Genomic DNA, 72,089 nt, shown 5'->3' with positions numbered 1-72,089 from the left:
GGCATTGATGAAAATTTAAATATTGGCATTCGCAATAGTTGGGATATCATTGTCTGGTTTAAATATAATATTTTTTTAAAGTTTCGTAACATAGGTCATAAGCATTCTTAAAGTCTTGAATTCCATATTATATTCTTTACAACGGTTTCCATCGTATATTAAGAAATATCGATCTTAATTTTTTTGTTAATTTTATTTATTCTTAAAATACCATACAGTCGTATAAGAAAAAAACATTAGGCGTATAAATAGACTAAATAAGCCATCATAAATTAATTCAATATCTACTTATGCAAATCAAGAATATGATTTTTAAAATACGATTTATGAGCTTAGAAAAAATATTTGTTTGATAAGATGTATAAATCCACAAAAATCTAAATGTAATGTACAACAAGAAATGTTTATTTCTTGTCAATGGGTATTATAATATGGTCAGCCACGTCTAATAAATTAATTTTATGCGTAATTATTTTTACACTTTCGTACGTGGAAAGGTTAAGTGAGTTTAATACAATAAATATGACAACTTTAATTTTTCAAAGAAATAAATTAAATTTTGAAATATTTTCTCCATTACATTACGTAAGTGATTGCACAGTTTATGTTTTTTTTTATTTTGTACATATGTATGTAAAGTATTTATGTATAAACAGAAAAAAATAAATACGTGTAATGTGTTTTAAAGTGCGGAGTTAACTGTTTTAAAATTTTGTCATTTTCTCTCTGAGTATTATGTTTTCTACGTGTATTTTCATCTTTATATATATAATTCCTCTGTTTGTGTGATGTCACCGTACTCCTAAACGAATTAACCGATTTACGTGCAATTTTCAAAGAAATATTGATCTTTGCGCCGTGCGTGTTCGTTGATATTCAAATCTTCAATCGAATAAGTAAAAAAAAAGATAGGAGCATAAATGTTTTACTCATCGATATACCAGGGTTGCATTCGAGGAGAGTGCATTTGCAAAAAAATTAAAAGATTTTGTTTTTTTGTGATTAAAAAAGTTTGTTTTTGAAAGTTTACAGAGTGAAATTATTTTTTGTGGATCTCAATCAGATTTTTTCCTTAAACTCCTTATAATTTCTACCCATTTATTTATATTAACTGGATTTTTGGTAACACTAAATATTTTTTTTTTTTAAATAATTTTAAATTCAATACATTAAAAAAAATCGTATTCCTACATAAGTACACCCCTTTGTTGGTGAGACGAACGGTGTTTGACGTTTGCAAAAAGAATGCCATATTTGAAAAAATATATATAGTATGTTTTGGAACTCAACCATAAACAAGTACCTACTTAAATTCAATATTTGTTTAACATCAACAATTTTTAGTTATGGAATTAAATCACAAACAAGTACGTAGTGCAAAGTATTTTTTCAAGATAATGGCAGACAACGTCTGTCGGGTCCGCTAGTATTTAATATAATTTTATATGATTTAAATAATCACTCCCCCTTAAATATAAAATTTTATTTTTATTTCTTCTCGTCACGAAATACCCCAATGAGTACACATAATTTTAATGGTTGATATTGTGTGTAAAGCCAAAATGAAATATTAAATTATACATGTAACGCATGTTGAAAATGTAAAAACAGTTCTTATTTTGTCTTCAATAAATTATAGAGAGGGAATGTTATATTCCAAGGTTGCACTTATATAGAATATATAACGAAGAAGCTCGTACTCATCATATAAATGCACTATAATTACCGGGACTTTGAATGACACGGAACAAGATTTATGATTCTTCTTGTGCTGAAGATTGCTTTGACAGGTATTTTGCCTTTCAAGGAAATTTATTAACTGTTATGCAAACATTAACTTTATATTAACGTTTACTCAATGTTTCTTGATCGCGACTCAAAAATCTTAATTTGTTTGAGAAGGTCATGTGAAAATAATCTAAAGATCTATTACTAATCTAAAAATAACTTTACGCACTAAGTTACTCTCACGTTTATTAACAAATTACAACAGGGATGGAGAATACCTTAAATAAGGGAATATGGAAGTCTAGGCATTTACAGGGCTTATGACCTGTCATTGGCTGGTTTAAGTGGCCACTTTACACACTGTGTAACATTCATCATTTTGCCATATTCCCTTATTTAAGTTATTCACCATCCCTGTTGTAATTTGTTAATCTTAATGACTCCCGAGGGGGTGAAATCCAGTCTTTCGTCTACAAACATTTTAACAAACTCAAATATTGTAGTCTCACGTTTATCTTTTAATGTTTATAATTCACGAATTTGTATTTGAGCATTATTTATTAAACATAATTTTCAAAATATGAAAGGTCATTTCGTCTGAAAGACAGTTTGATAATACTGCCCAGGCAAAACAGTTTTCGTAATTGGCTTTTTTCAACATATGCGTGATAACAAAAAAGGTTTTTTCATTTAAAATATATAGTTGTGATTTTAAAAGCACGGCCTGTGTTTAAATTCCTTTCTAGGAACAATAATTATATGTTATATTGGTTTTGAAACACTTAAAAAGTTAAATTGAAACTCATATAACTAAATGTTACTAAACATTGGTACATAACAATTTACCGACATTTCTATGTTTACCATAGTTGTTGCACAAAAATATAAAACCAACACGACATGCATTTCAATAAGCACATACACCGATTAGGATAAAGATTCGTACATGTGCTTTTTAAAATGCATGTCGTGTTGGTTTTATATTTTTGTAAGGTGTAGCGTGGGTTTCGCATGTTGGTTCAATTGGTGTCCTGACGAAGAGAGGGGTACGTTTTGAAACCGGTTAACATAGAAAAGTCGGTAAGTGGTTATACACAAATATGTCATAATATTTAGTAAAATGTTTGACCACAAAGTTAATGCTTTAAATATTAATGAAACTCATATTATTTACTCAGCTTAACCACACTAAATCTCTATTTTAAAGTCTTTTCGACAAATTTGAAAGACATAAAATGGAAGAATGTTATTAAATAACACCCAGACCAATTGAGAAAAAGTGTTTTTTGTTTTTCTTAATGCAACTGGCAGATATCGAACCCGCGACTCCAGCTTCACAATTGGCCGACTATCCAACTGACCCACGGCGCGGCTACTTTCCTTGCAATCGATGTTTTAAGAGTCATTTTTCAAACTGGCTTAAGTCAAAAAGATCTTTTGTAAAAAAACATTTATTTGTATTTTTTCGGTTATTTCAGATCAATTTTTTTATAACATATCAAATAACTTTAAACTCGAGTCATGCAATCAGATCACTTAAGTACACGTTGGTTATTTGCCATCACTATCATGTTTACTAAAATAATGTTTTTTAGGTCATTTTGAGAAAATAAGTGAAATTTTAAAGCCTTTTAATATTAAATTTCGTGACAGTTAATGCAAAAAAAAAATGTTTGTCATGGAGCTATTGATTGTAATTACAATAGCATTGATATTTGAAATTTATACATTTCGACCAAGGACCCTTTAAGAATTACTGTTATTTATTTTTTATTTATAAACCCTTACGGATTCATCATCATTGCCATTTCCTTTCCACACCCAATGATGCATAGGGCATTGCATAGTATACACCAATCGCACCGTATCTTATCATTTTTGTTACATTATGGTAAGATGATCAGTCTTGCGCTCTAGGTGCCAGTCCAGGGACTATGAAATATTCTGGTGAGAAAACACCCTTTTAAATAAATATTTCATATCTGCCATGTCGAGAATTGATCCCGAGACCTCTTGCTTGGTAAACCATTACATTACGAGGCTCTTACGGATGAAATACATTAAAAAATATATTTTTGCTTTTTTAAATTCATATTCTACTGCTGATGATAATATTTTCTAATGAGAACATCTTATGATAACATCTTTTGTAAAGGTTGTCCGAGCCTTCTATTTAGTTTTATCTGGTAAATTATTGTACAATTTCAGTCACCGGTTTATTGGTCTCGACTGACCTTGTCTCATTTTAAAAGGTTGTGTATGACATTGTTCTGATATTCTCGTATTATGTCCACGTTTACTACATTTTTAATTTTATTTTTAGTTCTTTGTCTATAATTACATCAGTGGCTAGTTTATAAATACATTTTAGGGATTTTTGTTGAAAAAGTTCAGTTACATTTAATTGTTTACTTTGTTTTAAGAGTTATTTAGTTACTGTTAGATAAGGAAGGTCATATACTAACTTTAAAGTTTTACTTTGCTGTCTTTGTAGTCTGTTTATGTCATTTTTATTTACTGTTCCCCATGGTAGTTGCACACATTGCCTCCGGTTTTTTAAGTATGATTTAAGTAGTTTACATTCTTGAAATTTCACTACAATATATTTTTACATAAAACAAATTTAATTTCCTCATGGTGGTTACAACATATTTTTCTGTATCAAATCTTCTAAAAATAAAAGTCCACACCGTCAAGAATGTGTGAACTTGTAAATTCATCGCATAACTTGGAGGTTTTCGAGATAGATCTTCTTGCTTTTCACGGATCCCTCGGAATGTGGAATGAGTAAGATAGGGAAGCTAAAAGCCACGTGCAAAATTTATTATCTGTTCGTGTAAACTATGTTTTTACGTTTGTTTTTGTTTTGTCATTTGCCCAATCTTTTTTTTCATTTTTATCAAATATTTTATTTATGTCTACATCAAGTCGTAAGTTGCATCGTAAATAGATACATATTTTACAATAAAGGTAGTATGAAGTCAGTCATTAATGCATGTGCGGCTACGTCAAATTATCGACTGCATTATTTGTTTGTTGAAGTTCCTTCAGTTGTGACTTATCATTGGCTCAATTATTGATGTATGCATGAATTATTTTGGTTTTTAGGGCCACTTTCAAAATCATCATCATCATTATGTCCCTATCTACGCTTGTTTTCTTATAGAGCACCGCCTTGGTACTCCAAGTGCAGAATATCTAAATCATTTCTGTTGCGTGAAAAGTACAAACAGTGATCTGTCATATTCTTCAGGAAAAATGAAATGTTTTGGCCCAACCAACCGCAACGTATCTTAATCATTTTTTTTACTTAAGGGTTACTTTATTTTGTCGAGGGGAAGTGACCACGGTATACGATTGCCCTGGGAATAAATGTATCGTATTGATGCTGTCTTCATTATATACCTTATATTTATTTATTCGTATTTTTTTCCATTATAAACTATGATTAATAAAAAAATTAAGTGACCTCGCTGGTAAATAAAGTATCTTTATATTTATTTATTCATATTTTAAAATAAATCTAGTATATTGTATATTTATTATTAATCTAGTATATTGTATATTTATTATTATGAATAACTTATACAGAGCCTTTTTTGTAATATAATACCTCGAAGGTGCTTTGCAAAGCGATTCTACAGATAAATAAATTTAATTAAAACTTTTAAATTTTTTATTTAAGCAAAACAATTTATTTTGTCATCACGCGCTACAGATTTATTAAAATAATTTAGGAAAGAAGTGGGTTTCCAGGATTTTTCCCGAACATCAGTTCACTCTCACCGCCTTGCACCTCTGCTAGGAGAACATTCCATGCCATAAAGCCTGCGACCGCACCGAATTTAGTGCGCTGTTTGCGTAGAGGTATAATAACATTTCCTCTCACCGTAGACGTAGATGATCTAAGCGTAAGAAGCCAGTTCATCTGGAATGCATAGTTCTCTTAGATACTCCGGAGCAGCGTTAGGGAGTTGTGAAGCCAACAGAGATTGTATTCCACCTTCTGGGGAAAACGTAGGCAGTGTAAATCCCGAAGTAGTGAAGTGATAAGACTGAACTTAGAGATTCCGAAAATAAGTCTCGCTGCGGCATTTAATACAGACTGTAAGAGAGTCATTTCATTAGTTATGTTTGTATCTCTTCTTTGAATATACTTAACAATAGGGATGCTTAATACTCGTAATTGTAAAATATATATCTCAACTATTGCTAATCGAAACGTTAAATTATTTATTAATATATTTTCTTAATTTTGTTGTTGTACCATGTCAAATTATTCCTTTAATCATTTTATTAACCTATTTTATTTTTACTATTAAAATTAATTAGTATATTGAATTATTAAAGAAATAATTTTTTTTTTTTTTAAACGTGATCTTGTATTTGCTACACTATAATAAATTAATAACTCATCTGTATTGTTTCCTTATACTAAAAGTGTTTATTGTGTGTATTAAATAAATCAAATATAAAACTGAAACCAGAGCTTTGGAAAATGATTCAGATTTGATGTTAGTGAATCATAGTTATTTAAAATTATGTTGGACATGATTATTATTAGTTTTAAACGTCACGTATTCATTGGGAGGCTGTCGGCGATCTATCTTGAAGGCTTTATTATACGTTTTGACAGCGCCCTCAGTTGGCCGTTCTTGCATTTTGGGCGATGTTCGGGCACAAGACTACCCTTCTAGCTGAGAAAGATATTTTAGTCGTGTTGTTACCACCTTTATGTAGGCACCTAGTTGGTGGCCTAATTTTGTGATGTACAAAGTTATGTGGGTGCACAGAATGAGAGCAAGTAAAACAGGGTACTTACGTTTTACACAAAGATTTATTCACGAAACTAAACTACTGAAGCTAACACATTGAAAGAAGGATTCTAATAACTATATTAGGCAAAATAAAATGAAGTTGGTAAATCTAAATTGGCGGTAATTTTGTGCCTCGAAGACGCGTGCGGTGAGGTCGGAATCCGGTAGTTTTCTCGAAGCCGGTTTGGCCCGTTCGTACGCTCTACGTCGGCGTTCGGCAATGTTCGGCTCGTGCCGTCGTTGTCGACCCGCCACACAGCCCCCTTCCAAGTTTTGAAATCTGTTTTTCAAAACTGACGCTGTATCACCCTCCTGCCGCTACGCGTTGTGTATGCCGGTTGTTCTGTTGGTGTTTCCGTTTCTGCTGGACTGGCTCGTTCTTCCGCTGTCTGGAACGCCGGCTTGCACCTGTCCAGCGAAACCTTTTTATGTTCGCCATCCACGTCCAGTGTTACCGTCTTTTCCGCCCTGGTGATGACCTTGTAGGGCCCCTTGTAGTTCGGCATCAGGGGTTTGTACACTCTGTCGTCCCTCAGAAACAAGTGTGTGGCTCTCTTTAGTTCCGGGTGGATGAAAACGTTACCTTTATTGTGGTGCTCGACTGGCCTTGGTTTGACGTTTTGCATGAAATTTACCAGTTGCCTAGTGTAGGAGTCCGGGTCAATGTAGTCGTTCGTCTGCTCCAGGATGTCTGCTGGTAACTTTAGTTTGCACCCATACAGCATCTCTGCTACTGAGTGCTCTGCATTCGTGCGCAGTGTGGCCCTCAGTCCGAGTAGTATGGTGCTGATCGATTTTGTCCACGGAACAGGGTGGTGAGCTTTAATGGCCGTCTTCAGCGTTCTATGAAATCGCTCGATCATGCCATTACTTTGTGGATGGTAAGGCGTCGTGTTGGAGTGTGCTATGCCTGATCTGGAACAAAACAAGTTAAAGTCCGTAGACATGAATTGCCTACCCTGATCAGTTATAATTTTCTCCGGTACGCCGTATCTCGCAATCCAGTTGTCCCAGATGGCTCTGATGATTGTGTGGGTCTGGATATCTGCGATAGGGATTACTTCCGCCCATCGAGTGTATCGGTCGATACATGTGAGGCAGTACCTCAGTCCCTCTGATGGTGGAAAAGGTCCGATGAGGTCGACATGGACCACGCAGAATTTCTGTCTCGGCATGTCGATCTTGATGATCGGTGTCCTCGTGTGTTTGTTGACTTTGCTCTTCTGACAGGGTATGCAGGCCTTCGTCCAAGCTGCGCAGTCTGCTTTCATATTTTTCCAGACGCCTCTTTGACTGATGGTCTTGGTCGTGGCGTCGGCTCCTGCATGGTTGAGGTTATGCACTTGGTTGAAGAAAGATCTCTGTAGCGTTTTTGGGATGTACGGTCGCATGTTGCCTTTGTTGAGATCGAAGACGATTTCTTGTCCCTGCATGTTGGTTTTGATCAGGTTCAGAGCAGTGTTCTTGTCGTCCAAGAGTGCGAGTAGTTCGTTGTCCTGCCTTTGTTCTTTATGGATCTTTTCGAACGATATGTTTGCCTCTTGTTCGATCATGTCGATTCTTGATAAGGTATCGGCGACGACGTTGTCTTCTCCTTTTATGTATTTGATGTCCGTGCTGAACTGTGAGATGTAGTCTAGATATCTGAGTTGTCTGGGGCTTTCTTTGTCGTGACTTTTCCTTCTAAACACGAATTGTAGTGGTTTATGGTCCGTGTATATACAGAATTCTCTGCCCTCCAGATAATGTTGAAAGTACCTTACAGTCTCAAAAATGGCTAGTAGTTCCCTGTCGTACGTACTATATGAACACTGAGCCTTGTTCAACTTTTTTGAGAAGAAACTTATCGGTTTGTAGTTGATGCCGTCTGTGGTTTGTTGTAGCACGCCTCCGATTGCGTAATCTGAGGCGTCTGTCCACACTGACATCTTGCTGCTTTCCTCTGGGTAGCTAAGCTTAGTGGCGTTGATCAGCGAGTTCTTGACCTCTTCGAAATCGTGTGTAGTGACTTCGTTCCACTCTACTTTTCTGTTGTCATTCTTTTTTGCTCCCTTGAGGTAATCGTGTAGTCGTATCAATTTGTGTGCTGCTCGTGGTATGAATCTTCGGTAGAAGTTTCCCATGGCCAAGAATCTTCTCAACTGCTTAATGGTTTCTGGCTTGTTGAGGTTCGTGATGGCTTCCACTTTTGTTGGCGAGGGTCCGATGCCTTCAGCCGAAATTTCATAACCAAGAAATAACAGTGTTTTCTTGGCAAACTCGCATTTAGATGGGTTTACCACCATTCCATGATCTTGAAGTCGCTGGAACAAAGCTTTTAAGTGTTCCACATGTGTTTCTTCGTCTGGTGAAGCGATCAATATATCGTCGATATATGCGTGTACTCCTTCTAGACCTCTTGTGACTTCGTTGATGTGACGTTGGAATGTTTGTGCAGCGCATGATAGTCCGAATGGCATTCTTACAAATTCAAATAACCCGAATGGTGTGGTTATAGCTGTCTTTTTAATGTCAGTTTCATTAATTGGAATTTGGTGATATGCTCGTTGTAAGTCAATTTTGGAAAAAATTTTACAGTTAAATAAGTCATTGCATATATCGTGGATATGTGGCAAGGAATAACGATCAGGTACCGTCTGTGCGTTTAAGCTACGGTAATCGCCACAAGGGCGATAAGTACCATCGCTCTTCTTCACCATATGCAATGGAGAGGCCCACTCACTCTTGGAGGGTCTACAAATACCTTGAGCCACCATGTGATCGAACTCTTGCTTCGCCTGCCTCAGTAGTTCTGGGGACAGCCGACGAGTCTTACACATAACGGGTTTGCCACGGGTATCTATATGGTGGATTGTGTTGTGTTTATCCAGCCCTGCGTATGGTTTATTGATATCTACTAGTTGTGGATACTTCAATATGAGTGAGTGGTAAATGTTGGTTTTGTCTGTTAATGATATGGAACATGTTATGTTGTTGTTTGTGGAGATGTCAAATGCTCTGACTATCTTGCCGTTTGTATTGTCTACTAACCGTTTGTTCCTAACATCTACTAACAGGTGGAAGTTGTGGAGAAAATCTGCTCCTATAATAGGGCGTGTCGTATCCGCTATTATAAACTTCCATGTAAACATTTGTTTACATCCCAGATTCAGTGTTACCGTGGTAACTCCGAAATTCTGGATCGTAGTCCCGTTCGCTGCATAGAGAATTAGCTTAGACTTTTCTCCATGGCGTTTGTGTAAAGATCTAGGAATTAATGATATTTCCGATCCGGAGTCAACGAGGTATGACACACCGGTATCACGATCTTTAACAAAGAGACGTGTTGTGTTGGTTGAATCAGCCGCCTCCGCTATGATTCGACCATCTAGTTTTTTGAAGCTAGATGCGGTTTAAATTCACATGGTGTGACGCATTTCTTAGCTTGATCGCCAAATTTTGTGTGGAAGTAACAAAGAATAGTTTTCTTGTTATTTCCGTTGGCCCTATAGCTTGTTTTGTTGAAATTGTTGTTGTATTTGTTGTTATTGAAATTGTTACTGCTGTTACTTGTTGTGTGTTTGAATCTATTGTTATTGTTGTTGTGACTATGCTGTTTGTTGATTGTGTGAAATAAACTCTCTACCTTATGGGTTAGAGCTTGTACGGACTGTTCTAAACTACAAATGTTATTTTTATTGTTGGTACCTACTACCGCTACATTATCCTGTGTGTACACCTGTATTAGGCGATCTGCTATCGTCGCTTGCCTATCCCAGTCATCTTCGCTTATGGCTAAATGCGCTTGGATCGTCTTGGGCAGTTGTTGTATCCACAAGTATTGCAACGTCGTTTCGTCTATTTGTAAACCTATTGCTAGCGTCCGCATCTCTCTAAGTAGGCTGGATGGGTTTCGATCCCCAAGCTGTAAGGAAGAAAACAGTTTTTCTCTCCTTCTGTCCTGTGGACAGCCCATGCGTTGGATTATAGCTTCCTTCAGCCTCGTATATTTTGCTCGGTTCGGTTCCATGAGTAAAATATCTGAAACTTGTTCTATGTGCGCTTGTTCAAGTTTTGACACTAAGTGACTATAACGTGCGTCTTCTGAAACTATGTTTGCCAACTCGAATTGTGCTTCTATCTGTTTAAACCAAAGTTCGATGTTGTTCACCCATAGCTGTGGTAGTTTAACGCTAATCCTATCCGTGTGGAACATGTTGTTTGCTGTGTTGATATTTGTCAAGTCAGTGTTGTCCTTGTTAGCCATTGTTTACAGTTTAAAAATATTCGTTTTTAAAAAAAAATTCAGAAAAATGTATGTAATAATGATTACAGTATAAGTTAAAATATTGAAATAAAAGTATTCAATAATGAGTGTAGTTGTATTAAAAAGTTAAGTTTAAATTATTAGATTTAAATTTAAATTTTTATTTAAATTTCAAACAAAAATATTTATTTTTTAAATGTCAGAGTCACTATTTGTTATGTATGTACTGTGCAAGTTATAGAAAAGAAAATTAAAAACAGAAAATTTAAATAATTATTTTACCATACGGCGGAACACATTTTCCAACTATTAGGTATTTGTATTCTCCAAGCCTGAGTGGTCCCCTCAATATTAATATTCCTTTTGATTGTCCGTTGTACAATATATCAAGTTTAAAAATGTTTATGGTAAAACTTCAAATCTGTAACACATAATAACATGCATAGCCTAGGTTAAAAATATAAACATATATAGTACAGTCACACGATATAATGTATATAGAAAAAAAGTATGGATACTAATGTCCACGTACTAAGTTAAACATTCGTCGGCTTAGCCGCCCGAATATCTGTTTGTTTGATAGTTTCAAGTTGTTTACAAAAATAAAATTTTACAAATTGCAAGTATTGTGCACGACTGCGCCAGCTGAAAAATATTTCCGATAGATTTCGCTGGTAAAAAAAAAACTTACTCCCGCAGTGCGTTCACAAGGAGAAAACTTTCGGATGCCTACGTCACGCTTGTCTCGCCATATAATATTTGTCAAAAATAATTATGTTCCGGTACCCTGTAAGTACCTCTACTCAATCTGGCACCCTATGTAAATGTTCGTGTGAATTGTTTGTGTGTTCGACTCAAGAAAAATAAAAAAAAATAAAATTTATATGTGTTGTAGGAATGTATTACTCGGCGTGCGATTTTTGGTGAGCGAGTCGCTCGAACGTATTATATTATGTTTGTTTATAATAATTTTAGTTAAATTATGAATCACCTGTTTGAATTAATCCCGGCCGAGTAATATTGTTAAGAAATTAATCACAGTTTAATCAATTCACTAGTTACATTAATTACATTTACATTAGTTACATTTACATTGAAGATTGTTACCGACAGAAAAATTCACTCGATTCGCTCGGTCTTTGAAAAATCTAATTCTATTATATATTATAATTATTATAATATGATTCTATTATACTAAATTAATTAACCTTACAATAAGTTAACCTTGAAATAGATTAACCTTGATTAATTACAAATAAATTAAAAGTGCAATCAAATTAAAAATGAAATTTTAAATTTTTCATGTACCGACCGAAAAAAAGTAATTGTTGTACAATTTTGTCAAGCGAAGATATTTCTGTCTGAAATTTTGCGCAATTTTTATGGAATTTGAATGGGGTCACCGTGATTGATTGTTTAATGTTGTGTTTTCGTGTTCAAACGTCGGGGTATACCACTTTTAGTCGTGTTGTTACCACCTTTATGTAGGCACCTAGTTGGTGGCCTAATTTTGTGATGTACAAAGTTATGTGGGTGCACAGAATGAGAGCAAGTAAAACAGGGTACTTACGTTTTACACAAAGATTTATTCACGAAACTAAACTACTGAAGCTAACACATTGAAAGAAGGATTCTAATAACTATATTAGGCAAAATAAAATGAAGTTGGTAAATCTAAATTGGCGGTAATTTTGTGCCTCGAAGACGCGTGCGGTGAGGTCGGAATCCGGTAGTTTTCTCGAAGCCGGTTTGGCCCGTTCGTACGCTCTACGTCGGCGTTCGGCAATGTTCGGCTCGTGCCGTCGTTGTCGACCCGCCACAATATAACTAGGGTGCCTGTGACGTATTTAGAGCGGCATTCGAACACCAAATCTTTGATCCATGAGTCCGATATGTTTACACGGGGCGACCCCCCGGTTAGAAAAATAATTAAATTAAATTAATTAAACATTTTGCTTATAGGAATAAAATTATTTTAATTCGATCCCACAAAGCTTAATACGCTGCTGATTTTGTGTTCAGTAGTGAGAACTAACGTAAAATGCAAGTGACACACCTCAAAGGCTGTTGGTTTAGCGAAAATTTCATAGTGGTATCAAATTTCTACCTAACCAACATCGGTGAAACATTTAACGTAACCCTTGTATCCCAAATTATTATAAGCGAGATATTATTTCGATGCTAAAATAATTTCGATATTACTTCATATCAAAATGAAACCAACATGTGCCTACTGAGAAATCTAAGCATTGATTAATTTTGCGAATAATTATTATTTATTTCTGAATTGAAGTTAATTACAAAATCGGATGTTGATCGTCATCTCACTTACTAAATCCAGGCCCAATTCCTAGGTGAAGCATATGGTGTTCACCAAATATCTCCAGGCCTCAGTCTGCCGTCTCCTCCGTGTCCCGTATTTCCGATATAAACTGCTGATGAGCTATCAGGCGTGGACGTCCAGGTTAACGTCTAAACTCATATTGAAAGTAGCTTAACTCAACTACTTTAACTTTGAGTTTGGCAAATTATACGGAGGACCTTGCAGTGTAGTATCACGTTTTTAATCAATATTTCATGTCGACCTTTTTATGAATCGAACCCGCGACCTCAAGCATGGTAGGCGAACGCGCCATCCGTTACACTATTAGGCGGACTCGTCTGACCTCGATTTCCTTTTTTAGGATTTTTACCGTCGATTCGAAAGAATCGTCTAAGATTCTCGTTCTATTTATTTATTTAAAACATAGATTATAATACAAAGAATAATTTATTTGGCAGATTTATTGCTAAAAACATTGTTTTCCAGCTAATCAAAAAACAGACTGGTCTGAAGAAGAATTGGTTAAAAAGGTGTACTAAATAATACAATTTAAATAAAAAGATACCAATATCAAAAATCCAAATAAATTTGAGATTACAACTGTTTAATGGGAAGACAATACTTACACAAATAAACTCAAATAAAAGTACATTGTGTTATTCATACTAAAGTAAAAGAAATATGGAATCAAGTGAGTTTGGAAGGAAAGAGAAAGAGGAACGAGGAAAAAAAAGAATTAAACATACATTTCAAATAAAATAAAAACAATAAAATGAAGGGAAGTTAGGGCTCTCAGGATATATAGTTATGTTTTTGTTATTATGTAGGATATATATATGTTTCAAAGAAGGTGCATTTTTTATATGAAAAGGTACCTCATTCTTAAGTCTAGCACCTTGAGCAGAATAGGATTTCATACTATGTAAGTTATTTACACACAGAACTGCACTCTTCATTCCTGCGCTTTTTAGTTTAAAAAAGATGAGGCTTTTTTTCATATACCCACGAACAGGTTGAGCATTAGGGAGATTTTTTTATTGACATAAACATTTATATTAAATTGGTGCCCGTTTCCTATTATTTTCAACAGTGTGTTTATGGTTCATTCAGTCGTTGAAGTATCAATATTGTTCATGTTTTAGTGTGGTAATTAAGCTTCGTGGGTGTTTTCACTATAAGATAAACTATAAATGGTGTGAAGTACCTCATAAGCTCACAATGTGTCCAATGCAATCATAATTAATGACTAATATTGGAAAATTTCCCATAGAAGCTTTAGAGTTTCTACAAGAAAAGCTCGTAATTTTTCATATTATATTATATGAAGCTGAAAATAAAATTGATCGCGCATAATAGACCAAGTTCATTTATTTTTGTGATTATTAAATCAGTTTATAACAAATGAGATGTTATTTCTTCGGAGTTTAATTTTTAAATAAAATCATATCCCTTTTTGCATCCAATTTTGCATAATGCACTGCATACAGGCATGATAAACAAGCTTTTTTGACATTGTAGCTCGAGTAGAATGTTTGCAGATGCTGAACTTCCTCACTGGGATGGACTGCTGCGGCTCCAGATAGCAGGCCTCAGAGAACGGCTGAAAAAAAGCCCTACAATCATAATTAAGCCAATTGGTGGAACAGTGTTAAGAATTAGTTGTGGCAGCATTTAAAAATAATAATGCATTTAAGTAGGTGCCCAGGTACTTGTTTATGGTTGAATTCCAAAACATGAAATGATTCATTTTCAAATATATAATTATTTTAGCAAATGTCAAACTCTGTTCATCTCATCAACGGGGGTGCACTTTATTTATGAATGCGATTTTCAAAAATGTATTTGATGTCTGTTTATATTATTTTAGTATTACCAAAAATCCAGTAAAAATACATAAATAGGAAGAAATTATAAGGAATTTAAGGAAAAAATCGGATTGGGATCCATAAAAAGCAAATTTTAATGTAATGTAATGTAAACATTAAAAAAAACTTTTTTAAACACAAAAAAACAAAATCTTACCATTTTTTTGGATATTCATCCTCCCTGATGAAACCCTGGTAAGTCTATGAAAAAAAGATTTATGCTTTTAACTTTTTTATTACATTTTTGATTGATTTTTTTATATATTCGAACACGTGCGGCGCAAATATCTACATTTCGCTGAAAACCGCACGTTAATCGGTTAAGCCGCTTAGGAAACGTTCAGTGACATCACACGTACAGAAGAATTATATATATTTAAAGATATTTGTTGAACTATCTTACGAATAATGCTATTATTTATCTTGTATTTGTGATTATTTATACTCTGAAGAGGTTATATGGCCGGTTAGATTTTGCACTACCCGTCAAATCAAGCTTGAATATAAAAATATTTTAATAATTTTTGTATTATTGATTATACAACTGCGGCGTACCTGAATCATTTTTGTTAAAGAGAAGGTTGCCAGATGCAACTCTAATAACAATTAATATTGCAGTTTAGAACCACCTTTAAAATCAAAAGTTAAATCAATGTTTTGAGTGTAACCAAAAGTTTGTAGACAGGCTGGATTTTCTCCCTAGGGAGTTATTTAGATCTTAATTTGTTACAACAGGGAGAGAAAACATTTTTGATGGCGGAATATGGAAATCTAGTCTTTTACTTTATAAAAGTCAACAGATGGACAAGTTGAGGAAATTTAGATGTTTATACATGGACAGAATGGTAAACGTTACACAGTGTGTAATGTGGCTACTTAAACCAGCCTATGACAGATCATAAGCGCTGTAAATGCCTAGACGTCCATATTCTCTCCCCAAAAATATTTTCCCTCTCTTTTGCAACGAATTTAGATCAATTTTTCACGCTCAGCCTGCCTAGAATCGAACCCAGGACCTCAAGCGTGTTAAACAAATGCGCCAACCATCACACAACGAGGTCCTTAATTGACTAGGTACTTTTTTGGATTTTTATCTGAGAGTAGCCATCCAGTCAAAAACGCATGTCCAAGATTTTGGTTCTATTTCACATGCATCATTGTATTTTGTTTCACCCGGATACAAACAAACTTGCTTACAAAGTAGCTTATAATTAAATAAAATTAGTAGCATACCTTGCACTTTTAGGACGAAAACGACTCAACTCAAAAAATAAACTTTTTGGGAAATTGCAAAAGAAGAATGTTAATTGTGACACCTTCGTATTCTTTCGTCGATTATTTCGTATCGTTCGAAGTAAGCACCAAATTTTGAGCTAAAAAATATACCGAAGGCTTTTAGCTATGAATCCATGAATCAAAAACGTAATATATTATTATTAGTAATACAGTTTGTATACTACTATGACGGTAAAGGCGAAAGCTTATTTTAGTATTTGCATGTTGGTGTAGTGAGTTGGTGTATCCGTCGATATTTAATCCAGTATTTGTGCACCAAAAAATCAGATCATTATTATACAGGGTGTTTTTTAAACCCTGTCACATCCGAAACCACGATGATCAGTATGAGCAAGAAGACATATTGGCACATTAAAATTTTTTTTTAGAACGAAAAAAATTTACAAAAATGAAATATTAAAAAAACTTCGTTCTAAATATTTTTTTAATATCCTAATATGTCTTCTTGCCCGTTCTGATCATAATGGTTTCGGATGTGACAAGGTTTAAAGAACACCCTGTAAAGATGTTCTTACGAAATAAATTTAATACTAATATTAAATAAATAGGACCGTCCATATATTATCTTCTTATTAATTTTCGATTGGGATGCTGATAGCGAATTATAGGAGCAATAAACACGCTTACCCTAATATAAATAAATACCTGTCATTAAAATATTTTATTTGTTTGATATAAAGAAGGGCAGTTATAGGAATGGAAATTGCGATAACTTTTTCGCCATAAAATCAGTTTAATGGGGTTATATTTTACAGCCGTCATGTTTCACGGGTATTTTTCTCCTTATATAATAAATGTAGTCAATCAATATTGCGATGATAAGCTATGGGTGTTTTATGGTTTCTACGTTAATCGGTTTTATTTCATCTTAATATACCTCTTACGTATTTCATACGTTTAATTGAATCGAAAAGATGGGGTAAGTTAGCTTATATATGTTGCATATATCAATGAGAAAGTTTAGTTGTTTTTTTTATGTTTGTTAAAAGACTATCAAACTTAGCCAAATAACGTTTTTACTTCAAAAAATAATAAGTGTTTTGGCGGACTTATTGCTAAAAGCAATATCTTCCAGCCAACCAACAAACAGACGGGTCAAAAGAAAGGCTGGTCAAATATTTGTACTAAAAAAACTATAAAATAATTTCAAAAGATACACAAATATAAAAACTTTACAAAAAACAGCTATTTTTCAATTGGGAGATAAGGCTTGAACATATTAGCTTTTTTAAAAAGTTAAAAATATGTAATAAAGTATAAAAATAGTAAATGTAAGAATCAAATAAATTACATGGTAGGTTTTAGAGGTTTAAATAAAATAACTTTGATTTATGAACCACTTTTTATTCACACAATCAACTAGTTTTGGTAACTACACGCTATACAATAACTAAGTTATTATATTATAATTGTTATTATATACATCTGAAGAGGATAATGTCTAGATGCAGAAACTAGTCGGTTGGGTTAATAAAAAGTGGTCCATATAACAAAGTTATTTTATTTATGCCTCTTAAATAAAACAATGAATCACCAATTTAGTGCTACAAATATCCAAAACACATTTTATATAGTTTAAATAAGGACGAAATCATAAATATTACACAGTTTATCAAAGGGAAAACCTATAAAATTTGTTTACAATTTTATTCATACAAGATAATAAAAAATCATAAAAAGCAGTTAAGTGACAATTTGTAAGTCACACTTGTATTTTCTTCGATGAGGTTTGCATTTACAAGTAATTCAGCTAAGATATTATTTGTCTTTTATCATTCCTCATTATAAAATGCTGTATATAATTCTGAAAAAGCGGTATCGTTACTATAAAAATAAAGTTATAAATCTCCATATTTCTTTATTTACATGTACAGTTTCACTGCAGCACCATCCCGTTGCCATGTAATCTATATTTTCCGAAGAGAAAGACTTTATTTAACAAAGACAGTGAGATGAAGATGTTCCTAATATAAGAAAGGCATAAATGTCACATGTCCCCTGGACACGATATCCTGTGATGGGAACAAGAGCGCTGATGCCATACAGTCATGGGTCAGCTGGCTTAGCATGTGAGTTATCGTTATTGTTGAAACGAAAATAATCGTGAATCCGAGTTTTTCGGATTCATTTTCTTTTATTCAAGTGTCAAGCCATTCCTTCCTTTGATTCCGGTGGTCTTTGTTTTGAATCCCAATATACCTACTTCTCCCTGACGGCGAGTCAAGAAAGCAACGCGTGACAACACAACAAAAAAACCGTACCGCGAACAACAACGGAAACCGTACCGTGACAGTGATTTCGAATCACCAACATACAAAAACGTGCAAAGTGACCAGTTAAAACGATAACGGTGTCTTTCTGGACCAGTGCCAAAGGGAGAAAACCGTAAGTCCTTACTCCTTTCATTAATTCCAGGATTGACACTCAAAACCATAACGTCAATTAGTTTACCTAAAATCAAACGTTCCCTGTTTTCTTCGAACACGCGTATCGCGAGAGGGCAGGCCTTGTTTACAGTCCCGAGGTCGAAGGTATCGAGCATCCAACACCGAGAGTCAAGTGCATAACGCGTTCTTTTGACAAGCAAACTCAAAAATAATCTTAAAATGCGAAAGAGACAAGCAGTGAGGAAGAGCGTAAATCCATTAAAAATAATCCGTTGGTGTGCGTAGCTCACGGCAATCGATGTAGCTGTTTTTATTCCTATTATTAGTGGCGGGAGTCAGTGCTACGCAAGCTCTTGACGTCACTGCGACCTGAGAAGATCTATTGTGACGGGTCCCCGTGAATTGTTCTTGCCCTCCAAGCTCAGGTCTCTAAAGAGCCTGGCTGTTGGATAGAACGCGAGAGTTTACATTTTGCTAAATCTTCCCCTCCAAGTCCAGTCCGTAAAGTATCAGGCTATTAGGTAAGGGGTGAGCTCTTTAACATCCTTATGTTTAACCAGTGCTTTCCCGAAAATGAAGCTCCTTTTATGATGTTAAGCATCACATTCACATATAATACGATAGGTGTTTCCTTATCTCCATTGCAGTAACCTACATCTAGAAGTTTCGGAAAGGTTTATTCTTACAAGGTGTTTGTTCAATCTGCAGACGTAGCGGAAAGTACTGCTGAAAACAGGTGACAGTTGTGGAAAAGCATAAAATTAACCATATTTTCATCTCGAAAGTGGTCGGTGACAAAAACTGTCACCGCCAATTTCTTCAGCTTCTGGTATTTTCTGAACCATAATCTATCGCATAAATGCTGCTGGTGTACCTTCATTTTCAATTAACTTGCGTCTGCACTCTGCCAGAGCGTACGATAGTAATTCGGACGCTCGTGTGAATAAAATTTACTTGACTGTTGACTTGTATTGGATGTGTTCCGTTAAAAGGTTCTAAATTTGATTTGATTTTATTTGATTTGATTTCATTTGATACAAACCAACTTAAACAATCCAACCTTTTTGCCCTGCAGGTTTTTTTAATTGGGCTGTATTTTTAAACACAGTCAATTTTATGAGGTTTTGTAAACTGTAACAATTCATAAGTTTTCAAAATTTTGTTGAATTCATATTTTTCTGATGAATTTGTTGTTTAAAACACTTCAAAATTCATACAAAAACGCACAAATAACTCGTGCAACTATTTCTGTTGCAGGGTTATGATTGATTCATTGGTTACGCATTGTATTTCGAGACGCTTATCTGACCCCCCCATACTCGATTACATATGTGCAGTATGTGCACTAACAATCAGTAAACAGATTTTTTTAAAGAATATATAAGCCCCTTGGTACCACATCCTTTGAACTCAGGTATATTTATATTGATTTCTAATTCCAATGAAACTAGAGAATGGGTGATTTTTCAGAAACGATTTCGCAATAAAAACAATCAACGTACTTGAGAAAACCGTTTTTATTTGGTAATTAAGACTGACTGTGTTATGATGGCTCCAACCACATTGAGCTCGGATGTTTTGGGTTCGAATCGAAATGTGATATTCTTAAGTATGGGTGTCCTAAACTGATATTCACTCCTGATCCAATGTAATACAAATTTTAATTGTAGGAACATACTTTCACTTTATACACATTCTAGTAAAATATGCACCTTATTAAATACAATCAACCAAATCTTCTATAGTCTTCGTGGATTTCTGATACAATTTCGTAAAAAAGAATCGTTCGTATAAACGATCGCCAACACACCTTCTTTTTCATCCATAGTAAGGCCACGGGCCACCATTCTCAGGAATCGCGTCATATTATCACATAAAGTGGAATAACTCCGTCACACTGATCTCCATTCTTTATAAAATATTCTATATTTTGTCACACGAGACAATCTCTTGCACTCTTGCAGTTTATATTGTTGGGAGGTACGATCAAAATATTACGTTTTCATGTTTTTTTTTTTTAAATCTCACCTAGAAATTGGTTTGTTCCAATCAGGAAGATAACTGTAATACAATGTAAAATATCTGAGGTAAAAGTAACGTCTTTTTCCTATCAGACAGTTTTTCTCTGCTTGTGGATAAAGGCATTTTTCTGTTTTTCTCTCCTGGGCACTCTGTTTCCACCCGTGTCCCGTGTTCAACAAGTTGAAAGTAATAATTATTTAGAATAACTCATAAAGCAACATTTTTATAATACAATACCTCAAGGCCGCTTTACAGAGTGATTATTTCGATAAATAAATTTGATTGAAGCTTTTAAATTTGTAAATAAATTTTAATTAAATATATTTCAATCACATGCTACGGATTTATTCAAACGATTTAAAGAACAAGGGGGTGATACCGAAATATATGAAAAAATATAATATGCATGCATATGTAAATGTGTATAAATATGTGTGTATATGCGCGTACATGTATCTTTGTATGAATGTGCATTTACTCAATGTATTTTTAGGAATGCATTACAAGTGCCCAGTGTCAACATGAATTTTCTAGAAAGTCTGGGTAAGTTCACAGACATGGGTCACTCCGGTTGTCACTATTGGCTGTTAAATAAAATTATAATTGAAGACGTTATTTTCAAATTCAATTTATCAAAACGTAAGATAATTGTCGATAATTAATGAATATTATGTTATGAAAGATATCGTATTTAATTCACTATAAATAAACATGTATTTTTTATTTTATTTCTAAATGTACGATTTCCGACGAAATTTAAAAATGCATAATTGAATCAGATATTATTTATAATATTCTGAGTAAATCTAAACTATTGTATTCTCTTACCATTTGCACTCTCTAGCAGCCAAACCACGCTTCCTGGTGTCTAATTCAAATCAGAAAATGATGCTGCAATGATACATGTGGGTCACTGATGAATGTTACAACTTAGCCATTAAACTAGCCAATGATGACCCCCAAGCTCTGTAAATGCCTTGTATTTCACATTCCCTAATCATTCTCACAGCCATAATGCGATATTCGTCAAAAAAATATTTAATGCGTCGAAGCATATTTTTTGTACACATACATTTTTTTCAAACTAATCGACAGGTTATTAAACAAACCCTTATGGATTCGTTTGTAAACGGTTCATTCATTTAAGGTATATAAAATATGTTGACAGGGGACAGGGGACTTGAAAGGGGACCTTGAGATTAATTTTGGAGAGTAGGTTAAAAGAGTCTACATTTTTTTAAAATTATTTATGTAAATAGCATAATTCAGATACAACTTTTAGCAATAAGGCCGCCAAAGTGCTTTTTTTTGTACTTTAAAGATTGAAATAAAAGTTTTATTTCAGAGAGACGAGACATTGCCTTGGCGATAAGTTTTATCTTTTAAAAAGTAAGCTTATTTTGTCATTTGTCTTTGGTGTAGGACTATATAAATATTGGTTGGAAGGAATTGCCATTTGGCAATAAGCTCGCCAATGCACAAATAACATCATGTACAAAAAGTCAAATAAAATTAAATATAATAAAAATATAAATCTAATAACAATATTTTGAGTTTGTTCAAATTTTTGCAGACAAGGACTGAATTCAACTACCTTGAGAGCTATTTATATAAACATATTACAACAGAGATAATGAACATTTAAGAGAAGGTAATATAGAAATCTAGGCATCTACAGGGCTTATCACCTGTCGTTCATTCAACATTCTGCGAATTTGGACAAACTCAAAATATTGTTGATAAATCCATCCACCTGGTCCATGAATAAGTATAGAAATTGAAAACAAATTTTCAGGCGTTGTTCAGGTAGGTGAAAAAATTTAACGAGATGAATCTCACCCACACAAATAAAGGTTCAAGCTCTTTAACTTTACAAACATGAACATATGAAATAACTGAAGGAATAAAGATGTTCAAATATGAGCAGAATGGCGAATGTTACACAGTGTGTAAAGTGGCCACTTAAACCAGCCAATGACCAGTCATAAGCCCTGTAGATGCTTTAACTTCTATGTCACTTTCTCTTAAATGTTCTTCATCTCTGTTGTAATAAGGAGACGATAGTTGCAATATTTCTGGATAATGTTTAATATCTTGTACACCCTTACTTTGATTTGTTAGGTATATAAACACCTTTATCCCGCTTCCACTCCCACAAAGTCTACAAAATACTATTGTATAAATATGTCCTTAAAAATGACCATTGGGCGAATATATAAATGAATAAAAATTTGTATGTATGTATGTGGATGAATATGTGCGTGTATGTATGTTTGTATGTGTTTGTATTTATATATAAATATATACATGTAGGTATATATGTGTGTGTGTGTATATATGTTTATATATAATATTTCTATTTGTTTTTAGGTTTTATATATGCAACGTTTATATTTGATTTTTAACGTGTATTCTCTTTAATTTTAAGATAGAATAAATAAAATAACTAGTTTGAGACCCCTGGAACATTATATATACAAACAGTCATACTTGCTACCTAGATGGGTTCATACTCATTTGGTTGTACATAGGAAGTAAGTACTACTGACTTTGCAACAATAACTGAAGAACCAGAGATTCAGTCTGTTTGTAAAATATACTCATACAAAGGTTCATTTCTTTATTTTCGCTAAATTTGTGTGCCTAATTATGCGCGCATAGGCACGCTAACATAGGTTAGATTAACAAACCTATAGTGCATCTCTTTTTTACTACTTTTATTCAATACTTTACTATTTTAATTTAATCACAACCATCACAATCAACTTTGTTTTTTTATAAAATATAACTTTGTATTTAACATTAATTTTGTACAAATCGGCTACGGCGGCTAGTTATAATAATAAATAAATTAAAATTTTCAAATCTAATGAACCTGAATGTATTTATACAGGGTGTTCTTTAAACCCTGTCACATCCGAAACCACGATTATCAGTTTGAGCAAGAAGACATATTGGCACATTAAAATATTTTTTTGGAAATAATAAAATTAAAAAAAATAAATAATAATAATAAAAATACAAATGGTTGCTAACTTCTGCAGGAGAGAAACGAGAAGGGGGGAGTCTGACACACCGTTAACCACGCGGCCGCACCCCCCTCGTTTCTCCCCCGCAGAAGTAAGCAACCATTTGTTATTTTTAACATTTTATTTTTAAAAATTTTCTTCGTTCTAAATATTTTTTTTAATATGCCAATATTTATTTATTTATGCTTTATTAAGTTAGTTCATAACATTTTAAGAACTTATATAAACTTTTAATAATATTACCATTTTTTTATCAAAATTTCTCAATTACATATTTTTTCAAATTGATTTTAAATATTTCAATTTTATCTATTTCTTTTATTTCAATTTTATATATTTCTTTTATTTCTTCAGGTAACTCATTGTACAGCTTCAATCCCTTGTACAATGAGTTTTGAGATTCTGTTTTTTTCCTCATTGGTAATCTTATCTTTTTTTTACCCCTTGTTTCATATGTATGACATTGTTGGTTAAATTTTATTATTGTTTTTATTTTATTCATCCCCTTATAAAAATATAAAAATTGCCACATTATATTTAATTTGTTGCTTTACTGTGAGCAAGCCAATTTCTTTGTGCGTTCTTTCTACATTAGAATATATACATATTTTTTAGTATAATCCTCATTGCCTTATTTTGAAGAAGTTGTATATTTTGAATTTCTCCTTCATTACATAAAAAAAGAATGGAAGAACAGTAATTTATATGTGGACATATTATTGTTTTATATATAAGAATACTACTTTTTAAATCTATTACATTTCGTAATCTTCCCATAAATGAATTTTTTTTTTTTTTTTGTTACATATTGAGTATGTTTTTTAAAATTTAAATATCTATCCAAGTAGACTCCAAGATACTTTATTTCGTCCACATAATTTATATTTATATTATCAATATTAATTTTGTATCAATATGTCTTCTTGCCCTTACTGATCATCGTGGTTTCGGATGTGACAGGGTTTAAAGAACATCCTGTATACCTTCCGTGGCTAGTAAAATAATATTTTATAATTAAATTATAAAAATATGGATCCAACGGCGATGATAGATTTGACGGATGGTGCATTTAAGAATTCTGCGGGGAAACCACATTTACTTATAAAATGCAGGGAAGTGCAAACAGATTTATTTAAATCCTTGTTGACATGCAATCTCGGGGGCCTTTTGTCGCGCGGGATGCTCACTCTTACTCCCCGCTACTCACAGCCCTCTGTGCTCAGTATTGGACGCTTCGGGAAGTTGGGAGGCACGAGAAAACCTTTATTAAAAGCTCTGTCAATGAGTCAATTTATATTCACTTTTCACAGAAGCTGAAAAGAGTAGTTTTATAAGCTTTTAATAAAAGTCATACGTAAGTACATTAATTACTCAATTAAATTTTATTTTATTTTATTTGGGAAATCAATAGTTCTACATACATATTTATAGTAAACAAACAGATATAGTGTATAAACTCAGAACTAATAACAGATTTCCACAAAGAATACAAAGTTGGTAAAGAAAATATATTACATATTAAATAAATACATATAAGTTAATACATATCGTGGGCATACAAGAGAAATTAACCAAGTGACTTTCTTGAAATTAATGTTTAGAAGAGCTATTTTAGTGTTTTTCTAGAGTTCAATTGCTTCTCAAAGCTCAGATTTTTCAAGTAGGTGGTTGGTAATTTTACATTATATGTACGGTACTTTCAACTTTAATGTAAAGTATTAACGTATTAAAAAAACATTATCACTTTTATAAATAAAAAAAATTGAATCAATTTTACCTGTAAAATTTTTCATGAAATTTTGCAGATAATCATTTTTGTTTCGTATACTAACTTACTAACTATTAACTACTAACTCTTTACTGGTGACATCACCTACAAGTAAAATTGACTAACTGTTACTTGGTCAATTTTTTGGGTCTTAAATTTACTTATAAAAGTGACTGTGTGTTGATCAGTTTTACTTCTGTGATCAAAAATCTGTGAACATTCTATCAAATGGTCACATATTTTACAAATTATTTTTTTTTGGAGTGTCGGATCGACTGAGCATTTTTACCAGTCAAGCATTATGCTAATTCAGTGTCCAAAAGTCAGTAATCTTAATTTCGTCATTTTTGTAAATGGTCGCTTTTACTTGTATAACCACGATATAAAAATTTTATTTTCATGTACTCGTATAAATTTTTCAATAATTAAAGATTTTTTTTAAAAATAGTAAGTTATTGTAAATTGGGCGGAATTAGGACAAGGATGCTTGAAGAGGGGATAAGGAGGGGAAGGGAGATGTACATGTTTATTATTATAATGTCTACTTAGTTACATAATGCATTTTTAGTGTAAATTTGAAATCTTACAGAGTAATGTTTGTGTAATCTATATCTTTAAACTTTGTATTGTACACTTAAAAAGTCCTACAAAAAAAAGAATTTTTAACATACGATCTTTTATTTATTGGTACATGAAATAGGTGGTACCATCTACGAATCCTGGCTGACACATGTATTGTTATTAAACTAAGTAGTATATACATGTATTACCATAAGAAATACCATTAGAATACTCAACATATGATATATTTACACCATATGCAAGAAACAGAACAAAAAGAACAAAAAACAATGCAGCAAAGACAAACAAGGGCAATTAAATAATGGCGAACAATAAAATCAAGAACATGATAAACAACAAGATTTCGAGATAAACCTTGCTAATCCATCTTCATCCCCCACGTTGTTACTCTTACAGCGAAAATAGCTTCCAAAAACGGGAAGATCTATCCCAAAGAATTCCAAGCTGTGCGACAAATTGAACATATTCTGGTCAATATTTGAGTTTGTCCAAATGTTCGTAGACAAAAGACCGGATTTCACCCCCTCGGAGTCATTAAGATTAACAAATAACAACAGGGATGGAGAATACCTTATAGAAGGGATATGGAAGTCTAGGCATTTACAAAGCTTATGACCTGTCATTGGCTGATTTAAGTGGCCACTTTACACACTGTCTAACATTCACAATTTTTTTTTAACTTTATAAAACTTTTCATTATATCCTTTTTAACTAATTTCACATATTTTTTCTGTATATTCTGTGTTTATTATTTAGTATGTTAGCATGTATTTCATTTTTATTTTTTGTAAATGCCTTTTGGGCGTTAATGAACAAAATAAATAAATAAATATTCTTATTAATGCTGCCATTTGGCAGCTTTAAAAAAAAACTGGGAGTGCGGCTAGGAGTAGCAGGCGTCACATTCAACAGTATAAAGGCTGTCTGGAGATCGGATATTTACTCAGTGAAAACTAAATTCCGTCTATATAACGTCTGCATTATACCTATTTTCCTCTAGGGTTGCGAATCGTGGCACCTCACCATCATCATCATCATTCCTTTTCCACACCTAATGGGGCATAGGGCACTGCACCAATACACCAGTCGCAGCGTATATTGATCATTTTTGTTACATGAAGGTAATTTGATCAGTCATACTGAAAGATCGACCCCAGATGAACTGGAAAGAGGCAAGGAACATAAATATAAGGGTCTGCACCAGGACTTGGTTCTTAACTCCTAATTTTACCCTATGTTTGCCATATTTTTTCATTTGTGAGCATTCTTGACAATTTGACATCGATTAAAAAGGCGGTTTATTGGTTCCTTCATAAAGGTTGTAAAAAGAAAACAGACTTGATAATCATTATTTAATAAGAACACTTTTTTACTACACATAACCACATAGATTCTAATACTCACGTACATGCCTGTACTCACACACACACACCAACCCTTACATGTACCCACCCTTACTAACATGCACAATAATAACTCTGATACACTAAGGTTTATAAAAATTTAGCATATTATGTTACAATAAAAGTTATCCTCATAAAACGTAATTGAGACACATAATTCTGTGTTTTGTTTTTCATTAGAAAATGGAATAAAAATAACTGATCTTCATGCGATATTTTTTATTTTATTTTATTGACATATACGGAAAATTTCCTTTAAAAAAACATAATTTTTTACCCAAGATTTAGAAAAAAAAATTAAACCAAAATCTATGACACATTTAGTGTTATTAAACATTTTTTTTTTAAATGTAAAAAATATAATTTTAAGAACACTTTTTTTAATTTCTTATATTCATAAACATGAGCAAATACAATTTAATAATTATTTTCCGAAATTGCCCAGAAGGCGAAAGAAATAAAATCAATCTCACCCACATTAACTAATATGTCAGCTCTTTTACTTCATAAAATCTTATTTTTGACTTACTTCATTTCCATTGTTAATTTATTGAACAATTTCTTGCAAACAAACAAGTACTGAATGTTTCCTAATTTTTTTTAATTTCATGGGATTCCTATATCAAAAATATCTACCTCTATACAAAAATACTTCCTTTCAAAGTAATTTCACTGCATGACATCACCAAGACTGTTTTAAATATCACAAACTTTTCTGCTCACTGAAATTTAAAATACACATTTAATCATGTTATTAACAACCACAATACTGGAATTTTCTGGAAAATACTGGAATGATCCCAATTTAATAAACAGCTTGATTAACTAAAAAAGGATAAGTCGAATATCAAATCTAAATGTAGCAATTAAAAAATATCACTTGAATCTTTTTGATGGTAATGGTTTTAAATGTAATTTATATAGATAGTTTATAATACAGTGTTTTATGTTTCGTACATTATGTTTTCTTACTGTTTTGGTTTGAATTAACTAATATTATGAATTTTCACAAAAATGTTTTTTTTTTTGGACGGTCCCAAATTATTAATTTTTTGAACTCCTAGAAGTATAATATAATGTTTTAAATGTTTTATTAAAAACAAAATAATAAAAATAATAAAATTTAATTATGTTCACTATTTTAGTAAAAATCATCATTTGCGTTCATATAAATTGCCTAAAAATTCAATTTTGGGAAGCATTTTTAATGATTTTTAAATTACGAATAAAATAAGATCAAACGCAATTTGTATAAGACAAATATTAATACTTTCATGAAATAAAATTAGGTGTTTTTGAAATATATATTTCTGTATTTTTTTTACATTTGAATTACATTGAAATAAAGTAAAATAAATTTTGCGCCTTTTCAAGGCAATATTCTATCTGTACCCATAGATTTTATTTTCGATTGCATCCATACAAATAAAAAACTGACACATCTTACATCGGGTAACCATTGGACCGAACGAATTTGAGGGTGTTTTGTGAAAAATACTTCTCGGTGATACGTGTCAAAACAACCGAACAGCCACTTTTCAGATATTTTTTCAACAGAGATGAAATTGTTGAGACTACGGAAGTCTAAGGCGTGTTTAATGCTTTAAGATCTTTCATATTTAAATAACTTTTTTTCAAATAAATAGCATATGCTTTTATCATAATTTTCTCATTTTAATTGACACAAAAAATGTGTTCTAATATTAGCACTATTTTTTTTATATCTATCGTATTCTTCCAGTAGCCTTGATTTCAATTTAAAATTAAACGTATACCCATACACAAGCTAAGCCTTTGGGGGATTTTTTTGTGTTTATTTTGAAGTTTTTTTTGTATTTGTAACTTTTTACCTATTCTAAATGCGAAGAAAAATATAAATAATCGGCTGGGGTAATTGTTTACTTTACAAACTATGTATGTGATTTTCAATATTCTGCCTATCATCGTTATTTTCCTATCCACACTCAGTAGTGCATATCGGTATCGGTACTCCAATTGTTGATACAAGTACCAACGAAAAACATAACATGTTCCTTAACTAACTCATGCGTGGTCACTAGTCTACTAACTCTCCATAATGATTTATTTTATAATTCTCAATATCTAAAAAGTTTCAGATATAACAATATTTAAAGATAACACAGTATTTTTTTTATTGTATTGCCCAACTAGAGTTGTTAATGTTGCATTTTGTATCATTTTTCTATGAATATAACTGTTATACAATTATTATTTATGTATAAAATATTAACTTTGTGATCAAACATCTTTACTAATTTTAGTACATTTTAGTATTTAACCACTCACATGTCTACTGGTTTCTTGACTAATCCGTCTCTTCGTCAGAATACTCACTGCACTAAGATGCTAATACTAAAATACGCTTTCACGTGAGTATTAATGAAAAAAATAATACATAAATTACACGCAAAGTTATAAAGGGATGCAAACCAGCACTTCTAGACATGCAATAAAATGTAGAAAATGTAAATCAGGCAATAAGGAGTGGTGAAGGATGATTGAAGGTAAGAAGGGGTAGAAAATTTCATTTGATTTAATGATTAAGAGCAAGAAAAGAGACAAAAAGTATGTTCTCTGTTATTCTGAATCAAGCCTATTAGTTCTCTTTTGTACCTATTATATGGAGTGTTAAATATATCTAAACTATTAAAATTCTTGTTGAATGCTTCACATATACGAGGGATGAAAGGATGTTTCCAATGATAAGTTTTAATATTACGAATATAAAAAATATCAGACAGTCTATACTATGGAGAAGATGAAAGTGTATTTTAGTATTTGCATGTTAGTATATTTAATGTCCTGACAAAGAGATGGGTAGATCTCGAAACGGGTAGACACAAAACGTCGGTTAGTGGTTAAGTAGTAATATATTATTAAATGACATTTGTTTTTATAAAATTTGATTACATAATGAGTGTAAACAAATACGTTTAATGTTAGAACGGACGTCATAATATCTATTCAGGGTTCGTTTCGAACGTTTAATTGGAGTTTTGTCGTATCGTATATATTGTGTTGTTTGTTCTCTGTAAAATTCTGCTTCAAACATCTTAAATATGCGAACGGAGGGTCAGCCAGAAAAAATGGGAATGAAAAAATGAAATACGCAACCCTTCCTCGATTACTTTTTAGTTTTTTTAGTCTGTCGCATCTGTGTTTTTAGAACTCAATAGATATAAATAATCCCACCAAACGATGTTGATAATAAATTCTTTGTTTTTATAATTTTCATGTTAAATAAGAAAATTTCTCATGACAATATCCAGTAATACTGGACTACCGCAAGGAAGTTAAGTGATTCAATTCGGGTCTAATTTATTTATTTACTTATAGCTTGTTATTTATTTCTTTTGTTTGTCATTTTCGCATAGTAAAACATACACAAAACTTCTTTATTGCTGAATTTGTGTTTTTAATAGAAAATATAAAGTGTTTTTTTTATCTATTATAAAAATCATCCATATTTCTATTCAGGTATTAATTGTTGTATGGCAATAAGTCTACGAAAAATACAAGACTTGAAATATCTCTTTAAAAATATATTGGTTTTACAAAAAGCTTAAATTTTATGATTATATTTTCAAATAATGAAAAAAAAATATTAAACAGCTTTGCGTATATGATATATTTTTTTAATAGATTCACTTTGATTTATTATATATATATAAAAGACGAGTGATACTTTAATCCACAAATTTTGAATATACAGTGACCGGTTTCATCGCTTTCGCAACATCTTTGAAACTCGTATCTTTATTAAGGAGTTCAATGTATTTACACAAAACAAAGATAAAGATAGACAATTCAAAGTCATATGAAAGCAAATTAAATAAAGTTATTTTTATCTTCACGATCATAATCAATTTTTTTTCAGGTTAACTAACGAGTTGATATAATGCTATTTTAATGAGTTTAAGTATTTTATTTTGCGTGTCCCATTCTTCGTGAGTGTAATTTTTGTCAATTATGATTTCTGGTAAACAAAGGGTAAAAGGTCATGAGTAAAAATATATCACAATGGGTAAAGTAATGGAGAATGCACGTGTGTTATCTGTTCATTAAGTAATTCTAAGCCGGGTTTACTTTTTATTTATTAATTTCGAGAATTCCTAGTTTGTCCAGTTTATGGCCTTTAGGTGCAATATTATTTTTTTAAATTTTTTTTTTAGTTCAAAGGAATGTTTATTTTCGATTAAATCATTTAAGTTTGTAAGATAAAATTCTTAATGGAAGTTCATTGTAATTTATTATGTAATAAAATAAAATACTTTAACTCATTAAAATAGCATTATGTCAACTCATTAGTTTACCCGAAGAAAAAAAATTGATAATGATCCTTAAGATAAAAATAACTTTATTTAATTTACTTTCATATAACTTTGAATTATCTATCCTTACCTCTGTTTTGTATAAATACATTGAACCCCTTAATAAAGATACCAGTCTCGAAGATGTTGCAAAAGCAATGAAACCGGTCACTGGATATTCCAAATTTGTGGATTAAAGTATCACTCGTCTTTTATTTATATAATAAATTTCTATTAAATGATTGGCAAAATTTGAATTATCTTTATTACTAAGCCATGATTGTATGTGCTCTTTTATGCGTGTTTTAAAGGCTCTTCCCGTTTCGCCTACGTAGCATGTATTTTTACAGTCGTTATAATTAAGAAGGTAAGTTCCTGAGTTTAATAACTTACCTTTTTTGTCTTTAGTATTAACCAAAAAATTAGCTAAGGAATTATTATTGTAAAGGGCTGCGGTGCATTTATTTAAATTTATTATTTGTCCAATTTTATCACTAGTTTTTCCAATTTACGGATATTCCAAATTTGTGGATTAAAGTATCACGTGTCTTTTATTTATATAATAAATTAAATAAACTTCTATCAAGAATTATCACTTACAAACTAAAATGTTTTAGATTAATTTTGGATTATCTAATATTTTGCTAGATATAATACGACGTTAAAGTTCACAGTTCTTGGAGAGTTTTAGCGCGGCCTTTTAAGAGTTTAACGTTGGTCTCAAATCGATTAAATTTTAAAAGTCAAATAATTTCTGTTTTTGTCTCAAATCATATCTTTTCCGTTATTTTAATTAAAGGAGTATATGAAACAGCAATTATTTTTTCGATAACAGTTAAAAACGTGTTTAAAAAATGCTAACGTATTCTCAATATTCTTATTGAAATCTGAGCCTAGTATAATGGAGCCTAGCACGTTCTGAATTTTACAAGCGTCTATATATTTTTTGTTTTGATGTTTATCGCCTAAGGGTTGTGTATAAAAAATGCTTGTCAAGCTTTTAAAAGGCCACCCTTCGGGACCCGGGGTGATCTTGTTATTTACTGCTTTGTTTAAAACCGGGAAAAGTGTAAGAAAGCGGGAACAAGGATGAAGCGAACTCTTCTGCACGAGACAGGAGAAACGGAAAATGAAAGAAAATTAGAACTTATCATTCCCTTTTTATTGTTTGTATTTTTCTATATAAAAAACATTCTTAGATTGTTTCGACATTGGAAGAAGCTTTTCAAATGAAAATTCTTTATTTTGTTCATAAATATTTATTTTCAAAGAAACTAAGAACTTTTTAAAGAAATTCAATGTCACATTTTAGATATTTTAAGCTCTGATAATTCTAAAGAGCTTTTTGTAGAAATCCTGCGAACAGAAACGAAAAAGTCTCGGTGACATATTTGTCGTTTTAAATTTTTAAATGAACTTGATAATTAATAGCAAACAATTAAATATACGAGGAAAATACTATTTACGAAATAATTCTTGTAATCAGAAATTATAATCAGAAGTCTGAGTTTCGAACCCTTTTAAATTACAAGCTGTTTCTCATTTGAACGATTTTTTCTCTGTGTAAAATAACATAAAACATCACAACATGTAAATTACAATTTCCTTGTTTGCATCGAATTGTGCATAGGACATTGCATTGGTACTCCAATTACAGCGTATATAGATTAGTTTTGTGACAGAAAGTTAGGTGATTAGTCTTGCGCTTTAGTTACCAATCCAGGAAAATTGAAAGATTGCCGTGTAAAAAAAAATCACCTTTAAAAACAATATTTTACGTCCACCTTGCCGGGAATTAAGCATCTGCCGATATATTTTCCAAAAGCTAAATATTATAAAAAATAGCAATATACATTGATACCAGTAGCGAATCGTCCATATAAGCAATTATACTCAGCTAACTATTGTATTTGGCTTTTAATAATATTATTTTATTGTAGTTTTATTTATGAGGAAACAAATGTTATTTATTTTAAATTACCTTAACTGTTTATATATTCCTCGAAAAATAAATATAAATATCGGCGCCCAGCGTTCAGCCCGTTCCGAGTGAACAAAGAAACAAGCAGATTACATCCACGTATTTCTACATTCTTATATGTAAACTGTATTTAAATTCTTAAAACCAAGTTGCTTTTTTTATAGCTTGAAGAAGCGTGCAGATAACATATATTATTTGAAGAGTGTCTGTTTGAAAAATAGAATTTTGAACATGATTTCTTAAGGTCTATTTTTCTGTAACATTGTACAGTAGGACATGTGGCACTCGACGTGGCCCTTTTTGGTATTATTCATTAGTAGGAGAAATCGGCACGGTAGTGGTGCTTCGTGTTGACATTTTAACCATTATTTAAAAAATACCAAATGAATGTCATTGTAGTATTTTTCAATTAATTTTTGAACAAATGTTTTATTAAAATAGTGTAGCATATTTATTTATTTATTTGAGATATATTTTATAGCTAAATATATAGCGAAGTTACTGATATTGCTGTTTGAGTTGATTTGATAAATTATTGGTAATAGTTCTTCTGTTGTCAACAGCTGAGCCTCAATTATGAACATTATCTTCATCTGTATATATCGAGACGGTGTACTTAACTTCTGTACTATCTGTATCTACCTTGGTATGTTCTACCGAATTGTCATATCGACATCATATCATGATCAAAATAAACCAATGAAGGACCGCAACAATTTAATACGCGTTCCTTATGTCATTAAAATTTAAAATAGTTATCATCTATATTTTAAATAGGCTTCTGTGATAAAAAGTGCTTACTTCAAAGTAATTATAAACTCCAATAAATTCCAATTCAAGCAAAAAATGCTTGCTTAAATATGATTTTTAAAAGACTTTTGACACTTACCAAGACAATATGCTTAACGATCGTCTGTATTTATCTATCGGATCGATAGTATATCTTAGTAGTCAGTCGAGAGACTTTTATCTATGACCTCATACTGAAACTATGTCATTTCAGTACGTAGATATGTGTACCGTGACGTACAGTTCCCCTTGTTTCATATCGATGTACCTATCCAAAACTTGAAGGGGTGGGGGTCGGTAGTGCATCTTCGTAATCGCTTTAGAGAATTTATTTTCAACTATAGCGTCAAGGTGAAGGTATGACGTCTTTTTTTTTCTATCATACTTGAGGCCCTGAAGCAGAGAGATGATTCACAGACCCACAGAAAAAATACCATTTACATATTACTTATTTGTAAGTATAAATTAATAAACATTTTTTGCAGATTACCAGTAAAAAAATCACTACTCGCCACTGATAGATACATGTTGCTCCAATATCAATATATTCGTCTTTCATTGTTTTTTGTTTTTTTTTTATTTTTTATGTTTATTGAATAAAATATATATTATATTAATTGGGTTGCCTCGTGGTAGGTACCTCGCTAGGCTCTCGCACGGGCGTTATTGATTTCATTTTATTTAAATTCCTATGGTTTTCCAACTCACCATTTCAATTAATTATCTTCTTTAGCAGTACTGGCCCAACAAATGTGTAAATAAATATATTCTTACATTTTCCTCTCAAATTTTTAATAACACGCATTGCTGGGTCGTTATTCCACGTTAAAAAGTCCCAGAATAAAATAAGTTAAGTTTATAAACAAGGCCAAAACGAATTAAAGCTTTGACTTCGAACTTACTGGAAGGTTCATAAAAGTTTTACTTTTCCCAAATAAGTTAAAAATTTGTCAAAGAGATTCGGTGACCACCATCCCAACTATAGTTTCAACCGGTCGATTTTTGCTTACCTTTTTGTTTTAGTATATTGAAAGTTTCTGATGCATTGCCAATTTCAAATCGATTTTTTTTAAATGTGCAAGAATGTACAATTATCTCATATAATTTATATTCAATTTATATTTTATATATTTATACAATACTCGTAATTTTCTAAAACAGTAATTAAAAAGAGCATTAAAAAATAGCTTTAATCAAATGGACTAGTAAAGTTTCCATAATTATATTACATGTAAGGTTATCGAGTAACCATATTTAATATTTCTGTATAATTACATAAAAAATATTTTATCTAGAAAAATACAAATCCTTAATAGTAATTCGAAAAGTAAAATTAAAAATATAATTAAAAACATGCTCTTGTTATTACAAGAAAAAACAACATTTTAAGTTACTTAAAAATAACAAGTAAAAAAGTCACACTAAAATTAATTTTTAAAAAAGGAAAAGCGTGTTGTCTAGATGTTTATTGAAATTTTTGTTTGAATATTGATTATTTTTATTTGTACTATTCTTTAATAATATGAACGCATCCATTTTCTATTTTGTTGTAACCAACAACAAGAGACTAAATACAGGGCTCTTGGCCTCAAAGAGTTTGAGATACGATAAAAATATAATCTTAAAATTGGGTTGTGGTCCCGTGGCTAGTGTTTCGGACTCACGGATCAAAGATCCGTGGTTCGAATTCCACTCTACCGCAACTTGATTTCCGTTTTCTAATAGTGAGTTATTTACACGGAACCACTACCCGATTCATTCATTTAATTATCTTACGTTATGTGTATTTTTCCGTTGTGTAACGAGAAACAAATGAAAATAAAAATGAATCATACTTTACGAGTTGCATGGAAAAACGCAATAAAAGCAAACAAAATGGCGTTCATTTAGGAAAACCCGAGAACATTATGTCACCAAGTTTAAAATCACTAATACTGCGGAAACTATCAACTGCATCTGTTCTTTGAGAGTTGAAGTAGCTGTTGTGTTTTCGACCGTCAAATTACTATTTTTTTACTTAATAAGATCGTCAAATAATTGTATTACTGCGCTGGGTATCAATTCATCAATTATTATCATGTAGGTTTAATCGATAGCTCAGAAAAAGTAAATAGTGCAGTTCAAAATAATACCCGTTTTAATTACTTAAAAACTACCAACTGAAAGACCACAAAAATACACGAATGCAATTTTCTTAGTTGGAATTAGTAATGTAATTTGGGAGATTATAATTATAAATGTAATTTGAAGTGGTTTGTCGTCCCGTGGCTAGTGATGTGAACTCAGATGAAGGACGAATCAGAATTCCAAAGCTTGAACCCGACTCTACCCCAGCTTGGTTTCCATTTTCTAATAGTAAGTTATTTACAACTTGTTAAAAAAAGCCCCATAATGGAAATATTCGAGTTGATCATAAAAACGCAAATATTTATTACTTTATGTGAAAAACTAAATCAAAGCCTATACATTGTTGATTTAAACGCTCTACAAAACTGTAAAATATTTAGGCATGGACGACTCGAGAAAACTAAAAAAAACTGATCAATAAACTATTCATAATTTTTAAAGCATTCACTTTGGGGTCAAACATATTAAATTAATGTCTATAAATATTTGTAAATTACAACTAATCGACGTTTCTATGTTTACCAGTAAGGTGTAATTAAATTGATGTTGCTTCATAGAACGATAGTTTCAAATCATGTTCCGATAAATTAACATTGCCGTGCAAAAAGCATAGAAAAGTAAAAAAACTGTCTAACTAACAATTAGCTGTTTTTGCTAGTATACTTTGAACTCGAAGCTGTATGTCACGATTTTACACGCGCTTCACGTTTACTGACTACAAGTTAGGTTCCGGAACTTAGGTTTAATGGAACACAAGACGGGTATTTAGTGCTGCATCTAGTGTGTACATATATATTAAAGATGTTCACCAGTTTCGAGAGGTACCCCTTTTTTCATCAGGACACCGTTATCAAGAAAGAAAAAAATGTAGAATATAAAAGATTTTTTTCTTTTTTTTATCATAAGTGTCCCGCGCCCCGATTTATTCTCTGCATAGTGTAAAAAAATCATTGACACCGCCCCGAATATTATAATTTTTGTACCAATTAAAATTTTGCAGTATATTAATACAAGTGGATAAGGAGAAGACCTTTTTATATCCTGTAAATTATTTTTATGACTTAAACATGTGTTGCTTTTAATTGTCAAATATCTCCTTATTCTTATGATTTTATATTATTTTTACTATTTATGTTTTCTTATTTTTATTTGTTTTAATTTTCTTTTTATAAGAATTTATGTTTTTTATTTTAATTAAAAATGGTATATTTTCTAATTGATATTTATGAATCAATTTTTATGATTACCTGTAAGTTTTCGTTTTTATAATTATGTTTCATTTTTTAATTATTATTGGTGTATTTTTTAATTTATGCTGCAATATAATTATCGGTATGTTTTCTAATTTATATTTATTTAGATTTTTAAAATAATTATAATTTTTTTTTTTAATTAAGCATCTTTTAATGAAATGAAAAAAAATACATGTAAAAAGAAGGTCCTTCCTAAATACAGGAATTTCCTAACTAGCCGGGACCTGAAAAAAATAACCTCTTTGTATTTTATATATATTTATAAATAAATACAATTTTAAAAATTAAGTTAAAGAAAACAAAATGAAATGAATTCTATTCGTATTTTGGCAAAAATAGTTGTCAAATTGCAATCTCAAAGCTCATCACATCTAAGGGGTGATACACGAGTTTCTCAGATCGTGGATGTCGTAATCAATTTCTCTAATCTTTATGTATCCGAGGACAGCCAACTGCGAGCTGCCACGTCACATGGGGGCAAACGGAACAGTGTCATCATCTGTCTAGTAGCAATAGGATATGTGTCATCTCTTTTATATCTACTCGGGCAATCTCGTACGTAAGAACGATAACATTTGTCATGGTTTAATAAACAAGATTTTTACTCGAATCTAACACATATTAACTATAATAATTCAAGATTGTTGTCTCAACAATAATGGATATATTTTTAAAGAAAATATAGAGTAATATATTACAACAGAGACAGAGAACAGTTTAGTAAAGAAAGTATGTAGGTCTGTGCATTTGTTTTTATTATAGAAAAACACAATTTTTTTCTTTCTCTATATTTATTTATTTTTTTAATTTTTCAATACGCCCAAGGGGCATTTACAAAAAATATACAGGTAAGTACAAACATCATAAGTAATAATTTAAAAAATAAACAACGCTTTTTTGTATACATGTAGAAACAATAAAAAGCATACTGCTGCTATGCAAAATAAAAAGTGAAACTTTACATAGTGAAAAAATATATATATATATGGATGTAAGAAAAGTAATTGAATTAAAAAGCAAATTGTTTATAACTTGTAAAGAATTTAAACGAAAAAAATATATCCATTTACATATACTTATACGTATTAAAAAATGGTATTAACAAATTATTGTTAAAAACAAATCATAAAAATTAGTTTACAGAACACCCGTGTCGAAGCATTCATTTGTATTATTTATATATTGTTTCTAGTTACAATATTTCGTACCTATAATAATATAAGCATAATATATGTAGGATTAGAACAGTGAATAGGATAAAACGAAAACATTTCTTATTAAACTTCTTTATTAGACTTGATTCATACAATCACTTTTAAGATTTCAACTGGGTCTCCGCACAACGCCGCTCGTACATTGACTGGCGTCTCGCATCCGCTTCCGCCCGGTGTTGCCAGAATTCCCACAACTCGGTCATCCTGCAAGTCATCCGCCTCGGATGAATCATCATCGGTGTCGTCCACTCTCCAAGGCTTCATCAGGTCTGCTGACGCCGTCGTCTCCCGTGAGCCTTCAGTTCCACCAACTCTTAGCAGGTTATATCTGTCTTTCCCACATACTTTGGTGACCTTGTATGGTCCAAAGAACTTAGCACAGAGCTTTAGACCAGGTCCATATTGACTTCGCTTCACTGCAACTAAATCATCAACAGCATACTTGTTACTAGCTTTCCTTTTCTTATTAAATTCGCGCCGGTTCTCTCTTTGTACTTTTTCGATTTCCTGCCTTGCAGATTCACGCACTTCTTCCCGCTCACTCATAAATTGTTCCAGAAGCTCAGTGCTGATTATTTCTTCAATCTTGAAGTCCTCCTGACTCCTTTGCTTTTTACCTACCAATACTTCAAATGGTGTGCGACCAATACTTCTTTGGAATGTGTTGTTTAAAAACTGCTGTGTCCTACTGGTAAATTTGTACCACTTAGTGGGGTCATCTATGCTAAGCTTTGATATGACAGCAATGATAATCTGGTGCATGCGTTCTACTTGCCCATTCGCACGTGGTTGTCCAGTTGTTATGTTGATAAGCTCAATATTTTGTATCTCACAGTATTCTTTAAATTCCGTGGACGTGAATGCAGCACCTCTGTCTGTTATAATTCTTCTGGAATTCCCGAACGTCTGTTGCTGCAGGTTCAGGGCATTTAAAACTTCTGTAGTATTTGTAGTCTTTGTGCTATAGATCCACACAAACTTAGTAAAAGCATCTACTATTGTTAGAATATATTTATAGTTTTTATTTGTTGAAGGCAGCGGTCCTAAGTGGTCTATGTGATAAGTGTCTAATGGGCTATCACCTTTGTCTATAGGATGTAGGAAACCTTCCCGCTTTCCTCTCTTTCGGTCTACTAATATACAGGCCACGCAATTTTCAATGCATCGTTTTATTTTTGCTGCACAATCTTTTATCCAGAACTCTCTCTCTAGAAGTTCTCTTGTCTTGGTAATGCCAAAATGGCCACGATCATGGTACATTCTTATTAATTCAGTCTGCATAGTTTTTGGAACTACTATAAGCTTATAGCCTCCTTGTTCCCTGTAGACTACTCCTCCATCTAAGGTGTAGTCTTCGTGTCTCTTCCCAAGAGTGAGTAACTCTCGTATGGCATTTAAATACTCATCGTTGGATTGGGCCCTTCTCAATCGCGCTATTAGTTCGTTTTCAAGAATAAAGCAATCAACAGGGTGTCGGCTTAGTGAATCAGCGTGTCTTAGTCTCTCGCCAGCTCGATGTTCCACGACGTAATCATACTCTTCAAGCAGTAGTGCCCACCTGGCGACTCGTGGTGCGAGATCCTTCTTCTTCAGGGTAAGGACAAAGGCCTTGCAGTCTGTCACAATCTTGAAGCTCAGTCCCAATAGGTAAACTCTGAATTTCTTTAAAGCATTTATAATCGCAAGTACCTCTAGTTCATAGCTGGGATATTTTCGTTCTGCATCTGTTGTCTTCTTACTCATATAATATACGGGATGCATCTTATTATCGTACGGATCCTTTTGAAGTAAAACTGCACCGTATCCCTCGCAGCTTGCATCTGTGTGTAGTTCAGTTGGTAAATGAGGATCATAGATCTTTAAAACGGGGTCATTTGACAAAATCTTCTTCAACATCTCAAAGGCCGTCTTTTCCTCGATTTCGAATATGAATTCATTTTCCTTCTTCAGTAGATTCGTCAGTGGTTTTGCTATTTTAGAATAGTTATGTATAAACTTCCGAAAGTATCCTGTCAGCCCTAAGTAAGACTGGACATCTTTTAAGGTTTTCGGTATTGGATACCTAGTCACAGCGTTGGTCTTTAATCTACTCGGTCTAATTTCATTCTCTTGGATCTCATGTCCGAGATACTCTACGGACCTCATCAGTATTCTGCACTTCTTCCAATTAATTATTAGTCCATACTCATTCATTCTATTCAGGACTAGTTCCAATCTTTGTAGGCCTTCTTCTTCATCGTTGGAAGGAACAATTAGGTCATCTAGGTAAGTAAGGACAATTCCACTCAGCATCATATCTCTAAACACAGCATTGATGAAAGTTTGAAAAACAGCTGGTCCGTTGGATAAACCAAAAGGGGTTTTCAAGAACTCAAATTGTCCATTTGGTACGATAAACGAAGTGTATTTGATGGAATTATCTTCTACTGGTACATGGAAAAATGCATTTTTCAAATCAAGCGTAGTGAAAACTTTGGCATTTCGTAGTTTGTCTATTTGATCATCTATCAGCGGGATTGGAAATCTTTCTTTGATCGTCTTCTTGTTAAGTCTCCTGTAGTCTATGCACAGACGCATCTCCCCACTTTTCTTTTTTGACAACACTACTGGACTCGCGAAGTCGGATCTGCTTGGGCGAATAATCCCATCGTTGAGCCATTCCGCTACTTGGTTATTTACAACTTCTAGTTCCCGAGGGGATAAACGTCGGGGTGGCTGGTAAATGGGTGCCTCATCTTCCAAAGCAATTCTCATCTTAATATTTGTTTCTTTAACTCTAGGCAACTCCCTAGAATAATTGAAGGCCATTGTGTTTATTCTCTCTCGGTAAATCTCGTCTCCTAACTCTACATGATCGTAGTTATCTTTTGTTTCGATTAAGTATAAACTCTTTACTTGTTCATCTACAGTATTCTCTGTGACTTCAACTCCTCCAACACGCACCATCATGTCGACGTTCTGTAAAATAGCCCTGCCAAGGAGGACTGTCATGGGAAGCACTGCGTCATGTACTATATGAAAGGTAGTTGGGAACTCACAATCATCTATCTTCATCATCGTCTCGAAATGTCCAACTGTGGTCACCTTTTTTTCTGCTATTCCTCGGAGCTCTAAGGGATCGTCGATTAGATTAACCTGGTCCATCTTCAATAACTGCGAAATTGTCATCAAATTTAAATCACTACCAGTGTCTATGAATGCTTTTGCTGATTTCCCTCCTAACATTACTGTTTTGTAGAGCGGAGATTCTGATTCTTGGACGGTTACTTTCAGTGTGGTCTTGGAGGTATTTACTCTTAAATTAGAACATTTGGACGCAATGTGCCCAAAGTCGTTACATTTAAAACACCTCGTTCCCTTATCTTTAAATTTACATTCTCCAGACCTGTGGCCAATCCCTCCGCAGTTAAAACACCTGTCTTTCGATACTTTAGGATAACTTTCTTTTAATTGATTTTTAAAGGTCTCACCCTTTGACCTTTGCTTTATCGATATTTTGGAATATATATCGAGTTTACATTTAAATTCTTTCAGACTTGTTACACCATATAGAATGGATTTGTTTATTTCCGAATCAGATATGCCGTCGATAACGTATTCCATTAAAGATTCATCATCTATGTTTCCGCGATTGCTTATCTCCCTCATTTGATAAAAATAATGGATGCAACTTTGGTCGCGTAGTTTCATTGTCGTTGCTAGTAGGCGATGAATGGCGGCTGGATTAACTTTTTTCCCAAACTCTTCTTGTAGGCCCTTTTTCAACTCGTACCATGATTTAAATGACTCCGATTTAACGAAAAGCTGAGCCGTTCCTCGTAATAATTTTTTCGTATAAATAAATTTCTCCACGCTGTTCCAATTCGCCAAATTCGCAGCATCTTCGAAATCTTCAAAAAACTTGTCGACGCAGGAGTTGTCTTCGCCGCTAAATACAGTCAGGGCATCTTCAATGTCCTTAAATGTGAATTTTGCCGTTTCTCCATCCGCCTTGTCGATTTTCGGAGGCATGTTGCGCGCTGTCACCGAGTCGAAAACGATTCAAAATTTACAAAATGTCGCTTCACGGTTATGTCAAAATCGGCACGAAATGTTTTTAGATATAATATAAATCTATGTTTGCAATTTACACAATTGTTCTCGGAATCACTCGATTCGTAATTTCACTTGAATATGAATTGCAAATCGCAACGGCTATTTTAAAAATGGCGTCTTTTTTTCTTCTCGTAACTCGCTATTTCCGATTTTAATTCACTTTATGAATCGCAAATCGCAACGGCTATTTTAAAAATGGCGTCTTTTTTCTTCTCGAAACTTCTTCGTAACTCGCTATTTCCGATTTAATTCACTTTTTTTCGTATCCCGGACGAGCCCCCAAGTTGTAGGATTAGAACAGTGAATAGGATAAAACGAAAACATTTCTTATTAAACTTCTTTATTAGACTTGATTCATACAATCACTTTTAAGATTTCAACTGGGTCTCCGCACAACGCCGCTCGTACATTGACTGGCGTCTCGCATCCGCTTCCGCCCGGTGTTGCCAGAATTCCCACATATATATGTGTATATATATATTGTAACAATTATGTTTCATCCTGACCCATTTAAGCAGCGCATAATTAAGCACGGTCCGAATAATATTTTTTTGGTGCGTCAAAATTTGAGTATGGCAATACCACAACAAACCGTGCATTTCGAAAAGCAAAGACCGCCCGTGACAAGCGGAATTCGTGAATAAACGTGTAACCTTACAAAAACTAAAATGTAGTTTTTTATATTGTGGGCGCATCGCCTTACGGCATGTAAGTACTATATTATTGAATTTGTAATCGTATTGTCGTTTCGATTTGCCAGAACATGGAATCTAATGATGTATTTTTGTCCATAACTATCGGCTTCCTAATAACCCCATAATATTTTTAAATTTTAAATTTATGGTATATTACCATCCTTATAATAGATTATCATTACATCTGTTTAAATCTTGACAATTCACGTCAAGTTTTACATATAAAATCTGAATTGTTTAACCCGAAGCCGCATAAGACGACAACAAGGTCGGTCTGAGCTTTATTAAGAGGAATGACGCGGTCAGCTGTGGTTCGCGTTAGGATGTTACCCAGCTGTACCTTTAACAACTGGAATCTTTCACAAAATACGGTTATTTGAAACAAAAAATTGAATGTTGAATGTCTACAAAGAAGATCTTAAGAATTTAACGTCGATGATTGGTGTCAAAAATCAAATATTTAGGATTTATTTTTTATTTCTATTCCATTTCCAAATCTTTTGCAATTTGGACTTCTAGATTTGATATTTAGCTCGGTAAACGCACAAAACTTAATAATTGTTGCTTGTAAGAATAAAACAGTAATTTCGAGAAAATGCCTTTGTTATTTTGCAATTACCTGGTCTACATATTTTAATTAGCAATACACAATGAGTATTAAGGCTCCAAGATTATTTAAATTTTGAATCCTATTTTTTTATCTTGATTTTTCACACATCTTGTGTAAAGGTCGGACATAATACTGTCCACATTTTGGAGAAATACTCATCATTACCGGTTGAGCGACACTGGTGAATAGCATATATTTTGTGATGGATTTGATCTGCATTTATTTGTTCGGCTCACTTTTTGCATTTTCTCACTACAATGCAATAATGTATATATATATATTGTTTATGTTTTTAAAGTGTCAAATAAATAAATAAAATGCACAGAGCGAAGCTGTCAACCAATTAACGCACCATTGAATTTTTCTATATAATTTAGGTTTGATTTTTTTTGTTAATCTTTGAAATCTGTTGATACATTGAGTAATGACATTCTCTTATTTTATCAAAATTTGACATTTTTCACACTCCTCACAAACAATATACAAATTCATATCTACTTAAAATATATTTTTTTAATATTTTTAAAAAATATAATTGTAATAACATAAGCATAAAAACATAAGTACTGTGCAGATTTTGAGCCGAGAAATAAGCCACTGTTGTGGGCTTTCGGGCACTTCTACACGGGCCAGCTCCCGGTACTCCAACATCTGCACAAATACTTATGTACATAATATATAACAGTGTTATGGGGAATATTTAATCAAAAACCTATATGAGTATAATTATAAACATTTAGAGGGCTTATGACCTGTCAAAGACTGGTTTGCACACTGTGCTACATTCACCATTACGTTTATGTTTGAAAAACTTTTATTTCTATATTTTCCCTACAGTTAATTTCTCTGCAAATGATAGAATATTAATTTTTATTTTTAAAAATATTTGCAATGCGCATAGCTTGAAAAAGAAAATAAATCAAATATATATATTTTTAAGGCATTTCTCTCATTTAGATAAAGTGAATTTTTATACATTTTTTTTATTAAAAAACTATTTCATTATAAACTCTTACGAATAAGATTTAATTTAACAAAATATTTTTTCTTTTTTAAATTCACATATTTTAGTTAGTGATAATATTTTTTACATCTTTTGTAAAGGTTGTGCGAGTCTTTTGTTTAGTTTTATCTGGTAGTTTTATGTATAATTTAAATAATTAAATTGTATACGTGCGTATTTTTAAATGTTTATTTTATTCTACTCATAATGATATGATTTATATGTTTTATTAAAATAAATAATAGTTTTTTCAAAGAAACCCTCAACATTCAGTACGGAAATTCAATATAAATTATTTAAAGTTCATACAGTAGACACTATTAATTAAACACATTCCATTATACAAATTTATAATCAAGAAAAAGTTATTTGAGATACCAAAATAATATTAAAATCGCTAAATTTCGCACAAGTCATGGTCAAAATAGCTATTTTAATTTTCGTATATTTCAAAATTATATAGGTTCTTATAAATAAATAAATAACTATAACTATTATAATATTACTGTTGGCTGTGATTTTTTACAATTAAATTTGAATGTTCATGGATGCAGAGAGAGAGGGAGGAAAGTAGAGTAGCTTTACAATGTCTTCTCCTTTTCATGAAATTTTTATGTAATATTTTTATTTTTACTTTTTTAGAATTAAATTATTTTTCCCCTCTCCTCCTGCATTCATTAGTGTGAAATCTGTAATTGGTCTTACTTTTTTTTATTGTTCTTTTGTACCTTGTTTTATATAGACTGTATGATTTCTTAATAAATAAATAAATAACAGTGTAAGTCACTCTCCAAGCACAAGAGCTAGTCTCTTTTTTGGAGAGTTACAATTTTAACGTTTACTAGATGTATAAAAGTAGATTTGTGTGGAATAAAAATATATTGATTAACAAAAAAATTAAAAAATAATTCTAAATGATTTAAAGTGATTATTTATGTTATGAAGAGTATTAAGTATGAGTATTTATAGTAAAGTATTTTTAAGCTGTGGTGATTTTTCAAAAATAATTACGAAGTACGCATTATTATTTGAAAATAGGCAGAAAATACTTATTTTCCTTTAAAAGCAAATAACGCATCGCATTTTTTATCATAATTTACATAGGATAATGTTAGTGACCCTTCACAGATCCCTTCATAATGACATTTTTCACAGAATCTAGTCGCAACTTTACGCACAATCTCCTTAAATACCTCGTTATATAAATTATATAAATTCTAATAAATAAATAACTATAACAGTGTAAGTCACTCCCCAAGTACAAGAGTTAGTCTCTTTTTTCGGAGAGTTACAGTGATAACATTTACCAGATGTATAAAATTATATTTGTATAGATTTTGAAAAACATGTACCGTTTATGAAATATATTGCTTTATTAAAAAAAATATAAATATTTATAATTATGAATAATCAACTAATTTTTGCTTATTATTTGATGGATAGTAAACGATTTCTAGAATGCCACCAAACAACATTGACTGTTGAAAAATACAAGTGACCGATCGAAACTAAATTTTCAGCTGAAATCAAAACCAAATTTCGGCTTTTAATCTAGTTTCGGCTAAAACCGAAACTTATTAATTTAAGTTAAAAGTCATTACAAAACGCCCAAAATTGGGCATTTTTATTTTTAAATCTTACGAGTTCATAAAAATAAGTAACAAATAAAATTCACAATTCAATAAAAGGCATAAATTTAATGGTTCGTCATTATTTTATACAAGTGGGGTTCATAATCTATAATTGGTGACACACACACGTGATAAATCATTTCACCTGAAATAGTACGACGACCGATGAAGCAAGTCATCGTTTTATATTGAATTCAATACATTATATTCTGCAAGACATAAGAGCGATGCCCTACAGTACATTTTCGCCATGGAAACATGAACCAAGGAACGTGGCCTATAAAGAGACCACAGAGCGTGGTAGTAAGTAGTAAGTCAGCACCAGTCAACCCAGCCAGCCCGAATACTCAACGCAGTTACTCAGTTCTAGCACGTAGTTCAAGAGCAGCCAGTTCCAAGTCCTCATCGCCGTAACAGTCGGGTGACGTAATTCATATTTGCCATGTAATAAATACGCATTAAACAGCAACCTCGTGTCTTCTGTCAATCTCTAACTGGGGTAGGAGCTCCACAACCCACAACAATCGAATTCTACATACATATAACTGATATGTAACAGTTCTTCAATGTACGCTTAGGGAACTTTAACTATTTAACTATGAAGGAATTACAAAAATACTAATACGAAACATTTTGGAACTTTCAACTTTAGTCTACAAATCATAAAACCAGTCTAGTTTTTTTTTTGTTTTTTATGTTAGACAATGGCAATACAAACACTAACTATTTGAATGGACAACAATCTCTAACTGTGCTAATTTTCCACACGAGTATAGCCGAACGTAATCCGACACATCCCTACCTCAGGTTTCGGCTGAGCCGAAGTTTCGGGCAATTTTTTTCGAAATCTAGAAATCTGAAACTAGTTTTATTGGCCAAAACTTAAACCGATACTTCGGTTGGTCATTAATAAATACTTGACGTTGAAAACTCCCATCTGTTGATGCATTGCCCCATTTTAGTTTACAGGGAATGCAACTGGAGACGCGATGCAGAAATCTAAATGAGGATTCATACGATGTTCATACCTTATAGTAATTACTCATAAGGACTTGTGGAGAGAAGTTACATTATATACGATAGATAGAGTAAAGGCGATGAAATGCATCAATGATAGCAAGACACACAAATGCCGTGGCTGACTCTTCAGGTGGATCGGAAGGTCTCTTGACGGATGACAAGAGTCCGCCTTCTTCTGACGAGTTTTCTGTGGTTTCCTCATCACTGGAGCAAATGCGGAGGAGCTCCTTAAACGGTCCAAAACATTCCGATTCCGATTCAAAGTAAATTTAACAGAATATTGTATTTTGAAGTAAACAAATAAATAACTATATCTTTAAAGTAAATATAAACCTTGTGCATTATACTGCCGTTATAAGAAAGAAGGAAGAATGTTTTTCCAAAATATGTTAACACATATTCGGAATCAAGAAAAAAATATGCATCTACTGGTACTTGAATTATTTTCACTTATAAATGAGACTTAACTGCAAAATTTCTCGAAGATTACTAAATATAAAAGGCTGTTCTGACTTATATAAACTATAAAAGATTGGATTAAAATATTTATTTTTTCTTCTATTCCGTTTTAAAAAACATCTGAAATTAATGTAGCTACTTGTAGTCAATAAATTCAAGATCTGCTGGTAATTTCGAAGTTAATTGATTATTAGGTCGGTGTTACTATTTTGAAAATCAGTAACGTCTATTTTATTTAGTTGAGTAGAATCTATTGGCATATTAACACTTAAAAAGAAAAATATTTACTTAATTACTAAATAAGAAGGGCGTTTCTAGCCAAAAACGTATTTTCATTGCAGAATTACATATTTTCTTGTATTGTTTTTACAAAAAAAAAAGTTATTTTTCAAATATTAAACGTAAAATTTAATAATATTAATATATTTGTTCCGTTAGGGAAAACCATAATATATACTGTCGCATAATAATATACTTAGTTTTTGTGGTATTTTTCACACAGCGAATTTTTCAATTTCCGAGTTACAAAATTTTTAATTTCTCCGTTTTTTGTTTTATGTAGAAACGTCGTTCTTTCTTACGACGCCAGTATAAGCGAGGTAAAAAATAATGCAACTCGCATATAAAAAATGTAAAAAATGCTTTGTCCCCATGATGTTGATTATATAGCCTGATAAAACATAAGTAATCAGTTGTTTTTTTAACTCGTAGTGAAGGTTGTGGAAACGACAAAATAAAAGGTGTAGGAAGTTAATACGTTAAGGCCAAATTTCATTTGGCAGTTACAATGTGACTCCCTCAAAATCAGGAATTAGATCGTTTTCTTGGAACATTTGCCGCTATCTGAATCTAGGAACGCGGCACATACGTGTTTTCTTTTAAAATTTATTTTCCGCTATTCTTTTTACGCCCGGTACGTGGTTCTGAGTTTTCATTTCACCAGGGCCTTTGCTGCAAAAAACCTTATTAACTGAAAGCGGGAAAATTGAAAAGCTATTGAAGAGAAAAGCCCCTGAGTGGTTTGTTCGAACGCTTTTCATACCTTGTTGGTAGAATTAAGCTGCTTGACAAATAAAACTTAGGAACTCAAATAAAGGATGAAAAATAATTTAACAGGATCGAAATCACGCTCCTCACTTGATTTCATATTCAATTCATTAAACGGAAATTTACAGCAAAAGTTTAGGAATAATTTTTCTTTGATGTAAACATAATTATTATTTAGGGCGCGATTCGTTTATGTAAATATTTTTAAAACGCTGTGTGTTCGTGTTTCATTTTTAAGATTAAATGTTTCCACGTTTATTGCGCCATACATACAAATGATATATCAAAAAAAATTCAAACTGCGACGTTTTAAAACATGTTTTTTCAGTTTTTTTATTTTTTTTATTTATTCATTCAAAATTACACTCGTTTAAATATTAATGAACTTATTAAGGCTTTTTAGGCTGTGCCCATGTCAAACCATAATAATAAACAATAAAAAATACGGAGTAAAATTAATTCGATTAAATTATAATGACATGTAATGCAATAGAGGAACAATCCAGAAAAACGAGGTTTAAATAATAAAATTCCAAAGAATAAAATGTAAAAAAATTAATCAGATATAAATATTAAAATATAAATTACACCAATTGAGATTCATACATGATCAATTATCCATCCATACATGAATCATACATGATACAAAATAAAAGTATCATTGAAATCAACAAAATAATAGTGTTATTGAAATCAATAGAAAAATAATATATTTATATAAAAACATAATTGAGATATGGTTTCTAGAAACTGGGTCTATACTGCAGTAAAAAATAGGCGTAATAAATAATATGCCAAGTAAGACATAGTTAGTACTAAATTAAATAATACATAATAAAAAAATATTCTTATGTTTTTTTAATATTGTGTTTTGTTACCGTTTTAGATTGTTTTAATTAATATTACGTATTGTCACAAAAATGTTTCCTTATTATGTACAGCTCCAAATAAGTTTTTTTATAATTCCTGGGAGTATAATACCTTATTCATGTATTACATATTTTATTAATAATAATAAAAATATAGATGTTTTAAAAAAAACGTATACCTCTGTTTACCAACCCAATAATGCCCTATAGAGTAAAACATTTTTTGCAGTGACACGAAAACGTACCTATAGTTCCCAAGTTTGTTCATTTATACCTGGGGTGATATTTTGAACGCAAAAACGCGCCTAGAAAACGCAGTTTTAACGCGTATTTACGTACTAAATACACGCAAACAGAGCGATCTCCTCGAGTGCAATTCCGTTCAAAATACCAGCCTTGGGGTGGTATTCTGAATCTTCCATACACCCTTAAGAGTTATTAATGTGTGGATTTTTGATTTTTTGCGCGCGTTAACATTTCGCTTTATATCAGGCCACACTGATGATTAAACTTCAAATAAATATAATCACGTGAAATCAAATATGATGATTTTTATAAAGAACATTATTGCGACCTCAAGCATTACTCAAAACACATAATTAGGTTGAATTGACCAAACCGCATTCGTTTTTTTCCGTTTTTTCAACATTTTTAATACAGCATTTGACGTTTTATCATCAGTGTGGACATTATATAAAGTCAGGTGTCGTTATATTAAAAAAAAAATCTCGAAATCAACCACACTCTGGGGGGTAGAAAATATTTAGAATACCACTCCTATGCTGCATTTGGGGAGACTGCGTATACTTTAAAAACTGGGTTAATGCCCATTTTTGGCATTAAAAAAATGCGTTTAAATTTTTCCCAACAACATTAGTTTTTGATGGATCCCAATCAGATTTTTTTCTTAAATTCTTTTAATTTCTTCCCATTTATTACTTTTCATTGGATGTTGAGGAATGCTAAAATAATATTTCTCTTGTTTTTTTCTACATTCGATCCTAAGTGGAGCATGTCGGCACCACCAGTTGCCTCCAGGAGACCCTATCGCCAGCCAAAACTTTTCCGCCGAATAAAGTCGAAAAATCGTCATCGACGGCCTTCCAGGACGGCGAGAGCCCGCAGGTTTAAAGAAGAGGCAGCTTGGGTTAAGGTTCTCCTGAAGCATACGCAGCACGTATCCGAGCCAGGTCCTCCACCGCACGTATCCTTAAGACGCTCGTTATATGAGGCTGCTGCGTTCGTTCTCGGACTTCAATGTTAGTTATAAAATCGAAACCCCTTATACATATTATTCTCCTCATGCATTTAATAAAAAATAAAAAGAAAACTCAGAAGTTTACAGGGAAATAATGAAGAACATTTAAGAGAAGGTAATATAGAAGTCTAGGCATCTACAGGGCTTATGACCTGTCAATGGCTGGTTTAAAAGGCCACTTTACACACTGTGTAACATTCACCATTCTGTCTATATTTTTTTGAGTTTGGACAAACTCAAAATATTGTTGATAAATTACCTGGTCCATGAAGAAGTATAGATATTGAAAAAATAATATTTTCAGGCGTTGCCTAGTATGTAGGGGAAATAATTCAATTGGATGAATCTCACCCGCATAAATAAAGGTTTCAGCTCTTTTACTTCACAAACATCAACAGATGAAAGAATTGAAGGAATATAGATGTTCAAATATAGGCAGAATGGTGAATATTACAGTGTGTAAAGTAGCCACTTAAACCAGCCATTGACAGGTCATAAGCCCTGCAGATGCCTAGACTTCTATATTACCTTATCTTAAATGTTCTTCATCTCTGTTGTGATATGTTAATATGAACAGCTCCCCAGGGAGTTGAATCCAGTTCTTGTCTACAGGAGTTTGGACAAACTCAAAATATTGTTGATATATATATTAAGCCAAATATGTTAATATTATAAATGTTTGTAAAAGGCAGGTTTGCCGTTTATGTTTATAAAATATAAAATAAAATAATAATATAAATAATAATTATCTATTTAAGTAATTGATATTAATTTATTATAGGTCTTGTGTAAAATTAAGTATTTAAGTAGTAGAGTATGAGGGGTAGCGTTATTAATATAAAGTAGGCAGGAAGAACGGGAGGATGCCTTTGACGAACTTCGATGAGGCTCGCAACCCGTCAAGTCGCTTCTCCCGTGGGGGTGCACAGAGGAGGAAATCGCGAGAATGCAGAGTTGCAACATGGAATATAAGGGGACGCATGGGTGAAAAAATGAACAAATTGTGTGATGTGATGAGGAATAAATGTTATGATATATTATTTATAACGGAAAGTTAGAAAAAGTGAAGCGGTTCGATCGAACACGGTGACGCCCTGGTTCTCTGGTCGGGGATCCCAGATACAGACAGAGCCTACCAGAATGTTGCCGCGTTTCTGTCGCTCATGTGTCAATATGTAATTTACTGACGTTCTGTAAATATGCATATATATGTAGGTATCTATTTTTGGGTAATCTTGTATAAGTAGGATTCATTCCAACATTTCGGCTACCATTGCAGAAGCCATCTTCAGGGTAAACAAAAAAAATACATATTGATATCAGTGACAATGATAACGTACGCACCTGTGTAAATAAGTAAACCGGTGGGACTGACATGAATACATAATAGGTTATATGTATACATTATAATAATAATTATAATAGTTTATTTTCAAAATTATTTATTCATTAAATATTTTATATACTTGTACAATTTATTCACATATAAGAGCGGGCATATTGATTTAAAGCAATTTCTTCCTACCTACTCAAACCGTTCAGTTTGAGAAAATTACAAGTACTTCGACATATTCTAGGTAATTATGTGGAATCATAGAATTAAGAATATTTCAGAAGGAGCGTAGAATAATATTTGAATACATCGGACTGTGTCCAATAATTCCCCCACTTAGACACACTTTCGCCGCGCGCATAAGTCGCCGGGTAATGTTGTTTGATGGGAAAAAAAAATAATAATTCCATAAATGTGAGGTAAAAAAAAAAGCAATCTGATATTTTTTCAATAATTTTACTGTGCACGCGGAAACATTGATAAACACAACAGATTAGATAAATAAAGGGTCATTTAATTAGAGTAATTGAATTTATGAACTTTGAACTTAAAATATAAAACAAATTGTATTTGACACAAAATTGATATTTTTATATCGTGTTAAAAAATATTTGATGTTTTAAAGATAATGTCGTTCAAATGTCCCCCTCGGCGTTGTTTAACCCGAGGTCTAATTTTCATTAGTTATTTTATTAAATGAGCAAAGTAGGGTAAAAAAAATTCTACCCTGGCAATACTAACGAAATTTCCAAATTGTTTCTTCGACAATCTGGAAGATGGAAAAATAATTCAATTTTTAAATTATTCATTTGCCACTTAGACATTCGTTTGTTAATTATTTTTTTTATTACAAAATTTAATATTTATGAACTTATTAAGGCTTTTTAGGCAACGCCCGTGTCAAGCCACAATAAAAATACAAAGTAAAATTAATTAGATCAAATTATTATGACATAGAATCACAATCTAGAAAAAAAGGTAAACATAATAAATAATCAAATTCCAAAAAATACAAACCAAAAAAGATAATCAGAAATAATTTTTAAAATATAAATTATACAAATTAAGAATCACACATAATCAAATATACAAAATAGTGGTATCATTTAAATCAACAAAATAAAAGTAAAATATAGTAGTATTAAAAAAAAAAAAAAATACAAAATACAAAATAAGAGCATCATTTAAATCAACAGAGAAAGAATGTATGTATATAAAAGCACAATTGAAATGATAATTGAATTATGGTTTCTAGAAATTCACTCAATTATAGTATTACACATGAAATGTGATGCCATCCTGTTTCTTTAAGATCCTAGCAGTATTTTTACACTTTTAAAAGACACAACACGGCATGTTGAATTAAAATTATGAGTTACGTACTGAGCGACGTCTACAAAGAAACTAATGGGGCAAAACGTAAACCTACTCATTTATGAGTAGTTGAGTCGCCTTTTGTTTGATGTGCGTATGCAGTTTCTGGATTATTCTTAATTCTATGTGTAGAATCTTATAATTTTTTTTACTTTTTTACAGAAAAAATTATATTTTTCTCCGAAATAACAAGTTTAATATTTTCCAATAGTGAAATGCGATTTTCAATTACTAAAAAAATAATTTTAAGGAGACTGCTATTCTAAATTATTTTAATTTCAATAAAATACATAATGCAGATATCGAGTCTTAATCACTCATTCTGGTTTCTGGTTCTATGTCACACACGGAACACAACACAACCAATATATTATTCGTGATTTATTTATTTTTGATACTTTTTTATAACTAATTCAATTGGATGTCAACATAATATTCAAAATATTACTCAGATACCAACATAATATTAAAATCCCTAAATTTCACACAAATCATGGTCAAAATAGCTTTGTTTTGAAAGGTGTAAAAAATTATAATAATCTTCCCAATGAACTAAAAACTATTAAAAATAACACATCAATAAATAAATTTTAAGTTAATCTAAAGAAATTTATTGAACACGTATAAATACTACATTAAATTTAATTTGATATGAATGTATTATTGCTTTTTGTTTTTTCTTTATATATCCTATGTTTTCATTTTTTTCTCATGTACTCGTATTTAAAATTATTTAAACTCTTATAATAAACAATTACAACAGTGTAAGTCACTCTCCAAGCACAAGAGTTAGTCTCTTTTTTGGAGAGATACAATGATAACATTTACTAGATGTGTAAAAGTAGAGATGTTTAATTTTTTTTTCAAAAATATAACTTTTATAATAAAAAAAATTTAAAAAATATATTTTTATGTTTTTAATAATCATTTTTGTATTTCCTCCCTAGGGAGTTGTTTATATTTAGATTTATTTCAACAGAGAGGGAAAAAGTTTTCGAGAAGAAATTTGGAAGTCTAGGCATCTAGGCATCTAGGCATCTAGGCATAGGAGGAAATCCAGCCAGTCTGCAAGCATTTGGACATAATCAAACACTGTTGAATTACTACCTGGTAAAAGAAGAAGTATAAAAATTGGAAAATTGTTTCCAGGCGTTGCCTAGTAGGTGATTTGGTTCAGCCGGATGAATCTCACCCACGTGATAAAGGTTTCAGCTCTTTCACTTCACAAAAGTCAACAGATGGAAGAGTTGAGGAAATGTGGATGTTCAAACATGGGCAGAATGGTGAATGTTACACAGTGTGTAAAGTGGCCACTTAAACCAGCCAATGACAGGTCATAAGCCCTGTAAATGCCTAGACTTCCAAATTTCTTCTCGAAAACTTTTTCCCTCTCTGTTGAAATAAATCTAAAAATATTTCTAGCTAATGAATTATTCAGATGTTATCAAAATATACGAATGAATGTCGTATTTGTGGAAGTGATATAACATATTGCCGACATCATTACATTTAGTTCATACTTAATACGAAAATATTTCAGCCAAACACTTACAAATGAACAGATATATACATTCTTCAGTTTTCCGATGGTTCCCAAACTTAGCAAGAAAAAATATGGACAATATTAACAATTCAAAACTAGTTTTGAACAATCATAAAATAACATATGATTGTATTATTTATTATTTCAGCATTTACTGAGTGGAATACTATTTTTAAAATATTTCAAATTAACGTAGAATCTTTTGGTGTTCGAGCTGTCAGAAAGGGCGCAGAGAGTCACATCTTGCTGGAGGATGTGACCCGGCAAGACACTAGAAGACGAAGAAGTAGAATCTTTTACATTTACTCGTTTAGTTACAACATCGCTCATATAACCTATACATGTACTTTACAATATTTGATCAGAATTTATACTTACAATTTAAGTAGATTTTTTTTACTAAATTGTAAAGATAATGATGATAAATTTAATCATCCGAGAATTAATAAATTAAATTGTTTAAACTTCTCAAATTTTTGTATTGGCAAAACATCACGTAAATTTAAAATTAAAATCGAAGAACATATAAAATGTCTCAACAATAACAACTTCTCGGAATTCATAATCACCTTATATTTGAAAATCACACTTGCGTGTTTAAACTATCTTATCTAGTTTATTCTAGTTTATCTATCTAAAAAAGCTACTTTTACTATCAATAAAATAGGTAAATATGAAATTCTATTTAACTCCAAGTTTTAAAAATGTTGTCTTTTTATTTATATATTTGTAAATTCAATCTCTAACATCCTAATTATGATATGAATAACGAATTGTGCTCCTCTGAATTTGAATTTAATTGGATTAATATGCTACTCATTTGTAAGTATTTTATGTTTCTACCTCAGATAAGAAATTTTACCTTTATAAAAGAAATACTATTTTACTGTTATTTTGAATTGAAATTTTTATATTGCATAAACAAATATTTAAAAAAACGTTATCATGATGCTGTTTCATATACACCTAGACTATTAAAAAAAAAACACTTCTTAACTTATTTCAGCGCCTGTATCAAAATATGTACATTTACATTTCAGATGGTTTTTTATACGTATCAAATGTAAGTTTGATATATCAAATCTTCCTTAATGCTTTTTATTTTTTTATTAATATTTCATGTCTTTTCATGATTACTTTGTGTTTCAATTTCTTAGTAAATCAAAATCAAATTAAAACTACATTATTCATGTTGTAAGGAAATATTTGTATACTTATATTTTATTCTGACCATGCCTCCGGTAGTCCAACAAAAGCCTTGCCGATGTCATTTATTCAACCTCCAACCGGTACTAGTGGCTACTGATGCCCTTCACCAGGGGTATTTATCGACATCCCAGTCTAGATCCGCCATGTTAGTAAACGGGGACATCTCGTGAAAGATGTCGCTCTTTACTATGCATGACGGTCTCGGTGGCAAGAAAGCCCGATGTCTTTTTTTCCACTATGGAAGATGAGGACCATATCTAGCGATTCGGAAACAAAGGTGCTACCTTTTTCTTCCCTTTACCGCCAATGGAGTACAATATTATGTGTGTAGGGTTCATGGTCCATAATCGATGACACACACGTGCTAAAACGTTTCACTTGAAATAGTGTGATGACCAAAGAAAGGAATGTCATTTTTTTCTATAGAATTCAATACAATATCATAATGCAACTCTAACGGTATTGCACATAAATCGGGAGCATTGCAGTACATTCACATCGTCCCTAACATGAAAAATGAACTACAAAGGACCGTGGTATGTAAAGAGACCACAGGACGCAACGCCAGTCAGTCAGCCCAAAAAGATCAGTTCACTTTAGTCCAGCTCGACGAAGTCACTCAGTTTCAGCGTATAGTTCAAGTGCAGTCTCTTCAACTTATCATCATCGTAACACTCGCACAATACAATTCATTATTTATTCGTCGTGTTATAAATAAACATCAGACAACAACATTGGGTCTTTTCTGTCAATCTCTAACTGGGGTGGGAGCTCCAACCCTCAACTACCAAAATCCTGCATGTGCAAAAAGGGAAATGGTGATTATGGTTACGACGACAATTTATAATTAATATTATTTTCATTCACCATAACATTAAACATCCATTCATGCGTTTTTATAAAAAAAACGCTATAAATTTAAAGAGAAACAACTATCTTAATATCAAGCATTTGAAATAACATTTATCGTCTCGAATGCTGCGGCGCCCCACTACAAAACTAGCATCCGCATAGTTCAAATGCAAATCCTAGTACGATCAACGTGGTTAAAAAGGAGTCTCATTTAAAGGAAAGAAATGTGAGGTGGAAGTTGGAAACTTCGCTCTTTTATGAAACTGCATCGCGTTTGAGAACAAATTGAGTGTACCGTCCCGGTCATAAGTCCTAGAACAGAATTGAAATGAAAGTTTTGTGAGGGTTACAACACTCGCTTTGGTAATTAACCGCCTATCCAGAGTATTATTTTCTGGCTCCAAAGTTTGGAACGACGATTTAAAAGAGACGGCTAAAATTTTAAACCCAAAAACAGACCGAACTAAGAACCTCACTAGTAACTTTAATTTGTAGCCATGTTAAGTCTGTTCGGCTTTGATTTTCGGATTACACGACACGATAAAATTCATTTATTAAGAGTTATTTCTTGTGAAACTGGCTTTATAAAATATTTTGGTTTCAAACTCCCACAACAAAAACGCATCTTTTTACGGGAAAATTAAGAATACAGTGCTGCGTGTGAGAGAAGCCTGGATTCTCTCACAAAAAAGAACCAGAATTCTGGAAGAGTATTATCGACTCGATGGCTACCATCGCGTGAAAATTCTAAAAAAAAATCAAGTGAGGACGCCTCGTCCGGCTCGAGGTGTAGTGGTTTCAGTGTTTGCCTACCATACTAAGACTTAATGTCCCGGTTTTTATTCCTGGGAGGGTGAACATGATCAATCTGTAACACACGATCGCGATACACTGTGTGTTTTATTTTAATGCTGATGATGATAATGATGACAATCACACATGAGTCTTCTTCTCTTAGCGCCCTGTCAAGTATCCCCAACGTTGGCAATCACTCTGGCAAAAGTCTCCCTGTCCTGTGCTGCCCGCAAAATCTCCTCCACAGTCCTGAAGCCAGTCCAGTCTCGTATATTTCGCAGCCAGGACATCTGTCTTCTTCCAGCCTCTCTGTGACCCTCAATCTTGCCGTTCAAAATTAAATGAAGCAAGTGGTACTTTTCTCCACACATGAGTATAAAATATCATTTTAGAAAAAAAAAACTGAATATGTGTATTGTGCAAATGCACGTGGTTAAAAAAAGTGAGTAAAAAGATCAAACATTTTTTTTGTTTTATTATTATATTTTGTTTCAAGTATTATTTGAACGTAGTTATGCAGAAAGCAGCCAGTCCACAATTTTGAAAAAAAATAGATATTGTTGTTATCGAGTGCAGTAAGGTCAATTCTATGTCCTGCTAAAAACAGCAAGACCTCTTTCAAAAAACCCTATTAAAATGGTGTCCATCTCAAAAACGGCATTTCTTAATTTGCAGAAAACACCCATAGCACTAGAAAAATCTTAGCGAATTTTAAAAATTATTTAAACTGGTTAAATACATTATTAAATTCTTGTTTATAATATTAAAAAAAAACTTATGTATTCATTGCTTATCATGTGTTAAAACATCCCAACTGTTGTGTAGATTTGTTTGTCCACTCTTTTCACAAAGGTGCTATTAATTCAGATACACGTTTCTATGGCTGGCTGCTTTCTGCACAACAACGTTTATTTTATGTGTGTTTATTTATAAATTTACCTAGTTAATATTCAAATTTTTTTTTTCACTTTTTTTCCCTTCTTTTTTAAATAATAAAATGATACTTTTATTTTATTTGTTAATGTGAAAATTTGGACAAATGTATATTTTAAAATATAATTCAATTAAATTTTGAGTTGATCGAGTGATCTTGTTACAAAGATTCAAGTTTTGTAAACTAAGATCTAGTTTTTGATATAAATACATTTCTAAATGAAGGAAAAAGTATTGGAAATGTAAGGGAAAAAATGTGAGGAAAGTTGAAGGGTTGCCGAGTCTACATGACAGGATGATGGATGACCGCAAGACGCTGCTATCAGATGACACTTATATGTTCCGGGTTGTGTAGGGCTCGGCATTAATCGTCAGTACTCGTCACTCGTTATTTCGTGCCAGCCCTGAAATAATACACGTAATTAACGAACTCTGTTGTAGTTCATTGATATATAAACAAATAAATCGTTTTATATGCACCGTGAGGCTGTAGCCTGATAAAAAGTAAGGAAATCATCCACTTTAAAACGCCATTTTTTCAAAATTGCGAAATTAAAATAATTAAATAAACATACTGTAGATAAAAACTATAATTTGTTAAGGTATTTTGGTCAATACTAACTGTGGCCGCAAAATCTTCAATTTTAGTTTTTTTAGAGAAATACATGCATTTTAAATGACATGAAATTCGTGGAATTTTTTTTTAATTCTACAAAAAATAAAACAGTTTAAATATTTTATTATTTGTCTTTTTTATAGAATCATATATATTATATTTTGCGTTTTGTTGTTTTTGTTGAATATATTTTATTTCTACAGTAGGTTTTTAGAATATCATAGGCCGATATCAGCATTAATTAGTAATAATGTTTTAGTTGCATAAAACTTTTAAGTTTATTTTCTAACAGAAACACTTTGAAAAAATACCGTTTTTATCTTTGTATGTTGTATGTTTACCTAACATATGTTTAACAATATTTCGAGTTTGTCCAAATTTTGTAGACAAGGACTGAATTCAACTCCCTGGGGAGCTGTTTATATTAACATATTACAACAAAAATGAAGAACATTTAAGATAAGGTAATATAGAAGTCTAGGCCTATACAGGGCTTATGACCTGTCAATATTGTTGATATTGTTGATAAATTACCTGGTCCAAAATATTGTTGATAAATTACCTGGTCCATGAAGAAGTATAGAAATTGAAAAAAATACATTTTCAGGCGTTGCCTAGTGTGTAGGTGAAATAATTCAATTAGATGAATCTCACCCGCATAAATAAAGGTTTCAGCTCTTTAACTTCACAAAAATTAACAGATGAAAGAATTGAAGGAATGTAGATGTTAAAATATGGGCAGAATGGTTATTTTACACAGTGTGTAAAGTGGCCTCTATAACCAGCCATTGACAAGTCATAAGCCCTGTAGATGCCTAGACTTCTATATTATCTGTAACATTTGTTTGTTTACTTACGATGCATGTTTACTAATTTTATTTTTTACTAAATCTTATGATTTTCTTTATTTTTATCAGACTACAGCCCCAAGTGGGCAATTCCAGCCTCCGTGACGCTTACCTCGCTTACAGGATCCAAGTTTGATTCTGTTGCCTGAATATGGGTTATATATTTTATTTACATATCAATATGTTTAGACGTTAACAAAAACAGTCAGCGCTATTTTGTATTTATAAATCTCGTACCATTATAGTTTTGAATTATGAAATAATTAATTTAGTATTTTTATTAAGTATTTGATTTAAAAATTTGTTGATGCATCAAACTGTACAATTGTACTTGTTGTTGTTAGGTTAACAGCTTCACACTACTCGCCCGCGCTCCATTAATTTATAGACAATCAACTACTTAAACATTTAAGTTTGGAAGTAAAAAATATTGATTAAATTAAATTATAAACTTATTAAAATCATTGTTATTTATTATAGAAATAAAAGACAAGTGAAACTTTTGTATTTCATTTCTTAATTCATAAGCTGTTATTGGTACCACTTAGTAAAAATAATTATAACGATGAATTAAACACAATTCAATCTATCGCGTTATATAACAGATACAATCATACATTGGTTGATAATTTAATAAGAAAGAAACAAAAAAGTCTCAAATAATAAATTGGCTCAACTTATAATAATAATAATAAAGACCGAAAGCATAGGGCAAAACTTTCGTATGTTGGAAAAACTAGTGATAAAATTGAACTCATAATAAGTAAAAATAAATTCACGGTAGCCTTTTATAAAAGTAATTTGTTAGTTAATAATAAACACAAAAAATATAAGTTTTCCAACTCGGGAACTTACTGTCTTAATTGTAATGTTTGTAAAAATACATGCTACGTAGGCCAAACCGGTAGAGCCTTCAAATCGCGTATAAAAGAACATATACAATCCTGGTCTAGTAATAAAGATAATAATGTTTCGCCAATCATTTAATAGAACATTAACATTCCTTAGATTTGAAAACAATCTAAAAATTATTCATATTGTACCTAAAAGCCATAAACTTGAACAGAAAATTCTCGAAATAAATAGATTAAAAAATAAACCCGACGTAGAACGTAAGAATTACCCAATAAACAGCTAACACATGTGTTATTGTAATTATTTTACTAATGACTTTTTTTCTCCTTTGTTTTTCAGAAATCATTATTGACAGCAATCAAACTCATGAGGGATAAAACAGTACCAATAATATAATATATACGATTCTTAAACTCATTAAAATATCATTATATCGACTCATTAATTAACCCGAAACACTTTATTAATGATCGTTAAAACAAAAACTATTTAACAATGTTTGAGTTTGTCCAAATGCTTGCAGACTACCTGGATTTCCTCCCTAGGGAGTTATTCATATTTAAATTTATTTCAACAGAGAGGAAAAACATTTTTAGGAAGGAAATATGAAAGTCTTGTCATTTACAGGGCTTATGACGTGTCATAGGCTGGTTTAAATGCCCACTTTACGCACTGTTTAAACCAGTCATGTCAATATGGAGCTGTGGAAAGGGCGCAGAGCCGTGAAGAGTGGAGACGCCTTGTCAATGGAATTGCTGGTGAGAGTACCAATGATCACGATCCTCAGAACTAAGGAACGAAAGAGAAGAAGAATATTTATAAATTTTTTGCACAACAACAGGCCAGGAGGCCAAATTACAGTTGTGAATTACATCACAGAACACCCGGGCTTGTGGAAAATCACAATTTTAATTTTTGTGTTCTCACCGGGAATCGAACCTACAACCTTCCGTGTGTGAGTCAAGCGTCTTGACCACTACACCACAGAGGTCACTGTTATAGGCGGCATTTGATTTTCACGAAGTAATCCGATCTCCAGACAGTCTTTATACCGTTGAATGCGGCTATTCTTAGCCGCACTCCGACCTCTTTTTAAAAACTGCCATTTAAAAATAAAATACACACTGTTTTTTTTCTCATATTTACATGGGTATGATGGGTACAGGATGATATGGTGAATGTCAAAAAATAAAGCTTAGTTTTAAAACGTTTTTAAGGTTTCAAATATCTTGGACCTGATAGTAAACTCATAAATTTCAAGGAACCTTTTTTATGTAAATAGCCCATACTGTTTTATATAACCTAAAATGGTTTTCATTTATATTAAATTATCGCATTATTTCCAGTATTGAACTGACATCCATCTTTTATCCCCTGTATGCATTTTTTTAATGTTCAGTTATTTTATTTATTTTATTTTATTTTTATTTTTATTAACATACACGGCATAATTGCCTTTTACAAATTTATAATATAAACATATAAGGTTTGATATTTTTTAAACTACATATTTGCACTCAAAACTAAGGAACAATAATCAAGCCTACAAATTATATAACATAATATTAAAAAAAAAAAAAAAGTTTAAATAAAACAAAAGTTTGAAATAAAAAGTATACGAGAACTTTAAAAATTAATATAAAAAGTAAATCAAATTTTAAACATAATAAGGTTTATAATAAAAATATATATAAAAGAAAAAAAAAACAGAAAATCATATATGAAGTAACTACATTAAATATGATTACTGCTCATCTTTGAAAAAGTTTATAAGGTTTGTTCTATAAGAACAATACCCCACATTAAATATATCCGATATGTGGGAACAACTATTGCCGAGTTCATGAAGTCGGCTTATTACGGCATTACAATTATACACTGTGCGTGAGTTGTTACTGCAAAACGGTGGCACCCGCCTAGTTATCCTTCCAGGCACCCTGAAGTTGACGAGTGACAAAAGTTCTGGGCAATCCCATATAGAATGCACAATTTTATACAAATTTAACAGGTCTATAATTTTTCTTCTATCGTTAAGTTTAAGCAAATTTAATGTTTTTAATAAAAAAGTTATCTTGGAAAGTAAGAGCCTTAATGTCAAATTTTGTTCTGACGTTCTCCTTTTATATCCTGTCCCATTTATAAATGTATTTTTATCAATATTTAAAATAAATCTGATATTCATTCAATAAATTTAATGGATTTTTTTTCTTCTTGTGTGTAGTAAAACGTTTGTTGATACCACGATCATGGCGTATTCAAAATATATTGTGTTACAAATATCGTCTACGTGCAGATCCCTACGGATTTAACAGTTTGAGATTTGTTTATTTTTCATGTCAGGCCGTTTACCGTTCAGATTTAAAAGGTTCTATGCTGTTATATTAAGTTGAGGATTAAGAAATGAATATAATTTAGTGGGAACAAAATCAAAGTGTCTAATTGACTGGACTGTTCTGAAGGTGAATAATAAAAAAAAAAAATTAGAAACGAAAAAAAACACAAACCATCAGTCACCAATGTGACTTAATCGGGGATATGAGACTCCATAAAATACTGAATTGAAGAATTTTATAAAAATGTTTTTCAGTACTATGCAATATGCATGATATGGAAGCCAGTAACTCTTGTAAAAACAGGTAAAATCCCTGAATACAGATAATTGTCCAAGGGTAAACAGAAATTTATACGACGAAAAATTGTCCCGAGACATCGCCACCGAGATAGACGGGCAGGCTATCTCCGCGGAACAAACATTTACCTCCACCACCACGCGCGACCGCGTTGTCCTCGTGTGAACTCGCACGGACAAGACCTTGTGACAATAGCTAATTGCTTATTATATATATTATATACGTTCCGCACATTTTGTCTGCAGAAAATGGAGGCAGAATAAAATCATTTTTAATATTTATTTCATTCTTTGAATAAAATAAATAATATTTTTTGTGAACTAGCTCGTTTTAAACGACGTAGTGTATTCATTTTCACAACGCTCACGTGTGAATTGCGGACAAATTTTCGTATTGTCCCAGCGCAACGTTCTGTTCTGCGTGGTCTAGGCCGTTCACAAAGCAGGGACAAGACAATATATATTGCCATATCTGCAGTGGTGGCGTAAAGGGGGGGCGGTCCGCCCCGGTGCCCAGCACCAAGGGGTGATACCGTCCACAGTGCAGCTCAGAAAAAATACTCGCACAACTACTTATCCATATAAGACACAAATTGTTTATTTTTGAAGTGTGATCGTAAGGTTATTGTCGTATGTTTTTACGCCGGAAATAGTTAATATCGCTAATAACGTAAATACATTCTTTGTTTGTTACGTTTTTGAAACCATTAAATATATCAACATCAACTTAAATTTTTACATAATCCGCCAGCATTTCTTGCCATGCGGCAGTCCAGTGAACTACCTTACAGGTTCAGAGATTCATTGTAAAATGGGACTATTTTGAGGCCGTCCCAAATCTAGCGCTGTGTCTCAGATTCTTCCTAACTATTTGCGTTTCGGTGGGTTCAAAAATTTAAATTAATTCAATCGTATTTAAGATTTACTATGAGCCAAGCGCGACGATCGAATCTCTCTATTTTGTCAAGTGAAAGGTAAAAAAAGTAAATTTTGATGTTATTAAATGTTTTGGTAAAATAAAGTCGCGTAAGCACGTTAAGTAAGTGTTTGTTGTTTTATTTTGAAGGGTACTCATTTGAAAATCGCCCCGGGTGCTAATCCACACTACGCCGCCACTGCATATCTACTTTATTGTCCCCCTGTAAACGGCCTTCTAAGGTGGTTCAGTGCACGAATTCGCAGTTCGATCTTTAAATAAAGCTTCCTATAATACTTGATTTAAATAAAAGAGGCTTTATTAATTGTGCGAAAAAGTATTTTACGGGACTATAATTCATAACTATATTATTTTCTCATATTCATTTGTCATGTTTTTTTACCTCTTCTCAATATTCGGACCCACGTATTGCTAACGCCTTAGATAAGTGAAATACTCACCCACCAATCTCATGCCTCCGATTAGTTTATTTGTTTTCTAGTTAAAATATATATGAAAACACTGTGAATCGCATTATTTATTTTAGTACAATCCATATTACACTACGGAATAATCGGATATGGTGGTGCTTTTAAAACAAATATTTTACCAGTTGAAAAAATACAAAAATTAATTATAAAAGTTATTTTGAAAAAACCGTCTACTTTTCACACTGTTCAATTATTTAAAAATTTATGGTTTTAGATATTAAATTGCCATATAAAAAGAATTGTTTGCTTTAAATACATAAAGTTGAAATAAATAGTAATATGTTTAGGTCAGAAAACGTGAGTACGCCACCTAGAACAGGTGGTAATATCTTAATTCCTAAATTAAAACCAACTACTGCACAACATCATTATACTTACTAAGGAATATTTTTCTTTAATGAAATGAAGACAGATAATAAAAATAACAGTCAGAAATACAATATATTTAAGAAAGAAGTGAAAAGTTACATATATAATGCTTCTTTATGTAACACTGATTGAAAACATCGTTTATATATTTTTTGTAATGTTTATATGTTATCCTAAAAATATGATCAATTAAAATAAAAACTATTGTAAGACGTCACTCCACATTATGTACACAAGAATTTTTAATTTCTTTTACGTAATGGGAAACGTAAATGTAAATATATGTATTTGATTAATGTTAAAAATTGTATTTAGTTGTAATATTGTATTTTTATTTGTTATTAAGAAAAAATATAAAAAAGTTTTATCCAATTTTACTAACAACAAAGTGTCTTTTTCAATTATACTTATTTAACTTAACATTCGTTAAACGTGGCTTGAGTTTTTAGGTTCAAACTCTCCGCAAATAATCAAACGCTCGTCTACGTAGACGTAGAACTCAACCTGGTTCCAGAACGCAATCAAGTCCAAGCCTTTCCAGCACGAGGCACAAGCCCAGGTGTTCCAAGCGGTACAGGGGTTGGGAATCCCACAGTTGTACACTCGCATGAGCACAGTAGTGAGACATTGACGAATTACTCTTCCGGGGAAATATAAAGCGTTCACTTTTGCCTCCCGCTGTTTTCCGTTCTTTTATTTTAGTGCCAAGTGGAACTCAGATGTGAATATTTGATATAAAAGATCGATTCTACTCCCAGGCGATTATATTCTTATATTAGCCAGGAAATTATTCTACACTCCAGTAATTGAAAATTTCCATCGCAATACGTTGCCTCTGTCACACCAAAACTGTTTTATTTTTCGTCCCCGTAATTTTGTCTTGCGCGCTAAAGTTATGGGTTGAAGTGTTTCTGATATTTTTTTTAATATACCACTGAAATGTTTTGTTTCGTGTTTTTTATGTATACGTAATTATTTATTTATTTTTGCACCACAACAGGCCAGGAGGCCTAATTACAGTGATGAATAACATCACAGAACACCCAGGCTTGAGAAAAATCACATTTTTTATTTTTGTGTTCTCATCGGGAATTGAACCCGGAACCTTTCGTGTGTGAGTCAAGCGTCTTGACCACTACACCACGGAGGCCGCCCGTATATTATATGTTATGTAAGTGTGAAACATTGAACAAGAATATTAAAAGTCTAGAATTGGCGTTTATATGCTGATGATGCCGTGCTTCATGCAAACAACAAAGAGAGGAACTGCAACTCTTGGTAACAAAAGTCTACGGTGTATGCAAGAGAAGCGATTTGCTGATGAATATCGATAAATCATTTGTGATGGTTTTTGAAAGAAATTAAATTATGACTAAATGTGAAATCACTGTGAATATACTAAAACAGGTAGAGGAATTTGTGTATCTGGATAGTATGTTTACTAGGGATGGAATGACTGAAAAAGATATTGAAAGGAGAGTGAGTGCCGGGAACAGAGCAAACGGTGCACTAAAATCAACCTTGGCAAATAAATGTTTGTCGCAAGAGGCAAAATTAGCAGTTCACAATGGAGTCCTGGTCCCGACCCTGATGCATGGGAGAAAAAAAGCTGAATGCTGTCAAAATACGATCTCTCTGGTGAATGTGTGGTAAAACTATGTACGATAGATGCACAAATGTCGAGATCCGTAAATTTTGTAAGGCTGAGATAGGCATTATCGATAAAATCAAGAAAGGAGCCGTGCGTTGGTTTGAACATGTAGAGCGAATGAACAGCTAAAAATATTTACAATGCGAATGTTGATTGATGCGGGAATAGAGGAAGACCGAGAAAGACATGACATGACCCAATCCAACAAATACTTGAAGACGGACATGTCGAAAGCCGGAATAATGGGCGCGCGTGCATGAGAAGATGTGTGAATGTAAAGGAAGCGAGATATGTATGCAAAGATAGTGACGTGGCGTTCAATCCTCTCTGCCTGCCCTTACGGGGAAACGGCGTGATGGTTTGTCGTTGTTGTTATTATTGTAAATATAATTATCACTCCATATAATGGGTACATAAGAGAACTAACAAGCTTGGTTTAGAATAACAGAGATTAGACATTTTGACTTTTTTTTTTGCTCTTTATTTCTTGTCATCAAATCAAATGCAATTTCCAACTCCTACTTTTCTTTATTCATCCTCCACCACTCCTCATTACTTTCTTTTTTTTCCCATCCACTTTCTTCTTGTTTTGTCCCTATTTTTATTTTTTTTAATTTATGTGTAACATTGTTTCAATTATTTATCATTTATTTTTTCATAGAGTTTAAGCCGTCGCGTCGCTTTATTTTATTACAAATAAGTGGAACACACGTCATTGGATGGCAGGCCCCACTATTTTTACAGATACTTCTTACTAATTGCATATTTATATAAACATTTGACCTGTGCATCTGTATGTAATACAAATAAATAAAATGAAAAATTAAATAATATTTACGTAAAATTGTTTTGTATTTTCCTTTAATAATTATTTTTCATGCTTTGTTGATGGCAAAAATCGATGAAATAAATATGTTTTCACAAAATTCAATTGAAAATATATTTTTTTAACTGAAAATGGTTGAAGATTTTTACCCATGTTTCTTGAGGCATATATTTTTTTTACATCACAACACGCCAGAAAACCTTACTTCAATGGTGCAAAACGCAGTTAACATTTCTTATATATTTAATTAGATAAAGTTTCTCAAAGACATACCTTTATTTATGTAGATGAGATTAGCTTAAATTATTTAACCTATTTCAATGTTTGGAAATTATTTTACTATTTTTACTGACTATTTATACCAGTTGTTTTAATCGACGTAATTTTGAAAAAAAATAATATGTGGTAATAATAGATTTAAATATATATGGACAAATGCTTGATTCAACCATTTATATATTTTTTCTTTCAATATTTCACCATCGTTCCCTTTTCGCACCAAATGGTGCATATGGCACTGCATTGGTAGGCCAACGGCATCATTTTTGTACATGAAAGCAAGATGATCAGTATTACACTTCAGTTGCTAGTCCAGAAATATTCCAGTGTAAATGCCATAAGGCGGACAATAAAATCTAAAGCCTTAAATAAATACTCGTAAAATCTTTTCAACTTATGTTACAAACGTTTATTAGGATGATTATTTGTCCGTTTACTTATCAAGATTTACAAAAAATAAAAAAATACACAATACATTCATATTATAACCAAATTTTGTTAATTTTAGGTATTGTTCATTTATTATACATAAGATTTAAATTTATTGCAACTGAGAGAGAAAACATTTTTGAGAAGGAAATATGGAATTCTAGGCATTAACGGGGCTTATGACCTGTCTTTGACTGGTTTCAGTGGCCACTTTACACACTGTGTATTTTCCCTTTCTGTTGCAACAAATTTAGATCTAAATAACTCCCTAGGGAGGAAATCCAGCCTTTCTACAAAAATTTGGACATACTTAATACATTTTTAATTGAATATTAGTATAACATGCACCATTTAAAAAAAAAAAAATTCTTTAATTATTATAATTACAATTTTACTAAATAAACAAGGGTGACTTTTATTTTTTAAACTCAGTAATAATTTTCTTTTTATCAACATTAACATCGCTTCGTGTGTTATTTTCAATTTTAATATCGTGGGTATACTGGTAAAAAGCTTTCTCAAATCCGTGTTTTGAAAAATCAAGCATTTAAGTTTTGTTCCAATTTTACTCTTTTATATCTTATTTAAACAAAGTAAGATGTTGTGTGCTTATTTAATAACATGTTTTTAATTTTTCCGTTTTTTATTTTGTACCAAGTAAATATTAAGTTATTTAAAGTTTTTAGCTTGAATAAAATACCCGGTATACGACTTAACTTAAATTTATTTTCAAAACTACAAATATATGAAATTTAATATGACTTAGTGTATTTTGCCAGTTTGTAGAGCGTTAAAAACTTTACGTTATACCCACGATATATTGTACAAGATATAGAGTAAAATTGTATAAATTATAAAACGTTTGTTACTAAAACCAAATGAGATTTTTTCTAATTTGTAAATGAGAGGTGCAGTGCCGGGGGTTTGAACGAGAAAGTTAATGTTAAAAAAACAAATGTTTAAGTAACTCGTTAAAATATACAGGAAAATTCCCCGCTTTTCTTTTACGAAGGCGGGAGTACGTAGATAAGACCATATCACTTCACTGTGTCTTAAAATCCAAAAGTCACCTTTTAAAGGCGAGATAGCCGGGCGGGGGTTCGCGACTGCGAACTAACTCATTGTCGGTGTGACAGTGCTTGAAATTAAGCACTTCACTATCACGCTCATCTCAGAAAACTTTCTACGTCTCAGATCTGAAATCTCCTTTAGAAAAACACGGAAATATAAAGCTTAAACTCCGTTAATGCTCTGCGGTCGACTAAATTAAATACAAGTCGAAAAATAAAGGATATTTGCGGAAATTAAGTCTCTGTAGAATTTCCTTTTAATTTCATATTTTCTTTGGCTTACAGAGATTGTAGAGTTTATTTAACACTTTTTTATTATTCAGTCGGGGTTTTTTTAAGGAACTGCGGTAATGAAATGTTGAACGGAGATAAATCTAGACATTTATTTATTTAATAAAAAAAATAATACAACAACTTTCTTTTTTACTACTAATTTTTTATTATTTTTTATTTCCACCGTCTGGTTTCAAAGCAAACAAGCTTCTTCGTCGAGGTTTACATAACCAATGAATCAATTCCTATTCTCTTTTTATCATGTTCGCTAAATACTACACGTGGACCCAATAAATCAAGTCTTTTTTCCCTACAAAGGTGGTAATTTGATATCAATATTTTATTAATTTAACACTTTATATACATATACAATATATGTACATATAAGGGCGGGCATATTGCCTTAAGGCAATTTCTTCCTACCTACCCAAACCGTTCAGTTTTAGAAAATTGCAAATACATGGACATATTGAATCTTACAATTTTATACAAAAACTAAAAACAAAGATTAATATTTTCGAAGTTAGACAGTAGTGGACTAAAAGAAATATTTTTTATTTATTTATTTTTTCTTATTATGAATCACTTTTTTAATTTCTCAAATTTCTAAGTTGTCTAATTTTAATATTTCATTTTCAACATGAAGTACTTTTAATTCAGTGTCTTTATTGAAGTTATGATTATTTTCTATCAATCGTTTTCAATCATATCGAATTAGGTTGAACATGTTGGTTAAATTGGTGTTCCGACGAAGAGACGGGTACGTTTCGAAACCGGTAGACATAGAAAAGTCGGCAAGTGGTTATATACAAATATTTAATAACATTTAGTAAAATGTTTGACCACAAAATTAATGCTTTAAATATCAATAATAATAATATTTTAAGTATGTCCAAATGCTTTTCTCTCTGTTTCAATATATTTAAATATTAATGGGAGTCAAATCCAGC

This window comes from Micrasema longulum, unplaced genomic scaffold (assembly GCF_059751315.1).
Source record: "Micrasema longulum isolate JH-2025_06_02 unplaced genomic scaffold, ASM5975131v1 h1tg000017l, whole genome shotgun sequence".
In the NCBI taxonomy this organism is placed as follows: domain Eukaryota; kingdom Metazoa; phylum Arthropoda; class Insecta; order Trichoptera; family Brachycentridae; genus Micrasema; species Micrasema longulum.
This window is presented reverse-complemented; position numbering follows the sequence as displayed.